Genomic DNA, 62,956 nt, shown 5'->3' on the forward strand with positions numbered 1-62,956 from the left:
ATATATATATATATATATATATGTCAGTATGATTTGATAAGATTGTGAACAGATTTTCGCTATCAACGAATTTGCCTCGACACAGCTAAAGCAGTTTGCCAAAATGAGCTGAAACGTATAAATGAAAAAGTAAAATATAAATTAGAGTAACTGTTTAAAGAGACGAAAAGTAAAAAATATATTACGAGCTATCATAAATTATACTGAGATGCACGCATATAAATACTTTATATGTTGATACGAGAGAGAGACTAAAAGAGAAATATACGATGACTATATTCGGACGCATCGAAAGTCAAGAGATACTTTTACCTTCGGCCGCGTATTCCTTAGCTGGAAGATACGCGGTTTTTAATGCGTCCTATATATATGATTACAGCTAGCAAATGCAATGATAATATGTAACTGCCGAATCGGCGCGAATCATGTATACCACTGTCTCACATTTTAGTAAGTATTTAATCGATACTTACCTTGTAACAATACGACCTCCCCTTCGGCGTGTTACTGATTGATGCGAATATCGAGAAATAAGTTATTTTCCGGTCAATCGACGTGATAACAACAATTCTTGAAAGGGAAGATAAGTTCCGACACGAACATTTTTGTATATATCACGATGTAGGTATGTAAAATGGCTCCACACTTAGTACTGTACGTAAGCATTACTGTTCATGATATCTATGTAAATATGTAACTGCCTAAAATGCGAATAAAACAAGAGAATATATCACTGCACACAATACTGCAGTTTTTTTTTCTCAAGATTTATTTAATACGATTTCAATTACAAACTTCCTAATATATATATACATATGTCGTACTTAACTACTAAAATTTGATTGCTAGAACTATATAGTATGTCAACAAAATTTTTTATTCAATAAACTATTTCGTTAACATCCATAGAGACGTCACGATTAATAATTGCAGAAAAATACCTTTCTTTTAAGTCCCTATTAAAACTTCGAATATATCTTATACATATTATTATGTATACAAAATTGAAAATATGTTATAGAATTATTGCTTTCATAATTGACCATTATCTTAGGCGATATTACATTTTGAATTTTGCAACGAACTTTTAGCAGAAAGTGGTATCTGTGCGGTGGAGAAGAACATTTCGTTTAAAGCATCATGCAATGAGCGATATCTATCGAATCTCTATTCGCATAAACATCGCGGCTACTCGCAATATCGCGCAGTCTATACCACTCTCTAGCACTGATATAGAGAGGGAAAGAAAATTATTAACATTAATTGTAAATCCCGTCGAGTCAAACATTTCCTATAATTCTCGCAAAGGTAAGGACGCGCGAGTACCGATGAATATCGACGAGTGCTGACGTGAACCCGCCAAACGTTCTCATGTCACAAAAGAAATATCGATTCAGCAACTCCAATACCAACAGCCATGACCGCAATATCCAAGATGGAATCGATTTCGCGAATGATGATAGAAGTATCGGTATACAGGATGTTTCCTAACAGTGAGACCCACTTCACTGGTGGACAGGAAATACAAAAACAATGAAAAAAAGTTCATATAAATATGTGATCCGTTTGCCTTTGTTTCCGAGTTATACTCATATTTGTATTCTAATGATATGGAACTGCTTATTGTATTCTTTATAAGTGCTCAAAATAACTATTTTCGGCCTGAATGCAAACATGCGGTCGTCGTCGTGTAGATTGTCATACATTTTAAAAAATATCGGGTATTCGTCAGATTTGTTGGCAGCCTTCTTATATACGTTGACGAAATATATTTCAATACTGTCGACGAGATAGGAATAAACAATTGCTTTCAAGTGTCTCCACAAGTAAAAATCTAATGAATTTAAGTATGGGGAATGTGCAGGCCAGCCAAAAGTCCTGCACGACCTATCCATTAGAAAATTATTTATTAGAAAAATTTATTAGAAAATTGTTTATTCAAGAAATTGCTGCTAACAAATCCGACGAACACTCGCTATTTTTGAAAATGTACGACTGCAATCTACACGGCTATAACTGCATGTCTTTGCATTCGGGCCGAAGGTGCAAAAACAGATATGGTTAAACCCGAAATATTTAGTTGTAAGCAATATAGCTACATTATTCTAGTTATCTTTGTGCAATAAGTATGTCTATAGTTGATTTAACTTATTTACTTTGATGAGTTACATTAATGTAGTTACGCATAATCTGGTTGTGACAACCAAAACTTGGTTGGATCTTTTACTATGGATAAGTTATCTAACTGCATAATTGTAGTAAGCAGTATTGGCAATAATAATTGACAATAATGCAACATGCATTATTGTTCGTACGCCTATACTGCAATGAGAATCGAATTTTCGTTTATTCTTAACTTCTTACTATTTAATCTGGTTACCATCACCGGATTTCTGTATAGGCCACCCATACTGTTTTCTCCGTGCATGAATATTTGATTTTGAGCACTTCTTACAAAAATAAGCAGTTTCATATATAGGTATTACTGAAATACAAATGTGACTATAACTTGCCAGTGTTGTGTTGCCAGTTCCTCTGGTGCTACTTTACGCGCATTTGCTGACGCGGTGCCGCCGATACTACTATAATACAGTACAAGGAAGTCGCGTACTCGACATATATACGAAACATCGCGAACTGTTTTTATAATTAATACCACACGAACTGCGGGCTCTGTTTGTGGCGTTCTATCGTTCGAAGCATCAATTAACCCTCGCAAACTATTCGCGATATCGTCGGCTTCCTGTGTGATAAACAGCCGCTGCGGTCGCACTAATTGTAAAATTCCCCCCTTCCCGAGGAGTTGCAGTCCCTGTGCGAAAGTGCTTGAATGAGTATATCTGTCTTAATAATTTTAAAATTATATATTTGAATGTTTGGTTTGCTGTTTGCAGCAAAAAAATATTCTTAAGAAAAAAAAAGAAAAGATCATGGAGGCATCTCCCTCTCCACAAAGTGCGAAACAAAGCCAAATAGGTAGCATGTCTAAATGATTTTATCATTGCTTTGTATCTCCGTCGACCAGTCCACCAGTGGGTTCCATATTAGGAAACACCCTGTATATGTACATACAATAATGGGAAAACATGTTTTTTTCCATCAAAGCAAATTACTGCTATGCTCTTCACAAAATTGAAAATATTTCTGAAACGGCGCTACAAATTGCTGTTAATTGATTATGTCACATGTTAGTTTCTTCCGAACAAACATCAACTAACAGTCATGTTATTGTTGGGCGTTTGCTCTGCAAATGTAGAATTACATATAAAATTTTTCTATATAATTTTTGTTTTCAAAAATTCTTTGTTTATCACAGTCTCGACAAAAATAAAATATGAAATGAATATAAAACTCTATAAATATTAGAGTTATAATATTACCTTTTTTACAAGAAAACACATCGAAGTGCCTTCCCTCTCCCTTCGATTTTAATGACCTTTTAATATGAATTATATATTTGAGATCAAAATATAAAACGTGTACTTTTTTTATACGTGCTTATAGGTACTTTTAAGAGATAAAATATTTCTTTGTGAAAAGAATCGGTTATTCTTTCAAAGCGAACATCGATTAAATTATGAAATATAGAACAAAATTGTTAATAATTAATAAATTAATTTTAATAAATTAATAAAAGTTGAATGCTTTCAAAAGTTTTCTATAATAATATAATAAAATTTAAAAAACATTTTTTTATCATTATAAATCTTTTTAAAATCATTCAACTTTATATAAAAAAATTTTTGTCATCTATTATAGTTTAGACAATATTGCAAGACTTGTTACAGTAGCTAATGTTTTTCCTTCTAGTGCACAAAACGATCCATAGGTTTCAGATGGGATGTGAACTTCAGAGACTCGCTTCTTTTATTCACGGGAAGAACAGGACACTTGTGCGCACATTTTAGGTCATCACGTGATTAATGCTACTCGAAAACGATACCAAAACGATATTCGCCCCGAAAAAAATAATTGATTTTCTTTCAAAGAAATGTTGTACCCTCTAAAAATGCATATAAAAAAATACCCATATTTTAATCTCGAATACAACGTACATTAAAAGCTCATCAAAGTCGGAGCATTTCCATGTGTATTCTTGTTAGATATGTTATTGATAATTGCTGATAAAACAACATACATAGATAAACGACTGCATTTCAAAACGCCAAATAATAATATTCGTTGTCGTCAAAACGTAATTTTGAAAAACGATATGTCAAACAAGTTTCAAGTTCAATACCTCCGTTTCCTTCAATCCAATCTAATAATCATACAATAAATTTTATCTCTCAACTTCGTTATCTGTCAACAAGTTATCATAAAAACATTATCTAATCGTTTAAAATTATTAAATGGATTCAAATATTTATACAAAAAAATGTATATATATATATATATATATATACCTATATATAAAACCCTAAAGAAACGAATAATCCATGTTATCTCCTTAAGCAAGTTTCGGCAAGTTGATCAGTATTGCTCGTTTTAGGGAATAGTCAATCCCCAAGTTTGCATCACATCCTCTTGACTCATGGGCCACAATCTTTTCAGTAACACCCATCCGGTTTTCTGTGTACTCAGCAAATACTGATTTTCGGGATCGTGCAGGTGTGAGTAAGCGCCCATTACCAGACTCTGGCATATCCTGGCGCACACGCTGATCTTGAGAATTTTTTTTTCCATGTCGGTCAACTTCTTGATCTTCTCATAGCCCTCCACAACGTGTTTACCCATCCCCACGTCGGCCGTTTGCAGGATCATGTAGCAAAGAACTATAGCTAACTCGAAAACGCGACAAGTCCTGTGAGAGTCACCGAAATCGATCACGGCGGCAATGTCCTTGCCGTCGGGACTCACAATAATGTTGTGCTCATTCAGATCACCATGTATGACAGTTTGCTCCAGTTGATCCATGATCGGCAGCACCTCCCTCTGAAAACTCACGATCACGTCGTGCGCCAGCTGCTTGTCCAACGAGCTCTTGATCGCGTACGTGAACTGCTGTACTCGCGGCACCGAAGTCAACATCCACATTGATCTGTGATTGTCGCAGGCGGGATGATTGAAGCCCATGAGGATTTCGTCGATTCTTGCGGTGAAGCTGCCGACGTTGCGCAACAATTCGTCGGTTATATTCACGTGGTACAGCAGCTCACCGGGACGGTAGACCAGCAGTCTCACGGCGTACTTCTCCATGGTATTCTTGCTCTTCAGCGTCTCCAGAGAAAAGTATGTGCCATTCACGTTCTTGACCGGTAACGGGCAGCAGACGTTTCGCTGATTGAGAAAAATCATAAGCTCAGTCTGCGCCTCGATCACGTCGGTCTTGCGGGAATCCAAGGAGTTGATCACCTTGAGGACGTAGCCGGCCTTCTCCGGGCTAATCACGTGCGGATTCGCAGTCGTCCCATCACACATCACGTGGTAATTGCGGTCGTCGTAAGCGTTAATTTCGCGCACGCTCGTCGCCCTCATGCCATAGAGCTGCTCCAACAGGGCGACTGCCATCTCCTCGGTCACGGGCGGACGTATATGTTGGCCTGGGATGAGCAGCGTGTCGTTGTACTCCATGTTGCTCGCGGTGCACGGCGCAAAAATAGCCGCGAGTTATTAAGGGGGGAAGCCGGGTCGATGAAAAAGAGAAATGTATGTCCCCTGCGCGGCGAAGAGAGAGAGAGAGCGAGAGGAAGGGCGTTTGGAACGGCGAGTAAAGGCCGTGGCTGGAATATATCTTCTTTGTTCTTCGGCTGATTAATTGTTAAACTGTACAGACACAAGCTACAGCTGTAGAATTTTGCGTATTAATGTAAAAGTGTTGGAACAATTTATCAATTGATTGGAGCACAACGTCGGTGGGGTAAAAAGATAAATTGCAATTGATAAAATTTATATTTAAAGGTTGATATTGTTGCGATGAGACGAAACGTGTGTAATATTCGTTTCTTTACAAATGGCAACTGCATTATTTCATTAACAATATATTTAATGCACTAACATGCATACACACACCTTTAATTTAATATTTAATTTTAAGCACATCGGAAAATAATTCAATTAAATAACTCAGTTGAAGGAAATAATGTAGCTGAACTTATTACTTTCTTTTACAAGATAAAAAAAAATATTTTTCCATGTGTAATTTGTTCAACAAGGGCAATAAATAGGAAATTTTAAACATCTTTAAAACAAAACGTGCATCTATAGAAACAATGTACGTGATAGCAAACGGATATTCGTGGTCGTGGACATATATATGTAAACGTATCGACTCACCCAAGTGAAGGACGTGTTTATTCGACCGAAGGAAGCGGCAAACTAAGTTCTCAAACGGACGGAGCAGTTTGCCGTGCTAGGCGAGCGATCGTGTGCGCAGGGAGCGTAGTCCACGCTCAATCATCGTTGACATACAGCACAACTGGAGGGTACAAACGCGCAATGATATTTACATCAGTGTAATTGGGCATACAGCACACGATGCAGCACGATACAGCGTATCGCGGTGACTAAATGACTCAATCTTATCGTGGCCGATAAAAACCAACGGAGATAGCGTTTGTGCACCCAACTATGTTGTTACCTCCGAGATTCATTGAACCGCAGGAGCTTACTTGATTTGCAAAACACTGATGGAGCTAAATCCGGTATCGCTCTTTCGCGAAGAAATATATATATATACGCTTGTTAGACAGTATTGGAATTTCTTCATCAAACTCATATTATTTTTTACAATGCAATTTATAATATATTTATATTTATATTTACAAATAAATTCTTTTCGTATATACAAAAGTGATATAAATCTTTTAAAATATGGTCACAGAAAACTTTGTGGGAGGAAGATTTAAAATTGTTTCAGTCCTCTTTACATTTTTTCATTACGACGAAATATACTGAACTTTGTAACTGAGGCAACTTTAATTCTGCATGCACGTCTTGTAAAAATTTTTATATAAAAAAAAGATTACTTATAATAAATACTTGTTCTATAACCTCCAGAATATTTATATATGTACATATATTCAATATGCATCACAGCTTTTTTTACATTCGGTACAAATTCATTCCTGCATTAATAGCTGAAAACAAGTATCGAATGTACACAAGGCCGACGGTATTCTCTCCATTAATTTTATAATATACAAAGCTTCTAATATATATTTCTGTTTCTTTAACTCGTGTATGAGTATTTTCGCATGTCTCTCAATGCCAGTTAGGGACTCGTTTATAAAGACATGTTCAATTATCTGTTTGTATACAACGTGATCTGGTCTAAACAATGCTGTTAGATCATTTAGGAAAAGTTTCTCCAGTACTAATGATGGTAGCACAATAGTCTGGAAAAACAAAGTTATGGAATTAAAAATACGTTTTAGGAGTTAACTGTTCGTACGCGAATGGACAGATGGGCCAGAGACAGAGAAAGAGAAAGAGAGAGAAGAAAAACAAGAAAAAAAGACACTAACCTGTTGTTCTTTAATGAGATTTACTGCTTCTTCATGCATCGACACGTTCTGAGAGCATAATCTTATGTAGAGGCTTTGTACAAAGCTAATGTGATCTTGTTCGAGCTCCAAGAACTGTTTGAGGATCTGTATTACAAAAGCATTTAAATAAATAATTTACTTATAATAAAAAAAAAGAATAATGCAATTTGTTATAGTACCTCCTTAGATGTTAATAATTTAATGAGTTCCTCATACTCTTGTAATATCCTTTTTTCAAAATCAGGTGTATTCGTTTCTATAAGCGCAGCTATCACTTTCATCATTTTCAAAATTGGATGGTTATCTATCGTGATATGATCTGGCATATTAAATTTCGGCCACTGCAATATTATTCTTTTCACTTGCTGATATTGCTCTAAATTATTGATTTGATTAAACCGTTTATGAAATAATTTAAATCGATCTTCCTCTGTTACGCACTCAGCAATGGTACGATCAAGTGAAAGAACAGTTTGTTCTTGCGATATTCCTTCGTATCTAATTTTATCCTTCTTATCGCTGTTTGCTTCCATGCTATCATCGGAAAAATCACCCCAATCATCCGTCCATTCTACGGCATCAATATCATCTGAGATAGCCATTTTTAGATCCTCATCTGCCTTAGAATTTGATGGAGTATTATTAACATCGATATATTCTGCAGAATCTTGCTCTTCATTTATGAATTTCGAAGTTTTCGCAGTCTTTTCATCGGAATATACATGGATACTACTCTGTCCCATTTCTAAAGTACTTATATCTTTTATTTCCGCTTGTTTTACACTAGTAACTTGTGCTCCACCGAGTAAATAACTCTGCCAATATTGTAACGCTTTAACAATATCACATTCTTCAGACTTTTGTGCTGCAACTATCATAATTTTCATTAGGTCTAATGGATTGTATAAATACAACTTTTCACAATCAGTGTACAATTTCTTATACAGCTCTAATGAATAGTAGTAAAGCGCAGTCTGAATATACAATTCAGTTTGCGGTAAATCCGTAAAGATTGCCTGAGCATCCAAGAGGCAATCTCTATTTAAACTCAATAGATACGCCATACCAAGTAACCAATCGTCTGGCATAGTGTGCTTTGCACATTCTAGAAGCACTGAAATTAATAAAATAATGTAGTGTGTAAAATTTTGTAATCTTTGTTACACAAAATGTAATTCATTTCAAAAATGTAATTTTTGTTGAATATTTTTAATAACGCGTGATACTTACAATGATTAATGTCACTTATTTCTAGACCATAACAGGAGGATTCACTCAATATGGTAATTCTTAAAAGCGCTCGGCAACATTTTAACTTCGTATTTTCTATATCTATCATAGAATACTTATTATATCTTGTCTCATTAACACTTATCCTACACAATCCGTGTAAAGATTCATAATAGCATGGAAAACTTTGAAGATTGGCATCTTCCTCGGTTTGTTCAATCTCAGATTCATGTTGTGTACTAGTTTCTAAATCATTTTTGAAGTTAAGATTCAGTCTAGATTTCCAAAAATTTGTATTACTGATATTTCTTATCAAGCCAAATGTAGATTCTTTCATGATGTTAGCTGAATTTCTAACAATTCCTGTTGAAGTTTCCAACATTTTTGGAACAAACTCTTTCACTTCTATCTGTGGCTGTAAATTATATAATAATGTTACTTTTTTATATCTTGCATTGTAAGAGAAATATTAACGTTAGTATCTCTCATTGAAATAAATTTCTTTTACCGTTGTCATGGCATCTGTAAAATCATCATCGCTTGTATCACTTTCTTCATCTTTTAAACTTTCAAATTCCGCAGAGGGCATCCACAATTCCAAATTCTTATGCAGCATTTGTATTTCCAACAAATGTACGTGTTCTAAAGCATTACCCAATATATCACTGGGACCATTATTTACTGCAAACCATAGACACTTTTGCCTAACTTTTAAATCCCGATAATTATCACAACGTCCCAAATTTAAACAAATTTCCCAGGCAGAAAGATAATTGTTTTTTGCTAATTGCATACATATCGTGGCACATGTATTATAATCTTCAATCTGCAAAATAAAAAATTAAAAAAAAACGATATATATTATCAATCTTTATGTTTTAATTGTCAAATAACTCTTGAAATTAAATTATAAAGAAAATACATGTAGAAAAAAACAGCTGCATCTCACCTCAAGTGCTTTTTTAGCTATCAGTTCCGAAATCTTTCCTTCGCGAAGTCGACTGTTATTTCCTTCAATTCGTAAATAAGTTGCTAACGTTAATAACTTTTGTCGATTTCTGTAAGCGTCTCTTTGATTATTTAAACAGTGTTCGATCAAAGTTAATCTATCTACTGTTAATCTAACTTGAAGGGGTAATATATCAATATGGAATTCATTCAATATTTGAAGCGACTTAATAAGATCATATTCTTCTTTAATTTTTACGTTATCATCTTCGATAAGATCGAGGCAAGTCCTGGAACAATTATTCGCTTATATAGTATATATGTTATGTTTCAGAACACAGTTACATATAATTTATCATTATGTTAACGAGATACTTACTTAGCTAATTCCATGTGTGGATCCGTAAGCGTTCTTGAACCATTAAAATATTCTTTAGACACTTCTAATATAAGGTCAACCGCTTTCTCGTATGATACTTTTAACAAAGATTTCTCATTTTTCTTAGTTTCTATTAAGGTAGCACAATTACGAATAGTACATTTAATTCTTGAAAGTAAGCGGGCCGAAACGCATATTTCGAAACAGGTTTCAACAGCAATACATGAAAAGATCAATCCATGTATATCTAACATGTCGTTTAATAATTGTGCCCATTCCCTTTCATCTGGCGGTAGCAAACTGAAATAATCGATACATTCTCACGTCTATTATAAAAATCACACAATTAATGTTTGTAAAAATTATAATACAACCTTTTATTTAAACTTCTTGCTGTTTGAACTAACAGTGATCTAGCAACATCAGGATCGTTTCTGTTCTCTCGTATAAATTTTAACGTTGTTTTTACACCGTATTTGCTTAAAAGTTTAACGCAATCAAGTTCTCCTTCACATTCTTCTAATAAGTTGCATATTGAATTTGTCATTTTTCCACCATCATCTTTCGATATTGAATCCAAGATAGCTTTCGCTTTTTCATACATGTCAAGATCGTCACAGGCATATATGCAATCTAAAGCTAAAGTGGCAACATCATCTATCAATTCAATTATTTCAATGTCTTGCGTCTGTTTTAAATACTCGAAAAATTTAACTGGAAACATCAAATCGTCTTTGCTTAAGCAGATTAGGTAATCACTTAATAAGCATTTCTGAAGACCTCCACCCTAAAATTTTAAACAATGTTTTAAAATGTTACATGTATACTTATAATTTCAGTAATGAAAAATGTAGCTATACATACCAAATATTGATGCCTTCGTTTAATAAAAGGCAATAAAAGATTTTTTATATTTTCAACAAAATTAACTTCGTTGGATGTACTCATCAAAAGTTTTATCTTCTCCATGTTGCTCAATTTCTCAAATTTATCTAATGTCATATCCTCCAGATGTACTATATATACAAGATCGTTTAAAGTTTCCAATTCTAATAACAAATCTTCCAGGCCTTTAATATTATGAGATTTTCCAATTTTAACTAATTGTAAAGCATTGTCTACTAAAAAGCTATTTTTTTCTATTTCATAAGCACGAGTCTTATACCATTTTTGCAATAAATCAGATGTAAGTTGTTTGTTTCTAAAAGAAAAATAATGATGATTAGATTATATAAAGAAGAAAACGTAGATAATGTAACAAAGTTCTTACTTATATATGAACAATGAAGGATCCAACTCATATAATATTTCTGATGATCGATCGTCTAAATCGAGATTTATTATTTCGTTAAGCTCATATTTTTCTGACCAATCTTTTTGTCGCAATTCACGTTGATCTAATAAAAATAATTGACCTTCTGAATCGCATTCTGGTAGCAGTTTTTGATAATCTAATGTATTCAGAGTTTCTGGAAAGAAACTAATAATTGCTAGCCAATGAGGCAACAAACTTTCTCCATAATAGGTAAACATAATTTCAACAGCTCGGTAATCACTATCTTTGGCAAATCTGTAATTTAAAAATTATTTGTCACAAAATAAAAGTATATATAATATTTCTTAAATCAATGACAAGATAAAAGTATTTCAGAAATCGGTGATAAGATATGTAAGTATATTACCTTATTGCATTTTCAACAGGTGATAATCTTCGAAACTCTTCGTAAAATTCTTTTTTGTATTTGAGTGGAGACTCTAATATAATTTCATACGTGAGTAATTTGTCTAAATGATTTAGAAGTTTCCTCCGATACTTAATTAAATCTTTCTGGGCCTCAGACAAATTTTTTATGTCTATTTTTTCAAGCATTTCATTGACTTTCTGCACCTAATTAATGATTTCCAAATTGAATTAAATCAAATTACCCTTATAAACCAATTTTGTTTACTGTATAATATGTAATTAATGTACCTTTTATGAAATATATTATCATAAATAGTTTTATTTACCTGTCTTAAATTTATAGTGATTTGATCTAGTGCTTGCCAATCGTTGTCTGTATCAGGAGTTACAAATTTGTCATTGTCGCAAGTATCGATAGCTATTAAAGTTTCTAGATTTGCGCCTCTCAATCCGAAATTTAACAGTTCCCTTGCAGCTTCCATAGTATCGGGGACGCGTACAACGCATTCATTCAAGACCCACGATCTTTTGCTTATTTTACTTAAATGTTCTGCAATGGCATTCAAGGATAATTCTGATTTTCTCCACTGCGTTTGATACACCAGATCTGTATCCAAATTATATGTGTTTGCTAAAGCTAAAGCTTCTTCGTATTCCTAAAATGAAGCCTCTTAGTTATTTAATACAGTGCTATCCAGAATTTGTACTTTTTGCTCGAAATTGAAATGTCGATTGAAGTGTCGATATCTATGCCTCATATTATCGCATTCCTACTTTTCACTTCATAACTGCTTTTTTGTAGCATGCAACGCTCGGTTTCATGGACGAGACTAGTCGAAAAATCGTTAAAAATTTTACATGTGTCATATTACTTAAAACAAATACATTTACAATAATACCTCACACGGAAAAATATTTTGGCAGACTAGTACTATTAATTATTTATATATTCCGTTTTGTTGTATATTTTACACGTATTTTAAACATATGTATAAAACTATATTTATACATATATTACCTATATACCTATATTTTTTGTAATTATATATATTAAGAATAATAGTATCTTTATATTAGATAGTAATAATATGAATTTAATTAATGAAAACATACGTTAAAAATTTCGAATCTCCGACTACCTAGTCTTTGAAACCGTTTTTTTAACTGAAAGCGCGTTGCGCTACGAGAAAACGGTTATAAAGTGAGTAGGAACAGCAATAGGTACACAGATACATTTCAATTTCAAGCCCAAAAGTACATATCCTAGACAGTTTTCTGATTTAATACATAAAAATTGACTAATAAACCAAATTTAATAGAACTATTTATACAAATACCTCAATGTCTATTTTCCTAGAATAGAGTTCTTCCGGAGTCGTACTTTTTAAGCCCAAAATTCTATAAGTTCGATGCAATATTTTCGATTTTTTTCTCTTTGGTTGAAATCTTTCAATATCGGTTATTGAATACAACGTACTTTGTACCAAATTCGTAGTATAATTTAATATAGTAACAGGTTCCAACTCGTCGTCATCCTTCTCGCTTTCAGACGAGGCTTCTTTATCATAAAATAAAAAACATTGTTTTTATTATCTAAATTATTTTCTAACACATTTAAAAAATGTCTAAATACATTTCTTTATTTTTAATAGAGATCATGTATAAAGTGCGATTAGTTAATAAATTATCATATTATATATAAAATAGTTACTGCATAAATGATAAAAATAGTAAAGTATAAATATGTTATGAACAAACCTGATAAATGACCATCGTTGGGTTCTCTACTTCGTTTTTTACTTGTAATAAAGGTTTCGCAATCTAAACATAAAAATCCTTTTTCTAAACCAAGCTCGCATACTTGTGGTTGTCCTGCTAGAAATTCTGGACTAACGCCAAGTAGATTTTTCAAATTCCACGTGGAGCAGACTGAAGTGGAGCCTGAATATCGAGCTATTATTATAGCCTTAAAAAAATGTTTATTTTGAAATACAATAGTAATTATTTTATTAAAAATTAATATTTAAAAAATGTTAAATTAAATAATTCAATTTATAACATTATATATATATAAATAGCTAATTGTAAGATATATTACCTGATCAGACCACCAACCAATATCAATTGGATGAAATTCAGTAAATCCTAGTGGAAATTTTTTAGATTTGGTAAGTCCCAAAGGGTTAGGTATATTATACTCCGGTTGCTCAGACAACTTCCATTTTTTTTGTAATACTAAATTTGGCAAACCCCACAGCGAGACTAAACCATCTGTATGCAGGCACACCAGAAACTCGCCATTTGGTGAAATTTTTATTGAAAATATAATCGATTCAGATTGAAAACTAAAGATTGGGATTAAATTCCATATAGAAAACCTCGAATTGCTGGTAGCAGAGTCTTCAAATGTAAATGATAATTTGCAATATGGATAATCATTCAAGAGTCGCCATGAAGTTAATCCAGACTCGGATGCAGCGGACTGAAACAATATATAAATTATAATTATATTTTCAAGATTATGTATCATACTTGTAGATATATAAAATTCATTAATTTATTTACTTACAGTCAATTTTTGAGTTATCATATTTCCAGCAACATAAAACAAGTTGTGTTTTTTATCATAGGCAACGACGTTGACACCATTTTTGTAAAAATTGCCGAAAGAAAAGTCGTAATTTGCGCTGAAGCCACTTGTAGAAATATGATAAGAACTGAGCAATCCACTGTACGAAATTAAAATGAATTCATAGGCCCATTTTTCATTCGTTATTCTTGGCTTAAGGAACAACATGGATGCGATAGCGTCGCCAGCTTCAAGAATATGAGGGCTTGACGAAATCGTTTTTGGACTTATGTTAAAGATATTATTTCCTAGTGCATTGTAAAAGGACGTATAACCGCTACTAGATGCCAATACTAAAATCATTCCGTCAGGACTCCAAGCAAGCTTACGCCATTGAGGAAAGGCATCCTTTGGAGCTAGAAAATACAATTAACACTTCATGCATGGAACATAAAAAATGTTAAGTTAACAGTACAATATTAATTTACCAGATGCCTTCCCTACTATAGAGGAATATTCATCTTTGGCCTTTCGTATCTCAATGATGTTCTCCTGTAAAATAGCAAGTACCCGACCGTGATCCCCGACCGCAAACTTCCACGGTAGCGTGAGACTAACTTGTTGCGAGATGCTCTCAGGTAGGGAGTACCTGTTGTTGAGGTACCTGAGGGCATTTTTTATTGTGCCAGTAGCCGGGAGGACAGCCGCGTCGTTCTTGCATTTCTGAAATATGGAATACTTTCGTGATACGGCTACGATAATGTTTTAATCTTGCAATTTCCTTCTGCCCGCAATCTGACATGTTGAACTTACTATCAATTCCGGTTCCTGCTTGCGAACGAAATATTCTAATAGTTCGTATAGTATCGGCTCGTTTGACGTTTCGTCCACGTTGCTCATTTTGTCACTACACGACTACGACACACACATAACCTAACCTAACCCTCTGAGAATTATAAACGAAATCACGTAAAAGCCATTGAGTATATAATACACTCAAAGGTAAAAGCAGAAACTCTTCCACAGTATAACCACAGTATAACCAATAGGTCCACTTCGTGTCGGCGCCTTTGATTTTCTTTTCCAGATCACGTGAGCATCTACTATGTTAAATCCAGGATCGAATTGAGAAAAGTGCCTCACAAGTAATAAAACAGATAAGTAATAATATGGATTCGATACAGTAAATCAATAAATTCAATGTATGAATCAAATAAAACGTTTCATTAGTAACAATTATTCGTAGGAGTGATCACTAAAGAAAATTTCTGATGTATTTTCTTATAAATTGTTTGCACATATGTATGTATGTACGTTCCTATCGTCTTACATTTCATTGGATCCAACCCAAAACAAAAGTTGCGCGGCGATACCTGCGCGAAGATTCAATTTTTCGCTGAGTGGACCTACTGGTTATACGGCCGTCGTTTAAGGCGAGTCCATAGGCACGTCAACGAAATAAGATAATATGCAGTTGTAAAGATTTCTTCAAAATGACAGAACAAAATTGAAAATCCTTTTACAGTATTGAAATAGACATAAAATGTACTTTGGGGACGAAGGAATTTGTAGTAAAAAAATTTTTTTAATTACCTTTTTGGGGTATCATAACCTATCATTTGATGTAAACATTTCATTAATGTAGAAGTTCTGTAGCTCATATGTACAAAATGCTTACATCCCCCAAATCGGATTATTTGCACGAATAATACAAAATCTTTTGAGTTACGATTGAAAGTCTAGGAAAAAAGAAATCCTTACAACTGCAAATTATGGTAATTTGTACGCTTAGCTAAGGTAAAGACAGCAAAATTGCATCTAGCAATAAGTGTCGGATTTTGCAACAGATGGCACTTCAATAAGTTAGATAAGGAAATTGCACGTGTTTGAGTGAGACAAAAGAGATTGTAAAAAGTTTATTTAAAGATACCACTGACAAGAGTCTATTTTATCGACCTCGTGCAAATTTTTCCGATCTTCCAGCAAGGCGATCCTAAACTGGAATTAAATTCCAAAAATGTCGCTGTTTTACCGACGATTTGTAAGTGTGACGACAATGTATGCGTGCGATATTAATATAATAGTGTGTAGTGATGTGTTCATGTTTACTACCATATCGATATCTCATGCATCGTAACAAATTTTCAAGAACATACATCTTTTTTATTAGGCATCCAAGCTTAATTTTATGAACTCAATATTGTTTGCACATGTAATTCGTAATTCCGGCTGATATCATTTTGTACCAACAAACTGCCAAATTTTTGTATGTACAAAGCAAATATTAGCACATGTTGACAGCTCTAGACGCCATGTTGGATTAAGAAAAGGTAACGGAGATCTAATTTTCTTAAATTTTTTTCGTTCTCAGCATAACCTCTATCATTCGGAATTACATTGATGCCTGTACTTTAATCGTGGAGAAGGATTTTTAAATCTGTTGTCTTTAATTATGTTTATTTTGTCATGGAAAATAATCACGTTCGATCGATAAAACAGACAACTTTGGTTCGTCTTAAGTTTTTTGTGTACCATGGCCCTGATGACTGTCGTGTCTGCTGAACGCGCCCATTGTGGCTACGTCACTGGAGCATCGGTGGCGAGTGTGGCGACAGTGGTGACAGTGGCGTTACAGGCGTTGATAGTGTCAATGCATAGACTGATTTCAAAATACACTATACTCGGATATAACCGTCGTTATCAACGAAAGACCGCGTAAAATTCGTTCTAACGTTGACCGTGAAGAACTTACGAAATGTCAGATGGTGAGGACGATTTCATGTGTGAGGAAGAGGAGGATTACGGATTGGTAAGTTTCCCTGCAGAGACCACAGGACCGTCGTTTCATGGAATGTTTCTTCCGGCTCGTAGTGAGGTTAGAATTTCTGGAGCTCTCGCGTATGACATTTAAAAATAGTCCAAAGAGTACCACGAGAAATCCTTCTCGAGCGAATCCGTTTTTCGACAAATTTTCCATTATATATTATACAAACTGATCATTCGTCTGATTAGGTTAGGTTAGGTTATGATAACAATCTGCGGCGTTGAATTAAGTATTTAGTCTAACAACTCTTTGTTGTTAGAGGTCTCGACTAAACCTGCCTAATCACTAATTTGTTTCAGGAGTATTCCGAAGACTCCAACTCTGAACCAGACGTCGATCTAGAAAATCAATATTACAATAGTAAAGCTCTCAAGGAGGATGACCCAAAAGCTGCTTTACAAAGTTTTCAGAAAGTACTGGATCTGGAAGGCGGTGAGAAAGGAGAGTGGGGTTTTAAGGCTTTGAAACAGATGATCAAAATTAATTTTAAACTGGTATCTGAGATATGATTCGTTAGTGCATATTTGTAGCTTTTAGTATATACGGAAATTAAATATAACTTCTTCTTTTTAGTCCAATTATAAAGAGATGATGTCGAGGTACAAACAATTGTTAACTTACATTAAAAGTGCAGTTACTAGAAATCACTCGGAAAAGTCAATAAATTCTATATTGGACTATATTAGTACATCAAAGAATGTAAGTATAATTGAATAAACATATTATGTATTTTGATAAAGTATCTTGATAAATTGTTTTAGTTTTATTAAATTTTCTTATATAAAATTTTTTCTACATTTGCAATTAATTAATATCTTTTTTAAGATGGAGTTATTGCAAGATTTCTATGAAACAACTTTAGATGCATTAAAAGATGCCAAGAATGATAGGTTATGGTTTAAAACAAATACAAAATTGGGAAAACTATATTACGATCGTTCTGATTTTAATAAATTGGCAAAAATATTAAAACAACTTCACCAAAGTTGTCAGGTGAGTATATAAGCAACAGGTAATTGATTACATCATTTATGCACATATTATGTATTTAACTTATCTGATATACTTTTAGACTGATGATGGAGAAGATGATTTGAAGAAAGGAACGCAGTTATTGGAAATTTATGCCTTAGAGATACAGATGTATACAGCACAAAAAAATAATAAGAAATTGAAAACACTTTATGAACAGAGTCTTCATATTAAAAGTGCTATTCCTCATCCACTAATTATGGGTGTTATTAGAGGTAATAACTTGAACGTTTTTCAGAAGCAGCAGTATTTATGCCATTTTATGTAATAATTTTATCAAAGCTGGTTATCTTAAAAAGGCAATGTTATATTTAAAAAGTAATGCAATGTTATTGTTATTTTTTTTTTAAAAACTTGTTACCGTTACTGATTTAAAAAAGTAACGTGTTACCATTATTTTTGAAAAAGTCGTTACTCTTTATTGATTTTAAGAAGTAACATATTACTGTTACTATTTCTTAAAAAGTAACGACTCGTTACTATTTTGTTACTTTTTGTAATATGAAAATAAGTTTAATTAGATTTTAAATTTATATCATTTGATATATTATTAAATATAATAAATATTAAAATTTGAAATTCTTTAAACTAGTCTGTATATAAAGTAAGTTTTTCTTTACATTACTTATTTTTATAGAAATATTAAATTTATTGTTTTTAAATATTAATATCATTATTTAGAATGTATTCCAATATTCATTGTTAGTACTGAAAATCTGTAGTGTATATGTAATGTGAACTATAAATTTTCAATACTGATGATTATCGTAATATAGCCTAAGAGATAGAGTACAAAATATTTAAAAGATAATTAAAAATATATTATTAAAATAAGAAAATAAAAGATACAAAAGTAATGATAAAAATAACAGCAAATTTGTTACCATTACTATCAAAATGTAACAATGTTATAGATAGAAAAGCCTAACGATCGTTACTGAAAAAAGTAAACGAAAATAAAAACTGCGTTACAAGTAACGCATTGCTTTCCAACTCTAAATTTTATAATGTATGTATACTACTTAGAAAAGCAAAATACAAAATGATGAAATGCTTTTTTTTTAGAATGTGGGGGTAAGATGCATTTAAGAGAAGGTGAATTTGAAAGAGCCCATACCGATTTTTTCGAAGCCTTTAAAAATTACGACGAGTCGGGATCACCAAGACGTACAACTTGTTTAAAGTACTTAGTTTTGGCCAACATGTACGTATCTACTTTTCATCACATTATGCTTATTATCTATATTATATTTATATTATATTTATATAATTATAGTATGTACATTGTACATCTATATTGTATTATTATAGGTTAATGAAGTCTGGTATTAATCCATTTGATTCGCAAGAGGCAAAACCATACAAGAACGACCCTGAAATTTTAGCAATGACGAATTTAGTTCATAGTTATCAGAATAATGACATTAATCAGTTTGAATTAATTCTAAAACAAAATAGGAATAATATTATGGATGATCCCTTCATTAGAGAACACATTGAGGATTTATTGCGGAACATACGTACACAGGTATCTTTCACATTTTCAGCTTGCGTTAATATTAACATAAAATTTTTATTTGATAATTTATTAAAATATTTGAGGTAACAAATGTGTATGTCATGTTTATACAATATTTTATTAATGTACACAATTGTTTTAGGTTCTAATCAAGTTGATAAGACCATATACGAGAATTTATATTCCTTTCATAAGTAAGGAATTGAACATTGACGTTTCTGAAGTAGAAAGTCTCTTAGTTTCTTGCATTTTGGACAATACTATTCATGGTCGTATAGATCAGGTGATTATTCTTTAAATTTAGAGCATTTACGAATCTGATTATACATAATTCTTTCTAATCGTATAATATAACTTCTATATTTTTTGCAGGTAAATCAAGTTCTTGAATTGGATAAGAAATCTGTATGTGCCGCGCGTTACAATGCTCTCGATAAATGGGCAGGTCAGTTGCAATCCTTGCATACAGCCATTGTGAACAAAATGTCTTAAGTGACATAATGCACGGTGTGATCCTGCAATAAACACAATCTAATTTTCACTTTGTGTATAGTATATCATAATGCCCTATACAAACATATGAAAAAATGAAATCTATTGTGATATAATAAATTTAGCATTTTAGCACGGGAGTTAATTTTATTTCCATTGAATAAATTATATTATAAATAAATCAAAGTGCCGAGAATTGATGTAAAAAAATATATATATATATATAAATTCAGGAAATTTTAAATTAATCTAACAAATTTTTGCTAAATTTAGGTTGTTAGCTTGTAATGTAGTGCTTTTGATATGACAAAATAATGTCTTTCAGTATGCAAAATTTGTAATCTTGGTATAATCTATAATTTATGATTGCTGTCCATCATGTGTGTATATATGTATGTGTATATATCGTATATACATATGCTACTTCGATATTTTAGTATTTTCGAACAGAATCCACTTCTATGACCTACATAAGAAATGTCGGAATCTGCACAGTTATTTTATAAATTATATGACACTGTTAAAGTCACAAGAACTCCTCTTTACATGGATGGATAAAATATTTGACTTGGCTGATTTTAAAATAGATTTTTAAAAGTCAACTTAGTTGTCTTCCTAATTGATGAAATTACATCTTCCAAATTAGTAATATGTTATATAATGAAATGGATGGAAATTGGTTTCCTGAAAGTTATTATTGGATGTTGCCTATCATACTGCAGTTTTATTAAGTTAATAATTTTTATCTTTTATTCACATTTTAATCTTTATTCACCTAGAAAACAATTCCAGATTTATCATAGAATGATATAAATACTATATATATATATATTTTATTTTTCTTTGGATGTGGTAAAAGCGAAGAATTATCAAAGTAATAAATCCTATTTTTGATAAATAAAGTAACAAAAATAAAAATTCAAATAACTAATAGATTTATATAAATTGGAAATAACTTTAATCAAGTTTAATTAAGACTAAAATTTCAATGTAGAATACAAATAATAATGCGTAATAAGGAGGAATCTCTATTAAATTGCCAAATGCCTGCTTACGAATAACTTTATTTAAAAAAATATATTATAAGGACAGAACATTACAGACATAAATTACGCAAGAAATTTTTGTGTTAATTATGACATAATTGAATCGTTTTCCAGCTATATCAATAATTAAAAATAAATTTCTGCTGGTTATTTCAATATATTAACTGAATCGCGCCATGTTCTGTTTCAGTCAAGCCAATCTCGATTCCCCACAATTATACGATAACAGAGCTTTCAGGTAAAAAATTCTGATGATTATCCGATGATTATCTGATAAATATTATGATGATTCGATAATTGTTCAAACTCTAGTGCCCTGCATAATTTGGAGATCACAGAATACAGATTATCTATATAGATGCGTTTACGGATGATCTTTGCATACTAAAAATTCTACTTTCTTTTAAGTCTCTTAAGAAATTGTATAAAAAATCATGTCTTTATTATTTTAGAATATTCTCGCTGTTTATTTCGATATGACTGGCTTACAAAGAAGACATGATTTGTAAGCCAGTCAATATATTGATTTGTATAATTTCTAAAAATTAATTAAAAGAAAGTAAGAGTAATAATGCAGATCACGCATAATCGCTGTAGGTAATCTGTAGATCGGCATTCCATAGTCTACAAATTATGCGGGACATACACAATAGAGTTTGGGCAATATCGACAATTACCAGAACTTTTGGCATGAAAGGTGCTGTCATCGCAAAATTATGGGAAGTCGAGCTTGGTTTCGACTCGAGCGGGACATGGCTCGATTCAGTCGAGACAATTTAACTGACGGCGAGAATGTAGACACTGCAGAATCTCTCTCCTACAGAGAGAAGGATATCACGTGGGTAGGATGGAAGACGGGATATATGCGAGATACCGTTTTCCTCCCTTCGCCACCCTCCCCCTGTGCTCTGTCTGCCGCTCGTTACCACTTCTCGCACGTTCGTACGCTTAAGTAAATCCCGAGAGGAACTAACAAACCTTGGCCCAGACGCACGATGTATATGTATCCTTCGTAGAGTAATTCCACGCTTGGTTATCGGTGACTCGATTGCGGAACGTTTCCGTGCGACCGTAATGACGAAGAATTGATTTTGAATTAAAAATATACGATTGTGATGATAATTAAGTACTATCCGGAGCTGTCCGAAAAGTAATCGAAACTTCAAAGAGCGCTTTCGCGGCTATACTATTTTATCCGAATATTACTCAAGTAACACTCGATTGCCATGATCAAATTAAGATATGTTAAGCCTGACTAATTGTATAACGAGGGACTCGGCCAATTTTATTGTTGAATTTTACAAGTTGACCTCACTGTGACATGTGTGTTACTTAATAATTTAACGATAGATATATGTCTGTTTCTTTTCTTTTTCCATTCTTTAATTTATTATCATATATATATATTATACATACAATCCTTATACATATATATTAAAAAATTTCGATTTTTTATTGTCCTGTTAAAAATTTTTATTAAAGAAGAAATACTTTATATTAAATTTGAGATACGAGTATACATTGTAAATTATTATTTTTGACAAGAAGAGTGTTTTGGTACGAATAATCAGACTGTTAAGAATATGAACACCCAAATACGATCTAGTTGAGATATTCGTAGAGGTACTTGGAATAATACCTCAAATAATAGAAATTGCCATCGGCGTTTTACATTATTTGACCTATGCGATTTGATATGAGTCCCTCTGATAGGACAGTTTTAATAATTTTCACTTGATCAACCAGGAACAATTCGTATTGCCAATTCCGCATATCAGGCTTCATCTCGATTTCGCGTCGCATCGTATCGTCGCTTTATTTGCGAATTGAAGCGTTTGCCGTACGAAAACGCGCGATAACTTTCGGTATAGCAATTATTATTTTAAATATTATTTTAGCAGTTATTATATTATTTAAAATGAGAAACTTAATAATTTGACTAAAAAAATAAAGGATAGAAAATGAAGGAATATTGTAAAAATGCTGAAAAGAAACTGATTTCGAACATCGAAAGTTCATAATCGCCACAAGTCCCAGTGTGAACTCTTCTTTCATACACAGTTGCAAACATTAATTACCTATATCTGAATACATTTCAAAATAACAATATAATGAACATATGATAAGCAATATTATGAAAATAATTTAATAAATTAACAACAATGAAGTAACGTCAATGCGAGCCGACACGCGGGAAGTTGGTTTTTTGTTATAAACTTGTTTACAAATTTAGCGGAGGAGATTCTTATGTGTAGATGCACGTTAACATCAAAGAGATTAAATTGCTAGTTAATTTAATTTGTTAAAAGTGAATTCCGGCCTCATGTAAAGAATTGTGTTTCATCAAGACCGACAAAAATACGGCGCGCAGTTTGCGTGTGACTGATGGATATTGTAAAAATTATTACACACCAACATCCGTGTTAGCTCGCATTGTCGTTATTTCACTATTGTTGATTTATTTTTGACGAGCTCTAATTCCTTTAAATTTATTGAAAAATAAATTAATATTAAAATAAAAGTTTAATAAGCGCCAATAACAGAAGTTTAATAATAATTAATAAACACACATACACATTAGACTTTCATATTTAACAATTTTTCTCTCGAAGATTTGCAACGATAAAAGAAAGAAAAGGAATTATTTTACACTCACTTTGTTATTTGATTTCTTTTTCATTTAGATTCTTCACAAAGGAGATCTTCGTAATTAAAATTTTATCACAATTTACTAGCCACATAGTATAAACCACCGATCGTTAGCGAATGGATTTATTCTCTCATTATATACTTTGAATTATTAACTTGAAAACAGAACGTTCTGCAGAAAAAAATTGTGGCGGAAAAAGTTGAAAGATGAATGGCAATTTGTGCGCCATCGCCCCCGCGTGTCCGCTTCGAAGGTTCCGCAAAACAGCAGGCGGATTAATTCCATTTTGCGAAACTTGATCGCAACGTGTGCAATGCACACATTTAAAGACGATGTCGCAAGCGAATACGAGAGGGGAAAGGGGCAGCATACGGAGGGATCTGCTATGAATATCGCAAAATCAGGCGATTTTGCGCCGAGCATCAGAACCCGCCGACGGGGATGCTTCTTGCACGCACCATGTGGTGCTTAAACAACGGTTTACTCTAGAACAGCTCTCTCTCTCTCTCTCTCCCCCCTCTTTCCACCCTATATAAGTATTTTTCCAACATCCCTCCCGCATACACATGCACCGTATACTTACTTCAACAAGCGCGCTTGCCGCGCAAATTGTTAATTACCGACCGTTAGCCTATTAGAGGCGCGTTCGATTTAATTAGCTTGAGACTAATTTTATTGCTCTCTCGTTAGCATGCCGCGGTCGTACGAGGTCGACCCTTTTTCACTGCGGGCCCCGACCACGTACGTGCATATTACGCACGTGACGCGTGGAAGCTGCGCCGTACACTCGCTGTAATTTATGTTACTGCAAAACATTAAATTTCATTACATCGTCCCGTGCCGTTAGAATCTTTTTTGCGTTAAATTTTCGACACAGAGCGCACCGCACGAAATTATTTCTTTTATTTATTTTGAGTTAACGTGCGAGGGAAGAGAAAGGAGAGAAAAGAAACAGTTTGGGACGAACAGTTTCACGTCCCTCGAATTTCTCGGTTAAATCCAGGTTTACGCATTTTTAGTTTTGTAACGCGGCATAAATACGTATAACGCAAATATATTTGATTTTTAATTAAATCTTATATATACTTTTTTCCCCGCAATTTAATCGAATAAATTTTTCGACGTTTCAACGAGATCGATGAGCGCGCATTCGAAATGTCATCTACGTTTTGCATTTGTAGCGACGCACTGCACGTGAACATATAGCCGTTTCATTGTAATTAAGTGCCAATCTTGAAATGGGCTAGCAATCAAGTATATTCATATAGATTTCGCGGGCAATTGTCAATGCTCGTAAACTACCTGCTAAATTTGTTTACGCCGGTCACAAATTATTTATTGCCAACGTTAGTTACTTTATCAAGCTCGACAGAATCGCTAACCCAAATTACAGGGGATATATTCTGACAAATAATGACACCGGCACGAGCCAAAAACAGACTAAAATGCGAATGTACAAATTATTAAATTTGTCCAAATTGACGCTTATCGGTTAAATAATAAATATCCGTTTCTGTTACTGGCAACCATCGATACAATAGCAATTATTCAAACGACGATATGCCGGGTATAATTTAATTACTGCGTATACGCCGAAATTAAAACAATTTTTTTAACAAACATGTGATAATTAAAAAGAACAACATATATACGGACGTTTATTGGAATATGTATATCAATAAAACGCACACGATACGTTAAAACAAATATAACAGATAGTGTACAAATTTTGTTAAAATCAAAATGGAAAGCAGAATCTTTTAGGAAAATTTGGAAGTAATTTTTCCATGATGAAAACACTGAAAATTTTAATTATAAATAATTGTAAATATAGTAAAACAAAGCTGTATTAAATATAATATTTAATTATAAAGCAAAATTGTATTTCTCAATTATTTCCTGAAAGAATAAACTTTCTAGCGAGATTGAAAGTTTTCAAAAATACTTTCACTTAAATTATATATTTCTCAATAAATAACTAAACTTAATTTTTCATAAATCCTAAAGTATGTATTGAATAAAATATTTGAAGCAAACTCGGAGCATAATAATAACAATTCCGGGGACATTCAGCATAAAAATAAATATTGTATTGTTTGCGATTTGCAGCGCAAATCTGATAATGCTAATGTTTAACGCTAAAAATACAGGGTAATGCAAAAAGTATAAATTGTCACTGTACGCTTTACTTTCTTACTGCCGGAAATATGAACGAAATTATCCATTCCTCGTGGACACACTGTAAATCCTACGCCTAAGCGTGGATACGACCGCCCCGTAGAGCGGCACGGCTGGTTTCGGCTCCATTTCAAGCATTATTATTCGGTCTACGTTTGCGCCTATGTAAATGTTGGTTAAGCCCACGCAGGCTGGCAGAGTCCCTCAGGCTTGTCCTATATCATGGCTGTGTGGGAGACTATATAATCCCGCTGCCTAGTAGTTTCCTCCTTGCCCATGCCACGTTTAAGACGATATCTCCCGAAGATCTCGCTGTCCATCTTCTTCGAAAGCTCGTCCGAATATAACGATTAATAGCGCAGAATTAAGCTTAATGTGAAGAGATTTTGGTAATTTCCACTAGTGTAACTCACTTAATAATAATAATAATAATCACTTAATTAATGTAATAATGACATTGCAATTTGAATCACGGTGCACAAGTCGCACCCGCAGAATTAGCATTTCTAAAATAGCTAGGATAAGTAAAATTTTTAATATCAATTAAATTCTAGGGAGTAACATGCCAAATTTAATTTAGCTGTTTATTGATTGCAAGAGAAAAAGAAGGTTGCAATTATCACTATTTATTAATTTACTAATACATAATTTAATTTATTAATTTAATTATATTAATAAAATTCTTTAGAGACTTACAGAAATAAATTATAACATGTATTAAATGAGCAAAGAGTCGAGTCAGATATTCGTACTATAAAACAGCTTTAAGTATGCTGACATGACGGAATTACTGAGACATTACAGTCGTAAGGATATTTCCGAATTGACTGAACAAAATTGAAAAGCTTTTTACAGGATTAAAATAGACATAAATTGTAGATGCATCACAGATGAATTTATAGTAAAAACGAAAAAATTACATTTTTTTGGGTCGTACGGCTGTCACCTGATGTAAATATTTCATTAGTATAAAAGTTCTGTAACTTATATGTACATACAAAATGAGTGTAGCGCGCAGATCGAATTACATGGACGAATAATACAAAGTCTTTCGAGTTACAATTAAAAACGTAAAAAAAAGATATCCCCTCAACTGTAATTTATAGTAATTTGTATGCTCAGCTAAGATACAGAATGGTAAACAAAGTATCAATTGCGTCTAGCAGTAAGTGCCAGATTTTACAAGAAATGGCACTGCAATATGTTAGATAAGGACAAATGTACATACCCGTTTGAGACAGAACGATATTGTAAGAAATTGATTTAAAGATACTACTATTATCGATATTTTTAATTTGAAATTGAAAAGTCTGTTTTATCGATCTCATAAAAGTTCAGCCGTCGTGCTAGCACCCCTTTAATATAAATAAAATCGAATCAACATACAAATGTTTTGATTCTACATCGGATTATCCTCCTATGTAATAAAAAAACTACATAAATATAATAAAACAGTCAGATCAGCGGTATATTATTAACCATAATATACGTCATTTTCATTTGTCAAATATTTTATTATTATTAACATTATATCAGTAACATATTTTAAATACACGCAAAAAATGTCTTAGTAATAGTAAATTTTAATAGCTGAATCAAACTTAGCTATAAGAGCTACCGCCTTAGTGTCATTGCTAAGTTCTGGCTATTACAGATAAAAAACATTCACTGTGACAAAAAAATTTATTAATTGAAATTAAAAGCATATATTAGTACAGGCAGCTAAAAAGATGGTATGCGTACCTAAATTCTTATCATGCACACATTTTGCACACATAAAGCTAAGTTTATAGCTACGCGCGAAAATTTGATTTGTAATTGTTTTTACAATCTGGCACTGCCATATGCATGCATATCTACAACACATTTAGCATTCATATTTTGCAGTATATAAGCTATATACTGCAAATATTATTACTCTATTGCGAAGATAAAATAACATAGTAGATTCGGCTAAATATTTGATTTTAGTAGCAAATATTTTTTGCTCCGCACCTACATTTTAATAACTAATAAATTGAACTTCGGCAGCAACGACATTAGCTGTCCCTATTTTAACGACACATCTTAGCTGTCATAGCTATATTTTAGCTTCATTGGCTAATTCTTTTTCTGCGTGTAAAAATGGAGTTCCTAAAATTATAATGTAATTATAGTTACAAATACTTCTCTCTCTCTCTTTTTCTCTCTCTCTCTCTCTCTCAATGTAACGATGCACATGTTTTTCTTTTTAAATTGATCACATTTTTTTAAAACTAACTAAATTTTTTTATACATATAATAAAAGAGATTCTTTTATTTTTCTTTTACACGTATGGAAGATTTTTCTTTATTGTTAGAATAGAAGAAAAATATTAGCCGCCCTGATGTTGACGCGGTTTCTACTAGAGACACTCTCATTGTCAGAAGAAATCACATTTAAAAGCGAACGAACGTAAATGGTGCTGTTACACGTACTAATTAATTAATTAAAATGTAGAGAAGCCATGCATTGAATAAGAACGTCAAAAGGGCAGCCGGGACGATGTAAAACAAAATCGCGACTGCCCGTAATAGCGGTGAAAAGGGTGAGATAAACCGTAACTGTGAAGTAACCTCAGGACATTTTGCATAATGGCAAGATTACGAAGGGAATACGTGCCCTTCGTGAGAGGGTCGAGTAAAGTCAAGCGAGAAAAAATCAAGGATGTACTTAAACATCTACGAAACCTCTCTCTCTCTCTTTCTGTCTCGTTATCCCGTAGTGCAGTTGCAACTGCATTATCCAGCAGGTATACATAAAGAATACTTCGCTTCAGTCGGCGTAGTCGCGTTAATTTAAGAGCGAATTTCATTTTCCGCGTCCTAACTTGGTGAAAAGTAGTGCTGGTTAAAAAAATGAAATCTCGTACTCCGAAGTTTTAAATCTTCTTTGGTGGCTCGGCAAGGTGGATAAAGGGTCTGGTGAACAAACAAAAGATGAGGCGTTTCTGTTGCCGCAATGGCATAATAAAAGTTTTTTGCGTTTTTATCATGCCATCACATGAAGAAATATTTTGTTTTGTAGACCAAATTGTCGACGAAAATCGTTTCTTTATACATGAAATGCCAGATGACAACAATAATCGATTATTTATACTTGAAATATAGAAAACAGTAAAAAATAAATAAAATGAAAAAACAAAATAATATATGATAATTTATTATAATATATGATAATTTATTATTGTTAATTAAAGCTCGAATTTATTGTTATTAAAAAACTTATTTACTGACTTTACTTACATTTTATACATTATTATTCTCCTTCAGTTAACGAGATGATCATCCATCGTGTATCAACTGTATATTATATATCGCATTGATATTATCGGAAAAATAACGTACATCTCTGAAGGTGATTCGACCGGACCGGACGATTGAGATTAATTCCGCTAATTAATCGCCGAAGAAACGTGGCGAAATGAAAAGCATCCATTATTCGCGACAAGATCGGTGACCGGACGAAGGGTGTCGCAGAGCACTCTTCGAGCCCCTTCCAGTCCAGGCCCCGTCGGAGCTTCATTCATCTCAGGAAATCCCCCTGAAGTGGCCTTCTTTAAATTGAAACTCAAATACACACCCTTAAAGAGCGAGCGAAAGAGTCCTTGAGCCGCGCCGTTGAGCCCATTCGAGACGGTTATTTTTCACGCCGTGGCCGAGAGAGACTCGTTGGTACCACCAGTGGGTGTCGCTACGATAAGGTAAGATAATTGTTACGGGAAATCAATTCTGCTCGCCGTTAACCCTTCATTATTCGCATGGACTGTCCAGGATATCCCAGAACACCCTAACAAAATTTGCTAAATATATATGAATGCTATTTATATACATATTATACATTATACGTTAATACGTAGTGAAAATTGTTTTACAATTTAAAAACAATTTATGCATTTATCTTTATCTAATGAAAATGTATACAGTATCAATCTTTTAATTTAATTTATTTAATTGTAAATCAAAGAGAACAATTAAAATTGAGATATAATATTGGGATATCAGAAACGCCGATAGAGTAATTATGTTTAAAAAACCTACGTAAGTAATGCAGGATTAATTGCAATAAATACGCGATTCTACGATTAGTCACGCTCGGAGGATTATCAATCGAAGCAACGGAATTATTCGTCTGGATATGACGTATCACAATATATTGCAATTGTAATAAATTGTATTAAAGATCAAATTCGAGTAAAGTTTAATTATTTATTACAGCTCAATAGCATGCGGAAGTGCAGCTTTCCGCTACATATAAACGATTTATATGAAATAAGGAATTACTCCTTTATGGAATCGCAATATCTGGAACTGGCTTTCCGCTTTACGAGACAGGGTTTATTACTATTGTTATTTATTACGACAGCAGCGGATCATGCGCGGCATTTTTACTGACTTCTTCATATTGTTATTACCGCACAAGTATTACCGCCGACGACACCCGCAACGCCCGCGCCACTCGCTCTCTCGTGATCCTCTTTCGTTCTATTACCTCTGATGCCTGTTTATACGAACGCGGGCCCGAGGCCCGTGCGCGTAATTAGGATATACCTCCCGGAAGACGTTCTACCTCTACGGCGCACCGTGAAAAATACACCAGCTTCGCCGGCGAGATGTTTCGCCGACCGCGCGGACAAAATTTTGTCACCTTAAGTGAGTTATACCTCACGTCCTCGTTTCTTCCTTACTTCCCCTTATTTATCGTATACCCACGTATCGTTACGCCTTTATTTATTTCAACCGTAATGCCGGGAAACGGATGCACGCGCTCGAATCTCACTGAACTTTTTGACCACGAGCGCGCGCGCGCGCGTGCGCGCGCGCGCGTGTGTGTGTGTGTGTGTATGTAGCCCGGTCGTGGACGTGCATAATCTGAAATTCAAATCGAGATCGACCGTCCGATCCGAGAGATGTTGCCTTCTGATTTTTACGACGCCCGCATTCGTTCGGCGTTCGTTCGTACGCCGGGCGCCGCGGTCGTTGCTTGCTCGCGAATCCGATTACGCGTTTAAGTCTCGCGCTTCGAGATACACCTAGCGTCTACCATACACCCGCCCCGCCCTTTAACGTTCATTACGCCTTGATTGCGTGGTAGACGCGATGAAGCGTGTGATCAACCGCGCGATGAGATTACTCGTCGGATTATGCGAATGCGACAGCGCGGCAATATGTGCACATTAATATGTTTTGCAGAATAAACGTTCTACCCCGCGCGATAATGATGTAACGCGCGAATAATATTCCGTGGCACTCGCGTGATCAACAATACTGTCAATGCTCTACGCTGATGCGCGCGCGCGCGCGCGCGCGTAAAAACCAGATCCGCGACCTCTCATCAATCTATGGAACGTTATTCTTTTCCCATCTGACAAATTGCTGAAAAGTCTCTTATTATCTCTCGCGGCTGTCTTCGGAAATCATGTTCTCTAGTTATAATTATTTGTAAATGATGTAAGGGATTTCAAGAAGGCTGAACTCAAGGACGAAATATTAAGAGAATAGTTTGTAATTCTAGTTTAGGGATTATTTTTGGAAATTAAAATAAAAAAAACTATCAAAATTGAGATTTTGCACTATTTATTTATATGATGACATGAATTGCGCCAAGCCTAGTCATTTGAAACAAACAAATTCAAATTTTTTTTAAATCTCAGAAATATAATTATATCCCGTGATATATCAAAATTAAGATAAAATAATTTTTTAAGAAATTGAGAATTTGAAAACTTAAATTCGAATTCTGCATAAATTTTTCAATTCATCATTTTTGATTATCCGCAAAAAAAATATTGCATACATCGGTCTCATCATCTCGAATCTAATTAGTTTGATCGTCCGATTACATTTAAGAATTATTAATTGTAATATGTATATTTTTCATAAATTATAATATGCAGAAAATAGATAAAGGAAAACAAAATAATATAATGCAGTTTTAAGGTTGCAGTTGACAATTCATAAATGTAATCCACCGATTAAGCTAATCGGAAATGGTGAACCGTCCTCCCTTTCCCCCCCCCTCTCTCTCTCTCTCTCTAAGAATATATTTACCATGAGAAACCTTCTTCTAAGGTGTCTTCATGCTGACGTCAAATGCTCATTTTCATCAAAATAGGTTCCTGATGGTCAAAATTGATGCTAGTGCAAACTGCATGAAAAAGGATATAACGTCTTGTATGTCTTCCAATTTTGCACCGAGCGACCTAACGCTGCAAGTTGGATAAATCCAACTTTCGAGTAAGATGAAATTAGGTAAAGGGATACGATTCCATCATACCTATGTATGATACTACCGTAATCATATAACGTTGTTCCAAAATGCGCAGTTGGTTGATCACGAAAGATAGCGCGTGCGCGCGCGCTTTCTGACTTCGTAAAACTGAAATTGTGAAAGTTATCATTATTAAAACGCGGGAAAAATACGAAAACATTCGACTTGATTAAGGTTGACTAACGTTGATTTTGGAACGTAGTCCAGAAAATTTAAAACCTTATAATTATGATAATAAAAAATTACCTTTTCAAAAAAAGGTAAAAAAAGCGTCAACTACATGCGTTTCTAAAAAAGATAACTATTGTACAACTTTCAGAAAATAAAGCCCAAGTGTAGTATTTTTAATAAAAAAAAACAAAACCCAAGTAGCAGTATAGCATTAATTTTCTTTAAAAAAATAACGATATCACATTGCGCCAATTAAAATAATATTTTATGCACGTTATATTCTTAACTCAACACAAGTACTACGTATTCTCGAATTCCTACTCAAGAATAATTTTGTTTCAACTCACAAGTGATAGACCTTTTTGTTTCAATCCAAAAAGAAATAAAAAATATATAGGTAATATGAAAAACTTAGAGTTGTTATCTTAACACATAATATGATTACGGATATTTTATATCTAGCTCTAGTTTATTCGCTTCACATCCAAGCAGAACAGCAGGTCATGATATCGTCAAAATGATGTTAAAATAATTCATAACTGATCAAAAAGTGGCTTTTAATAATTATTTTGACGTCATTTTGATGTCATGATGATTTATTGTTCTGCTTGGGACAATTGTTAGCGTTTGACATCACCAGAGGCTAAGAAAAGAAGAGAAAATAACAAGAGTGTGTTTTTTTTAATCTTAAAATGAGGCCAGAAATATTTACTACTTACTCATCGCAATCGAACTCACAAAAATTATGACAACGTGTTGGGCCACGGAATGCGATTGGGCATTACCCATCCGTCGCGGGAATATAATTTCTGCGACGCGCTACGTTGGTTGTAGGCCGAGACACTTAATTCTCTTTACGTTACAGTGAATTATTTCAAACGTGTGTTCTCTCTCTGCGCGACGCCACAATAGAGCACGGGCGGAATCTCTTTTAGGAGAATTATTGTCGCGGCCGCGTGGAAGCGTGCGGTCGGCGGGCGCGATGACAAAGAGCGCGTCCCGTTTTTCCCGCCCGGCGCCCGGCGTGACGACGCGTCGCCTAAGCGTATAATCTCTCAAGTATTGTTCGCATCTTCCGTCGATTTATCCAACTGCTAAGGTGGAGAGGTGCGCGCACGCCACCGTTGTCGACCGTCCCGTGCCGTGTAGGGTAGGGAGGAGCAGGAAAGGTGGCAGGAGGCGGGGAGGAGGAGGGATAGGAAGACGAGGAACGAAAACACATCTGCCAGTTTTTAGCGGCGGTACCATATATCATAAATGCGAGTGAAACGTTAAGGGCGCGAGAGGGTCACCGTCTGGACCATCTATCTTGTACGACTTAACTCGGGATACCGTCCGATACGTACAGGGTGTCTCGTAATACGCGGTGGTATCCACGTATCCAGCAGATTTGGCGGAGAGCAGGAAGCGCAAAACGACGGACAAAGTTCCTATACGGAGGAGCGTACATATACGTTTCCCGAATCGCTTTGTTTCTGGAGTTACCAAGCACGTTTTACGAAAGTTGGCGCGGGCAAGCCGGCGGCGGCGCGGCGGCAGGAAACTTGACGATCTTCTGACTGTTCATAGACACTGGCCGTTTGGCACGTACCGTCGAATAGTCAATTGTTTCCCCGCGCTTTGCGTATTGATTAACATCAGCGTTCAGCGCGATAAAACAATAGCAATTAGTTACTTTATGTATATGTATGTACAGGTAACCGTATAATTACATCGGGATAGATTGATGTGAAATCGCGACTGGACGCTCGAAGAAATTTTTCCAACGTAAAGTAGTTATAAAACTTGCAGTTAAAAAAATATTTTGCATAATTAAATTATTTTGCACGTATAAACGTAGAACAGTATGTCGTTCGTTTGAATTTTCTTCCGTTAGCTCCATAGACAACCCGTTCCATCGGAGCAATTCTGCTCAAGTACACAGAGCACGATGAACACGTACATACAGAAGTTCAGGCAAGCGGACACGCGTTATACGTGTGTTCGTAGGTACATCGGGGATACACAGATACCGCATGTTCCAATATTAAAGCCGCACCGTAACGCAATAATGTCTCGACAACGCTGATCCAAGGTGGGAGCAGTTTTTCTTGGTTTACGTCGACGCGAAGGTGTTCCATCTACCCCGTATACGAAGCACCGCGCGAGCTTTGTCCCCCGACGACGACGAATCATCTGGAGATAAACGACTCTGCGCCGTCGATTTTGGCAGATCGTCTGGAAATTCGTTTTCACGCCGAGAAAATGTTAAACGATTCATCATAAAGCTACACACATACACACACGCACGCACCGGCACCATACCCCGTGACAAGATTAACAATGTCAAAATGATAAATCTTTAGAAAAGATTGTTAAAGAATTACGAATACTAGATAGGAAATTTTCTTGTTTAATAGTTAAATGCTAACGATCGCTCTTACTCGAGAATCGGAATCGGAAGAGTCGGCTAGAAAATTGCTTTCGTTATCAAATCAAATGTCCATTGTGTGCTGATGTATAAAACTGTGAAAACTGTCGTATAATAAATACACAGTAGGAAAATTTGTGTTAAATTTAACACATTTTACCCGTCCCCAAAAATCTATCCAAATTTTAATTTGTTAAATTCACATATGATAAACATGTTAAAAAGTAATATAAACATTTATAAAAAATTAACACAAAAAATGTAACATTTTGACACAATTTGGAAGCAAATTGTAGAAGCATATTTCTTCAGTTCAAAATTAACATTTATAATATGTTAAATTAACATACATACATATAATTTTTTATTATTTTATTCATTTGTCTTACAGTTTAAAAATTTATGTTAAATTTAGCACATTTTATGTTCCCATAAAATCCGCCCAAATTTTTTTGTTAATTTCACATAAGATAAATGTTAACAAATAATTTATTATGTAAAAAATTAACACAAAAACTGAGACACTTTGATATAATTTGGAAGAAAATTGTGGAAGCATATTTCTTCAATAAAATTAATATTCATAATATGTTAAATTAACTTATATTTCATTCATTTATCTTAGAATTTACATTTCAACTACATACATTATTTATATATTATTCATTCATTCAGAAATTGTTATTTTTATCACTCAAAATGTTGAATATATAAATATATCATTATATATGTTTGATATATAAATATATCAATATGTATATGTTTAACATATAAATATATTCATTCAATATAAAATATTTAAATAACACAATAATATTAAGTTAAATTAACACTTGGGTGTGTTAAAAATTCAACACAAAATTTTAACAAAGATCGTTTGTGATACAAATACAAAATATTTTTTGTTAAATAAGTGTATTATCTGTGCAACACCAAGCACATGTGAGGAGATCTCGCGCTTTTACAAGAAAAAAAATACTGATGTCCAACACCGGGATTCTTCACCTCCGTCCACGTGGACAGAAATTTTAATTTCAGGATAACACACGTCGCGAGAGCGGAAAACGAACGGATAGCGAATTAATCCAGCCGTGAACGCGTGACGCGGATAAAAGGACCTCGGCGTATTGGTAAATTGAGAGGTTCTCGCCGGGATCGTGCGGAATCCTCGACATTTACATTTTATGATATTTGTCGAGTCCCTCGACCCTGCTTTGGCCTCTTACGCGAAGAAGGTGTGGGCGGCGGAGGGGGAAGATAAGAAAGAGGCGGAGGAGAGCACTGGAAAGCCTTAAGCCAAACCATCCCTCCGTTCCCACACAAATATTCTTACCGGGACGTTTCCTCCCTCTCCATCTCTCTGACATACCGCTGTATATTATCCGTGTGATATATGTGCCGTGAAAAAAGGTTACGAGATGCTCATTACCGAGATAAAAACCCGGCGATGCGTATTCTCAAAATCCGCCCGTGTTTCATTTTATCCTTTGAAACCGCGCGCGCGCGAGAGCTGTCAGGACTTTTTCGTCTTAACGTTTATTTAAAATCGTAATCTATTGTGGCGAGTAAAACCACTTGGAAAATGTAAGGAATTTACGTTTCTCCCAAAATTTATCTGATATTTAAGGCGCTCCAACATTGAACGAATTAATTGCAAGAAGAATTATCGTCTATTTTGATGTAGATTAAGAATCTCTAATTTCTTTATCTCTTATTTGCAAACTATAAAAATTTCTTATTATTACGTTGTGCTTTAATGGATGAAAAATAACATTGTCAGTTTTGCTATATGTACACAAATAATTTTTACATTAAAAAAATTTTATTTTGTTCATTTATAAAATATAAAAATTTAGCCTTTTTCTTGAATCATATAAATCCTGCACGCTTTTTTTTAGGTTTTTGTTATGTAATTACGTAACGATATATTTTATTATAATAATATATTCGCACATCTAACGCAACATAAAAATTTACTTAAAGGATTCAGAAATTTGCGATACAATCTTTCGACATTTGAAATATATACATTAAACTACTATCATGTCAAGCTTCCGTTAACGGAAACGGGATCAAAAATAACCGATACGTAGGAGAGGGAGGTCGAAAAAGGTCGAGATAAAATCGTTCTTTTTTTTTTCTGTACACTTCGTCGAACGGGTTTCGCGTGCAGCTGCGACTTTTCATTTGTTTCTCATTCAAAAGTTAAATATTATTACAAATCCAATGAAATACCGTTTCCGATATGAAACTCAGCCCTCGCGTCGCGTCGGGTTGGTCCTTTTTCCACATTCCGAATCTCCCCGTATAGCGTAGGCAATCCCCGCTATGACACCCCGCGACACACTCGCAAATCAAATACGACCCAATTCTGTCAGTCGCGTAGGTCGAAAGTATTCGCCGTCCATGTCCGAGGGTTAATACCGGAAAACCCCGGGATACCAGGGGCCCCGTCTGGATGATAACCGACGGCGTCCGAGTGAAATTCTAATCGAGCGCGGCCGCATACCGAATCGGAACGACAATTAACCTCACCTCGCCCTGCACATTCTCGTGGCGGTTTCCTTTTTCGGGCGTTTCTATCGCGCAGAATATTTCGTATCGACGAGAGAGAGAGAGAGAGAGAGAAAGGGAGAGACAGTACGCCTGCTACCTAGCCATTAATCCCAAAATAATTATGCGCGCGCGCGTGCACAGTTGCGGGCGTGGGCGAGTGGTCGTGCGCGCACGATACCGCAGTACCGGTTATTGTTCCTCTGGATATCTGGATCGCATAAATACCGCTATCCGTTGCATTCATTCGTGCCGTTATCGTTGCAACAGCGTGGGGCATTTATTACGTCGCCGACCGAAAGGGTCGACCGTTCGCGTGGTTAATTCCATAATTGAATGGCGCCGATATACGTCCATCCTGTGTACGCCGCTCGCTCTGCAAGATTATGACGTCCATGGGAACGCTCCTCCGTTGGCGAGAGCGTTGCGTAATTCGGGAATTTCTCCGGTTTTCGGACGATTCGGATCTTCCTAACCCGGGCCGTGAAAAAAAAGGCCGAAAACATTTTTAATAAAGCATTTTAAATATAACTCTTCCACGCTCATCGCGCGTTGTTTCATATATAACGTAAATTTCATTAGTTCGAAAACGCACGCTCGGTAAAACTCATTTTTCCTTCTACAGTCAGATAACGCAACAGATAAAACTGGGTCCCGCGTGGTGTGTGCGTGTCGATAACATAAATTTCCTGAAAAATCTCGCAATAACTAATGCAACACTCGACGAGAGCCATACTGTAGCATCGATTGAACGGCTTTTATATAATGGAGATCGATTGTAAGCTTAATATTTGGCTGATATTTCGGCGGGAATTTTCATACCGTAGAAAATACGTATGCGCGAAAATTTAGCGTTATCTCCTTTTATTATATTAACAACCCAAATTGTATTTATAATTACAGATATTAATTTTAATATTGACTGAACAAACAAATTTCACGCTCTGAATTATGTATGCAAATTATCCGTACGGTACATAACATCGTAAATTGCTTTACCCACGAAAAACATTTGGAATTATTTTTTTCTGTTTTTAACGTAAAAGAGCGCGACGTTTACTTTCATATATACAAAATCGTCTGGGTTCTGCTCTGCGCGGTACTTTGAAATGCAAAGCCCCCGGCCGGCCGGTGCGACGCATCACCCGGGATCTTCCATGTTCGGGCGTCGCGCGCAAGAAATCAAGCCGCACACCGGAAGCGTCGTTAATCCCGTTGTTAAGTCGGCAGGGACACACGAGACACGAAACGTCGGCGCGGGAGGGGATATAAAGTGCGGACGCGGCGGTGCTTCTCTCGTCGTAACGAGGCGCCGGGCACGTTTTAATCATCTCCGTTTTAATAACCATCGGAGGACCGCGCCGCGCCGCCGAGGTGCAGAGGGCACCCGGCACCGTCACCTCTCCCCGTTGGCCCGGTACACAGACGCGGAACGTCCTTGCCGCGATCGTGGGAATCTCGTTCCGCCCCGGTGAACAAACTGCACCGGCCGAAACGAATTTCTCATTTGCACCGGCCGGATTGACACAGCGTGCCGGACAATAACCGATTCAGCGGACTCATTTAAGGTAAACTCAGCCTGCGGATCGACCCGATACGTGATTTCGGTACGGTTTCGCCCTCGGGTTCGAGGCCGGGGGAGGGGCGAATGTACACAGACGGATTATTATGAAATTATACGTGGATCAAGCGTCGGCCGGTGGTGCGCGACGAATTCGAAGAGCGGCCTCGATAGATAATTTCAACGTCGGCGGTTCTCTCTTTGGCGGCAGACGCCGGCCGTGTGATGTTTCGCCCCGTCCGATAATTGAAGCGGGTATGATCTCTCGAAATTCGCCTGGCTCTGTTGATCTACGAGCATATCCGGCGAGCTTTAACGAAAATTTAAATATTATGCGATGGAACTTCACCAAATCGATCTGTGTTAACGGATATTGCACGGCGGGGAGAATTAATATTACTTAGAAAATATCGAAATATTGCAGATAGCGTGTCTGGCTGCTTGGTAATTTCATTAAAAAAAAAGTAATATTACATGTAACTCGCTTGATTTTATTAAAAAATTGATTTTGTATGCAATCATATTTCAATGCAATCAAAAAGTTTTTCATTTTCCTTCATTTTTTATTAAAAATTTTATTGAAGGCAATTTTTTTCGCAAAAGATGTAACATACGTATAGCCTCTTGGCCATAAGTATAAAGCACTCCCACAAAATGACGTAATGTTCCATATCTAACGAAAAATATATTAGAAAACAGTTTTATTTAAAAATTGTATTAACTTTTATAACAATTGAAATATTTTGTTAGTTCTTCTTTGACATTTATTACCGTCTTTTTAAAAAAATTGCAATAAATCGAGTTTTATACCAAGGCTTGGTTTGCAATTATTTGCTTGTAAAATTTTCATCAAGACTCTGACACACGTATTCTTTAACACAGCTGCTTGTCTATTTCAGGATGTTTGCAGATTGTGCCATTTTAATCGCTTTTGAATACGAACGTGCAAGTAGGAATTATAATGAGATTATACGCGGATTAACGTCGCGGCGACACCCGACACTGTTATGTGACGATTGCGAAAAGGGTTTCATAATTTCATATCGATTATTCCGGATCCGCTCGTCGCGCGCGCCGTTACATCCATTCGCGATAATTAACTCAATTATTAACGGGCATCGCCGTGGAAAATGATTTTTGCCGCCAGTCGCACTTTAATCTGTGGTTTTTAAAAACGCTCGCCGCTTTCGCGACCGTGCAGGCAGGAGCCTCGAAAATGTGGTGGAACATTGAAAGAGAATGTTACGCCAGCGTTATTCATTCTTGTTTAATCCCGCCCGTTCGGGTCTTTGTTTATTAAGACAACAATCTAAATTATGCATTAAGTCATTCTTGCACGGTAATAAATAATATTACAGGAATTACTGGCAAAGTTTTTAGCAAATTAGTTCTACCTTTAATTGTAAATTAAATCGATTTTAATACTACATAAATTATAAATTACAATATTGAAAAAGAAATTAATATTTAATATTAAAAATTTCTTTATATACTTCTCTATTTTTCCTTTAAAATTACAAAATATTATATATAACATGGTATCATAAATTTTCATAAAACTGAATAAAATCTGCCGTGTTATAGTACATATAATAATTTAATTAATAAAATTAGCGACAATAATGTAATGGATAGTATACCTAATATTGATAATAATAATTATGAATGAAGATGATAACGACAATGACGATGATCGCCGTTCTCCGCGTACCACTTTATCCCTCATTGAGACGCAACATCCTACAGTCCCCACATTTACAACTCTCGAGATTGCGGGTCTTATCGCCGATATTCACGTCGTCGGGCGCAATATCGCGATGTATAAGGTAGTTCAGCCGCGTAACAGTTTGGCATTCGCGCCAGGTGTTAATTACGCTGCGAATGTAGATAAGTCCGTTTACGCTAGTTCGTCCCATCACGGTGAAACGGACGTTAATCAATTACTTTAATTACATTCACAGAATGGATCGCGCGCAAAAAGTGAACGCCGTCGTCGTCGTCGTCGTCGTCATCGTCGTCGTCCCCGTTGCGCCGTCGTCGTTGATATTACTCTGCGAATTAACTGCAGAGCGATAATTACAGCTGCCAACCGACGCGACTTTAACAGCGATGGTTTTGCTTGCGATTATGGAATTACGAATATCATAAGACTGTGATCTAATTTTATACTTAATTTTACATTTCCAAAAAAAAGGAAAGAATTTAAGGATTTGGATTTAAAATTTGTAGATTTGGAGAATGAATAAAATGAATTTGATTGACTTTTAAGAAAGCAGTCACGTGGGCTGAATATGTAAGTGGAATAGCGCAACTCTTCATATGACAATTAATAAAATTACGATTATTTGATGATATCCTCCAATTGCGCTTCAAGATTTAACCATGTCATTTTTTGATGTCGATGTGAAAATGTTGACGAGCGCGTTGATTTAGACCGGTATATCTAGGAAAATGTTAATTAACTGGCGCCACAAGCATTTCGCTCATTACATTACCTCGCGGCAAGTGCTGTGCGGCCACGCTTTTACGTATGCTTCGGCATCAATATTTTACTCTGACAGTTTCCGCCATTTATTATCCTGTTTGCCGTCTCTCAGTCAAGAGAACTCTGGAAACATTGAAGAATATCAGTTTTAATATAATTAATGTTTTATGGCGATGTTAATTGGTAACATATGTGTAATGTAGAGGAACGAATGAGTAATGACTCGTTCATTTAGTCAGTGATATAATTGACAAACTCGTAAATCCAAAATTCAAGTAGCTGGGGAATAATTAATGAATGACAGATAACACTTTTTAAATATTCTTTATTAAGTAAAGATATTTTCGAAATTTTTTAAACCGATTTAGAATTGTTTCAAAGTTTATATATCACCTATAATATACAATTGCTTGTAACAATAATACTCTTTTAAATAAATTGCAAATTGTTTGGAGATTACTGTAGATCTTATCGCGTTTAAACCTAATTGCGGTAATTAGCAATACCGAAATTAATAATCGCAATCAACGCGAGATGATTCTATAAAGTAGAATTTTAAATCCTTCACGCCGATGCCATTTCATTTGGATTATATCGTATTTATTCGGTACTAAATGGATTTATATTATCAATCCAGATTTATTTCCGGTTATACGGCAAAATTTATTAATACCGCGACCTAATAAAGGTAAAATAAAACCTACAAACGATAGCAATACGCGTGTAGAGTCGTCCGGGGTGTCGGCGATAATTGATCATTTCCGCGTTAGCAAAGTGCGCGACGTAATAGCGCGAAATTTGCGGCCCGACTTCGGACGCACCGTCGTTGATTGCCATTGAATATTACAACGGCCGCTATGTAAGCTGACAGATTGCAACTAGCTCATTGAACATTGTAATAAGTGGTAATCTCCTAATTTTCCCTCGTTATAGACGGTTCGATTATGCCCGCGTCCCGTTAATTTGACTGCAGGCAACCCGGGAAACTGCATTCACATTAACCGCTTTGGAGTGCAGTGATGCTGCGTGACATCATATCCTGCCTCTAAGCACAATCAAATTATCACTGCACACGTGACAAAACAGCCGATGCTCCCCTCGCCGCGACAAAACAACGACCATCCCTGTTGGGGGCCCACCCTCTGCACCGCACCCTCTTGTGTCGACTAAATTAACTACTTAATTAAACTAGCAGGCAAGCGCGTGCTGCCCACTTCCGGGGCCGTATATTTTTGCGTGTAGCAGGCCGACGCGGTCGTACAAGCACATCCGGTATCTTTAAAGAGATAAATGAACCACCGCGGTAATTGTGCTTCGCCCATTCTAAGAAAACAAAAAGTTTTACAGAGATATTCTACCGTGTTTTTTTTTATACTTACAACTAGAGAAATTGAATCGGTGAATGCAAAAAGGACACGAGTCATGTTTATTAAATTTTAACAGTATTAACAAAAATTTAATTTTATTTCCACTGAAAGAACAAAATTGCTTTTTGGAATTTAAATATATGACACTGAATATATAACATTTTTTTATACATTCTTGAAATGCTTGTTTATTAAATGAAAAACTTGAATTTCAAATTTGAATTCGTATACCCTTTTTGCATTCAACGTGGGCAAAAAATCAACATAAATTGTATCCAGTGTCATTATAGATACCTACTTCATTTTATTTTCAAAAATATAAAAACAAAATCCGTAAATTACTACGACAACAATTTTGGATATAAGAAATCATCGGGAATAAAAAAGATCGTCTTTGGTCGTTGATTATTATTACTTATTGTATTACAATAACAAGCGAGTTATAATTTATTTGTAATAAAAAAGATATCACTTAACATTGTATTAAATAAAATTTCAAAACACAACATAAAACTTAATAAAACTTGTATTATTATTTTAAAATTAAAAACTGTAAAGAGTTTAATATGAATATGAAAGAGCAACGTTAAATAATATAAGACAATTTATACGAAACAATTTCGGAAACTCTGGACTAGTGCTCTTTAGCCCTCATTGTTAATTTTCAACGTCTACTTTTAGGCCCTTAGAAGCCTATTTGCACTTGTCTTAGGCTTTTAAGGGCTTAAAAGTAGACGTTGATAAAATGAACAATGAGGACTAAAGGGCACTAGTCCAGTGTCTCCAAAATTGTTTTGTGTGAATTATCTTATATTGTTTAACGTCGCTCTTATTTACATTTAAAGTGTATCCATCAAGATCAATGAGAAGAGAAACTGTTTTTTAAAAGAAGTTGGATTTTTTCTCTTTCTACACTAACCGATTCAGTTGTAAGATTTTACATTAAAAATTACACTTCAGGCTTCCTTTGAAATGCATGAAAGTACATTAAATGATATAAGTCCGCTGATTTATATTGCCTGTCTTGTTAATTCTAAAAGAAAAGGAAAAGTCCGAAGATATGGTAGAATTATTAGTTAATTAGTGAGAATACAAAATCGTAGAATTAAAATATTACCATTGGGGCTTATGGCGAATTTAATGAAATACTTGTTAAAACTTTTGCATTCAAATTTAACCAGGAAGAGAAGAGTCTTGCGTTTCTCCATCGTCTCGACTTGTAATTAAGGGATGAACATTTCCCACGAATGATCCCGGTAATTCACGTTGATATTACGAAACGGCGAAAGTCCCGGATATATGAATATTTTGAGATATCTATGGGACTTTGTAATTACATCCAGCGGAATATATTAAACGGATACTAATTTTACGCGTCATTTTCCGGTATATATCTAAATTTCGCGCCGGCGAGATCTCTCCCTCTTTGTTTTACCAGGCTAACGAACGACAAACTGCAACAATAACTAAATGCAAACATTGGCATGCAGCAGGTGCGATTCCACATACGTATGTTGCTAAGATATTCAAGAGACGCGATTCGTTATGCAATTCATGATCGTGCATTACGCTCTCACTCCCGAAATTTCAAAGGAAGAGTCAAACGGCGCTCCACTCACTCGTTGATGCACAGTTGAACCGAAATCTGATCCATATTATATATATATATCTCGTTTAATTCTTTTTTTTTCGAAATAATAATACCCTCTACCCATCAAGAATGTCAAAATTGACATGGAATGATCGCATATTGCGCGGCGTTTGCGATATACAAAATACAAATACTTTATATTTAACGCATAAGCTTTCATCAATGAATATCGATCCCCTGCCATTTTCGTTAAAACGTTTCCGATGTTTCGATAAGGAATATCATCGCTGTTTCACCAGTTTACTTCATGCGGCACGTTATCCAAAGATCGCAAACGTGTAATATTCATTCGCAATCTGGCATCCCACGCAGGACAGGGGGGTGAAGGGGAGGGAGAGATTATCGCGAGCCACGCGCGCGTAAAATCGCGAGCGGAATGAAAGAAGCGGAAAGTGCCGTGTAACGTATCGCGTGTGTAGCGGGTGAGGAGGAGAGGGGAGGAATAAGAATGCGCCGTGGGTTTTCAAAGAAGGCTTCTCCACCGTGGTCCCCATGGGAATAACGACTACGCTACCGGCGATCCCGTGGAGGCTGCGGGATATTTCAGGGCGGACCGGCGTCGTTGAATCGTGCATTTTACGACGGTTCCTCACGGGCCCTACCGGCACGCCGATATCCTTTGCCGACGAGGTTCCTCGCTCGTGTCCTCTTAACATGCAGCCTGCGCCATCGAGGGACGGCGAACAATACGGAGACGATGGAGCACGTATATCTCGGGAAATTTTTAGTGTGCTAGAAAAAAAATTTTTTGGCGCTGAGCGACGAACTTTCTGCCGCGGTTTTGTGTTAAAAAATTTTTACCGCGGACGAAGTTTTAAGTAGCTTTAATAATTCAGTAAAAGATAAGCGTGTTCTTCGTTACCTTATAAGATATTTAGTGTTATAATTATAGTGAAATTATATGATTATATGTAATTGAAGAATTACCCACAAGAATAAAAAAAAGTCCTTTTTTTATTTGAACTATATAGCACCAAATCATTCTCTATCAATAGTGTAAACATCGTCAAATCAAGTTTATTCCTATAAGAATCAAATAGTAAATATAAGTTTAACATATGCTATTCTACAAAAATGAAACTAATTCAGCACCTTTTCGACAAAAAGAAAACAAGTTCTCTTCTCATTTCCTTCCTCATCTTTATCACTATTAAAGTTATAAAAAAAGGTAAATATTATAAAATGAATAAATAGGAAGTATAAAATCTTTGCGTGAACTAATTAAGTCCAAAGATTTTTTTTTTTTTTTTTAATGGATTGTTAATGTATTATTCAAAACTTAAAACTCTGTTCTTATATCTATTATATGTCTGGAGAAAAATTATTATATTTATACTATAATAAATGATTTAAAGATAAGAAGTTTTTTGTTTCCCAAAAATTTAATTTTTTAAACTTATTTTGTTCTTGTGTAAGAGAGAAACTTTTTAATTACATTAATTATATTCATATTTCATAGTACGTTGAATATACATTTTGTATATTTTATTTTGTTTTTGCTAGATTTCTGCATTCAGAAATATATTTTTGTATGAAAAATGAATCCTCTTCCCTCTTAACTTTGCGGATCTTTACTAAATACAAAATACTCGTAGATATATTATTAGTAATAATGTGTGTGTTTAATTAGATATGAAATAACGAAGAGTTGGGAATGCAAATGTTATCTCGTGAAACTTATACTCATTTCACATTCGGTGTCCAAATGTGATCATTGGATTTTGCATTAGTAAAATCTCGCGCGAAACATCCGACTCGTTATTACAGACCGAACGTGTCAAAGATGATTTATTAAGCTCCATTAGAGGTGACTTAGTTTAACGAGAGTAGAACACGTCTGCCACGCTTTTCCAGCACTGACGAGGATGAATTACAAATCTCAATTGAGGACAGATCCTCGCCAAAGATTAACAGAAATTACAGAGAAATCAGAAAGCCGTCGGAGATATTCTGCAAGGCGGTAGCTACGATTTGTCAGCTCCGGCGAAGCTCACTTTTGCGTCATTAAGATAAATCACTGGTAAATTCAAAGGATCTGTAAGGAAACAATTGGGTCATGGAAAAACATATAAACGATAAGCTCCGAATGTTCACGAAGACGGTTTAAAAAAAAACATTATTATGTACAATTCGAGAAAAGACATGTAAAAATTTTTACATAAAAAAACGTTAAAACGTCCCTATAAAGCAGTCTGTAATAATGACTGCTTTAACAATATTTTTATAATTTTTTACAATTAATTTTAACAATAACTTGATATAAGACATTTAGCTGTAATTATGTATTGTAAAATTATGATTACATTACAGCCTTGGGCATTTTTCATACATCTAAAACACTCCCATAAATAAACGTAAATGTTTCATATCTGTATTATCTACATATATAGTTATATCCATATTTATATGACAAAAAATAAATTTAAAAAATAATCTTTATTTTTATAATAATTTTAACATTTTGTTAGCTCTTTTTTGGTTTTTATTACCGCCTTTTCCAAGAAAATGCAATAAATTCGATGCTTTATATTTATGATATATACCAAAGATGTATAATATTTTTCATAGTGCATTAAATATACATATATTTTGTTTCGTTTTTTATAAATTTAATTTACTTATAAACGTATTTTGAAATGAAAAAAAATGAAGAACTTCAACTTTTTACGGACATTTACTAAATATAAAATAGATATACTCGTAGTATAACAAAAAATGTGAGATTAATCGGTTGTTATTCAAACACGAGCTTGACATTATAATTAAAATAGATATAATTTAAATACAATATAGTAACAGTTTAATTAGAGATATGTTAGTTTAATTATAATATATTAGCTTAATTAAATAAAAAGTGTAATGAAGAATTGAGAAAGGAAATGTTATCTCGTGAAATCCTTATGCTAATTTCGATCTCGCGAAATTTTTATATACTAATACGACAGAATAAATCTAATATGTGCTAGCTATTGTATCGCCGTGCTTGAATCGTGAATCATTTAGACATCTCTGCGTGCAGCAGACTTACTTACATATACCGCTCTTTGCATCTGCGGATTGTACATCTTAAAATAGAAGACAGTGATGAAGATACGTACACAGGGAGGTTGTAGCTTCTTGTACCGAGATTCTCGATTAATGCTCGCACGAACACGCATCGCTGAAAATTGCCTACACACACATACACGCATGCGCGCGCTCATACACACACACAGATAGATAGATAGATAGAGAGAGAGTGAGAGAGGGGGGGGGGGAATACATACATACGCGTGGCCAGCACGAGCAATGTCCGGTGTGAGTAACAACACCGGCGATATCGACGAAGACCACCACCACACTGAAAACGATCATTACCACGAGAGCAGGAGGGAGGCGGGGGATGTTGTACCCGTGATTCGCTCCGCGTAGACTATCCGGCAAGTGTATACTCGCCATATGACGACGACGCAGCCGTGTAACGGATATAAGTCGTGTGCGGAGGATGCGCGGGGTTGTTGTACGTGCCGGGTGGACGTGTTATTAGATACGGGGAAGTAATGAGCCCTTGGGTACAATTAATTATGCAATATTGTGAACGCGGCCCGGCATTACAACGCTCGTTCGTTCACGCGCGTCGGGGACACGCGCACGCGCGCGCGCATATACTTCACTTGTGATTTATACGAATACCCTGCCTTTTATCCGTTTTCGTTCGCACGTCCCTCCGCCGTCGCGTCACGTCGCCCGCGCGCGAAAGCGCGATGTAATTCACTTACGTGCCTCGCGCACATAGATACAGGCGCATATAAACACGCTTCCCTCTTTATTGTACATACGTCCCCGTTAGAATGATTTATGCTCTTTCTAATAAATCCTCGAGTACATACCTTTTAATAGCGAAATTCTCGTTACGAGCCAGTTTCGGGACGATAAGATCCGCGCGATTCGATTCGCGCCGTTTCGCGTATCCGCTCGTTTACCTGTTAAACAGGCTTTATAATTCAATCGCGCGGAACTAATGCCCAAAGCTCTTTCTCTCTCGACGGTATTTGCTACGCGCGTCCGCCGCCAATAGCTGTCGACTCTACATTCGTGAGTAGCATAAGTGACAACCCCAACACACGCGCGAACGAACACCCCCAACTGACCGCTTGCGCCGTGTGTGTGTGTGTGTGTGTGTGTGTCGTGTGTGTATAAGCGCGCGCCAGGATCTCCAAATATCGTCGTGTACGTACGTAAGGCACAGGGCTTGGCGGCGTCTCTGTAACAGAAGTCGTGCAGGTCGTACATGTCCAGCATACGGGTTACCTCCCTTACGTTCATGGCCTCTACCCTCTAAGTTCAGCCCTATCAACCCCCGCGCCGCGCGTCGCGCACCGGCCTTCTTCGGCTGCTCGCTCCCCAACGTCGGCGCAGCGAATCTACTTAATATTGCAGCGAATCGCGCGTTACCGCTAGAGTCCGTTGCATCTAGGGATGCTTCGAGAGTATCGAGTAGGCGTATCGAATTTGTTTGCAGCGAAAATTTATCTGTTCGTTACTTATCGCGATATCGATATTTCGAAGGCAGTATCGAATGGAGAAACATGGACGCGGTCTAAATGTTAAACAAAGAGACTGTAAAATGTACGTACATTATTTTCTAATAATTATATAAATTTTTATTCATTTATTTTATTATTCTTATTAATTATTTGAGTTTATTATTAATTTGCAATTTATTAACACCTTTTTATTTTTCTTCTTAATTATGTCACATAGTTAGCTACATTTGTTACATTTTTACGATTCGATTGTTTAACTTTCCTGTGTATACCTTCTGTGATGATTTGAAATGCATTACGACGTCTGTTTGCGTACCTATCTGTCACTTTTTAACAGTATAAGTAATTCAATATTTAAAAGAGCGTGTGCCGCCAGCTGTTGTTTACAACACAAGCGTTGTTGCATCCATTATTTTTTAACGTATTTATGTAACCATGACTAATCATATCGGTCAGTAAATAATGTACAAATTGTATTTTTGGTATATTAAATAATTAAAAATATAGTACAACGAAATATAATTTAATAAATATAATGAATATAATATGCAGCCTTGGCTATAAGTATAAAATATTTCCGTAAATTGTCCGTATAAGTATAAAATATTTCCGTAAATCATGTAAACATTTTCTATATCTAACGAAAGATAAATTAAAAAATAGTTTTATTGAAAAGTAATATTTATTTTCATAACAATTTTAATATTTTATTAATCTTTTTTTGGCTTTTTTTATTACTATTTTTATTATTTTTTTATTATCTTTTCTAAGAAAATGCAACAAAGGAAGATATTTTATACTTATTGCCAAGATTGTATAATTATAGTATAAGAAATGTATGATTATAAGAAAAAATATTATAAATATTACAAATGTAACATATATATATATATGTATATATAAGTATAATATAAAATATACTATATGTATAAATTATATAATATATAATTACAGTACGAAAAGTATATGACTATAAGACAAATACGTACTGAGAGATATTGAAACTGGTACAATATACTGAATTTTCTCCATAGATTCAGTGATATAAATACAAATTATACCGACATATCGCATATTCTTACTTTTCCCCGGGAAAAGTCACAAAATTATATATTGATATTTGAAGATTTATATATTTATTAAATTAAACATAAAATTAATTGTTTACTGCTTTGTAACATATTTATATAATATTTCTTGCGTTTTTACAAATATAACGACAGAGAGCAGGACTGCAGAATTCTCTTCATATGATTCAGTGATATAAGCACAAATTAGATCGACATATCGCATATTCGTACTTTTCCTCGGGAAAAGTCATGAATTATACATTGATATTTAAAGTTTTATACTTTCATTTAAGTAAATACATAAAATTAATTGTTTATTATTGTGTAATGTATTTACATAATATTACATAGTATTTGTTGCGTTTCTGATGAAAACGATAGAACAGGAAATATCTGTCTCTTTCTATCTGCATATAAGTCTAGCATCTCTCTCCTGCTTATAGAGACCCTCACAATTTATCATGCATTATGTACACGCTCGATAACTTCATAAGCTTCATTAATTCATTGATCTTCATTTGCGCGATTTCGCCGGGAGCCCCGGCGTCTCCGGTGCCGCGTTGATCGAAAGTACAGCGATTAAATCCTCCAGGGTATACACCCGGAGCCCGAAATGCCGCGAATGAACTGTTCCGCCGAGCGATATTTGCTCGGCCAGAAATGATTACCAACGGAATCACGCTACTCTGGGGTAAACGTTGACGGTACAATATTGCGATATGTCGACTGGCGCGCCGCTGAAATATCGCCGAGCGTGCAATACCGTCAACTTTTCTCTGACTGCGCTGCGCTGCGGCGCGGCGCGGCGAGGTCGATCGATTATCGGCGACCGAATTTCTTCGCGATTCAGCGAATTGTAATTCGATATCGTGCAGTATCCGTCCCGCTGGCAAGACTGAGCCTGAAGTTAACGTTCCCCGCTTCACTAAAGTTTCAATTTTTAAATGAAAACTCTTGTTCCAACGTCTGAAAAGTGACGACTGAGTGTTCTCGTTTACTCGTCAACGTCAGAATAATCAAATACATTACGCGTATTCATTTTTTACACGGACTTATAACGCATGAATGTTTCACGAGGAGCGAAACTTTTCCGTAGCGTAAAATCGTCCGCGCGGCTCGGAAGTAGAAACGGAAGAGGGTAGACGTTTCGCGTTTAAATACAGACGAATGTAAATCCGGCATAGTAGTCCTCCGTGTTTCCTGACTAACGAATAACGTATTTCCTGACTAACGCCTGACTGACATTTTACGTTACGCTATACACCGTGTCCATTATATAGAAGACTCTTCGCTGCTTGTTGCGATGTTTCTTCTCTCGATTGTGTGCCGCATAGCTGCGATTCCCGTAGCACCTGCCCTATACAGACCACGTACGACGTCGACGCGGAATATTCAAAAAGCGATCTACCGAGCCGAATAAAAAGCAGGTCGCGTCTGCGGCTCGGACGACTTTTTACGACGGTACGCCGGCACACATACGTAATCGGGCGGATACGTAAGTACCTATCCTTCGCACGAGCACATACGGCGGAATGAATATCCCGGGCTCGGAATCTTGGATCTCGGTGGTGTAGATATTGAATATTAAACGTGCGCTACACACGCGCGGGCACGCGCGCGCGTGTGTAGGAGCGTGTATTCCCGGGGAAGGTATCTGTGTCACACAGGCTTGCGTTCTCGGAGGCGCGGCGTCGGCAAGCAGGTAGGGAGCGTTTCGCTTCTGTGACACAAATTTTACAAGCTTTTTTTTATTTATCTATTTGTTTTAATATAACTATACGAGATATTTTACGAGAGATTTTAATGACGATGGATAAAAGATGAATAAATAACGCTGAACAACAAATTTTGATCAACTTTTTGTTTCTCAACGAGTAATGGGTGTTTCGTGTAAAGCTTTTTACACAGAAAAAGGATATGCTTTTCAAAAAGTTCCATCACCCGTCAATTTTTAAAAATTTCGCTTTGAATTTCTTATGTAATAACGCAAATTCGTAATACACACATGTAATAAATAGTTATAAGAAATTTAAACATTCCTTTATATATATATATATATATATATATGAAAAAATATATGATAGAATGAAGCTCCTTTTATTGTTCAAGTACAATTTAAAGTAATAAAAAAATTTATTGGCAGTATTAGTGTAAAAAATTAGTACTGCAATTTTGTAAAAAATTATTGCGGTAGAAGAAATGAATATAACTGAGACTTTATTCTCCGTAAAATAAAAAAAAAAAGTTGCAGATAAATTGTTTAAATTTGAAAAGATTTAAAAAAAAATAAAGTCCTCTCAAAATCTATGGGTAATGGAAACTGTTTTAACTTTTATTATTTATTATTCTTTTTTAATAGCTAAAAAAAATACATAAGTATCACCATTCAAGTGAGAAGCAGAAATCTTGTAAATCAGTATAATTGCACAATTAAATAAATAATGAGTAATAATTCAATTTTCACAAGTTTCCAAGCGGCGTGCAGAAAGAATTTTCGAGAGATAACATTTAAAATATGTAACCAAAGATGTTCACGATTCAGAAACGTGCAGAAGAATAATTGGAATTAAGTACTCCTTTTTATAAAACTGTCTGCAATTAAAGTTGCAATCAACCGCGATGGGGCAACATCGATCTCGATAAATTGTTGGTATCGACATCGCCCCATATAATAGCATTACTGAACGAGAGATAATTCTTACAATGACATGAAATACCATGCATAATTACAATTGCATTAATTCCATACTCATTTATCGGCAGCGCAATGACACATTGTTTCCCGCATAACATTGCTTGCATTCTATGAAACTACGGATACGAATAAAATTTTATTTTAGTTGCGTCAATCAGTAAATTATCACGTTGAAAAACGTTGTTAATCAAAGTTAAATTGATGCGGTTTGTTCTACAATTACAGAATAAATATGGTGATAATTTATAACTGTTTCTATAAAAATCGTTATCATCTGAGAACAGTTATTCCAAATTTAAAATTCTTTTTTAATTTGGAAAATTAATTTAAAAAATGTATTCTTTCAAACCAAATCTATTAACTTAAAAAATTACGAAGTTTTTATTCTATCTACACGGAAAGAACGATTTTGCTGGAAGATAAAAAAAAAGTCTGATAATTTTTGTTAGGTCATCATCAAAATAATTTTGTTCGAAAGTCAAACTGATTGCTAGAATATCAAAACATTTTACAGCAATGGTTATTATTCTTGAGTTTCCGACAAAATATTTTGATAATGCTATAACAAAAATTATTTTCAGATTTTTTTTTATCTTCCAGCAAAATCGTTCTTTCCGTGTATCTACTTTAGTAGTAAACAGATTTACGCTTCTTTTTATATATATATATTTTTTATTCATCTTTATATAAAAGTTATTTGTTCATTTCGTCTTTTTTTTTATCATCTTGTTATTTCTTAAGAAACAACGATTTAAACAATCTTATTATAGTATAATAATACTAATTTTTTTTCAATAACTGTGCAGGCTTTGAGCAAAAAATTAGCGCCTCTATAAATATTAACTTTAATCAACTTGATTGCAGATATTTCGTATATTTGTATCCTTTAACGAGCCTGCAAATTGTCTCGTCGCATCCCATTTTATAGAACACCGTGAAGTATCAGTAAAGAACAGTTACGCAACAATTTTCATCGTTCGACCATCATGACTGAAATCAGCAAAACTGCCTAGAACCGTTATTAGAGTTGGCAAGTGTTTAATGTGTCTGACTGTGTCGACGTGCTCGTCGTTATAGCCACCCATAGCAGTATGATTGCTCGCGATTCTCCACTATCAAAAAATAACACGAAATAATAACGTGAAATCTTCACGAATTTTTAACAAAAATTGTTCAACAAATACCACTGATATAGAAATAAACTGCAGAAAATTAAAGTAGAAAATAACAGGCAATAAATAACTTGAAATTTGTATGATTCGAGTTTGATGATATAATCGTAATAAATGTATATACAACCGAGTATGAATTTGCAAAGGTATAGATAAATTAAAAAGAAAATTTATTAAAATAATTATCAATGTATGAAAATTTATTTAATGACTTTTTTATTGTGAACTATTTCTAATAAATTTCAGTAAGTTAAGCTACGTTTACTAATTCAAAGAATAATTTTTAAATCTAATTAGTTTCTAATCTAACTAATGATTTATTGTTCAACAATTAGTGTTTATTATTTAGTTATTATTATAAAAGTTTATTTAATATATTTATTCTAATTTTTAACCGTTGATCAAACTTGCGACAATTTAGGAAAAATTTTTCTAAATTGTGTCACATTTCTATCTAAGATTGCATTTAATTGAATCCAAATTCGTCTAATATAAATCGTAGATCTACAGTTGCGCGAGTATCTGTAACTTCACTCTCTACTGTGATGCACAATTCCCAATGATGAAGACTTTGAACGGTTTCGGACTATGCAGCCGGACATCTGAATTTATTTCGTGTACAGCGGACCGGATTTTACAGTTAATCCGCCCTTTTTTTTTTGCCGGATTTTAGGCAAATGGCAGGCCGCAATCGTGCCTGGGCGTAACGGGCGTTCGGCTATCACGCATGCGGCATTATTGCGATTTAATGGTACCGTCGGCAAGCGCGGTCGTTTATTATGCCACGCTACGTGTTGCTGCTTGCTACGCCGTCGCCTATCTCGTCGGTCGTGCCTGTAAAAGCAACGGGTTATGGAGTAATAACTCGACGGTATATGTATATGACGCCACACCACGCCGTGGCGCGGCGACGTATACCCTCGGTAAGCCAAACAACGCGAGCCCGTCGCGACGCCTACGTTCGCACAAGCGCGTCGCGGGGGTGGGCCTCTCCGGTCTCTCGGCCTCTTCTCGCATAAACGCCGGTCTATCTGATGTCCCTCGCGCGCCATTTAACATTTAATGGACGGCACGCCGTCCGAAAAGTGCCGTTTATCATCCCGGCCGGCTCCGACGCGGCCGCCGGAAGACAACGGCACGGTAACTACTGATCGACGATATAACGGGGGCGAGAGGCTACGTGACGAAAAAAATGTATACGGCGCGATCGTGGTGATTTTTTTTAGAAGGCCCGCATTGTTGAAAGATTCGAAATTGACCTCGACAGGAATGACGGTCCGAATTTTCGTGACTCGAGAAACATTGCATTATGAAAGCATCGCTCAAAACGGTAAAATATCTACAAATCAAACGTGTGAACCTTACAAGAAGTGAACCCGAATTTAGAAGTTTAATTTTACGCCAAGAATTCTAGTTTATATTTACTAATCGACTTTTCCTATTCCTTTACAACATCATAAATAATATTATCAATGAATCTCACGATTGCTGTTCCAGTTATCTAAGATTACAAAATCTCAGTTCGTTCGAAAACAGAAATAGATATTGGCAACCATGGCAAATTGCGTTTCGCCAGGACGGCTTAATTAACTTTACAATGTTCGGCGAATCGGCAGAGCTGTGAATGTGCGTGACGGGCGCAATACAGCTACGGATACACGACACGGTTGCGCCGCCGCGCCGCGCCGTCATTTCGCCATCGACGAGGGCGAAATGACGGCGGCTATAATACGGAGGATCGTCGCTATATTTTCGGACGGTCTTCTTCTCCTTTCGCTCTCTCCGCACGAGCACCCTCGTTAAGCGTCTACGTGTTCGCGATTCTCAATCGACCGATCCCGGCATACCGACATTATTTTTCGACGGTTGATCGGTCACGGTTTCATCCGACTCCACCTTTAATCTTCCCCGGTTTTATATATCCCTCATGAGTTTTAAAGGGCGCAAGAAGTGTACGTCACGACGTCACGTAAGATTCATTATCTACGTCACGATCGTCCGCCCCCCGCCCTCCCGCCCCTCCTGCCCTCTCCCCCCTTGATTTATGTGCAAAAAAGGGACCTGGCACATCCTCGGTACAGATTTTTTGACGTTCTCTTTCTCTCTCGAGGAAGAATCACTGCGTAATGAAAAAAGAAAACGATGGATATCGGAAAATCCACGACTCACCTCGTACCGCGCACACACACACACACACACATACATACATACATACAGAGTGCACGTTTGTGCACATCCTAGCCAACGCTCTATCGGCAGCCTCCGTAGATGTACGTGCCCGCGACTGCCAAGAGTCACAAGAAGGGAACGGCGAAAAGCGAGCCGGCCGGGGCTAGGCAGCTATGTACGTCACGTCTGGGTTCTGGATTACATTTATATCCCCGTACCACCCCCGTGCCCGGTGAGCCCAGGGGGCCGATGCGCCAATACGTGCCTATAATCTTCCGCTTCGTACTCTTTCACTCACTCGCTCGATCGGCGAAAGCCGGCCTCTCCATCCTCTGCCTCTACGGACCACGAGGGGAGGAGGGCTCGTCCGCCTTCTCACCTAAATCGTCCGTGTGACCGTGGCGCACACACACTCGCGCGCGCGCGCGCGAATCTCTACGTACGCGCGCGCGTGTGTGTAGTACGCGCGTGCATAAAAGAGTATATGTGCGAGTAGTCTCGGGCAATTGCTGGCGAATAGTAACTTACGTTTCGCGATGGTGACTACGTTGCCGGTAGTAGATCTCCCCGCTATTACACCTGCGGGACACTTTATTTCTGAACGATGTCTCGGCCATGACTCGGAAATCCTTATCCGACGATTTCGCGGTATCCCGGCGCGATGCCCAGGTAACGCAGAGAATCGAAAAAGGAAACGCGTCGATGACGTCGTTATTGGCGGAGGCTCGACGGTGGGGTTTCGAGATCGTTAAGTTGTTACGACGGGAGTTACGAGTTTGATGGGGAAATCTGGCGTTTATATTCATAGTCGTTGTTGTTTCGAAGGACCAAATGCCGGAAGCTCGTTTGAAAATACACTACTATTCCCGTTGAAGCTCTGAAATATATTTTAAAATTCTACATTCCGATGAAAAAGTTTTATTGATCTTTTTTCAAGAGCGTTTATGAAACTTTAAAACGCCAGGATTATAACAATCATTATTGTTAATACTTATTATTGTTTATTATTATATAATGTGAAATTTTATTTATTATTATTTATGCAAAATTTACTAATGTACTGGCTTATTTGCTACAACACGACACAACTCATAAAATGAAGTTTTAACGAAAATACACTTCTCAACAAAATTAAAGCATCACTTACTCTACCCTTCAAAAATAGGCAAAATTCAAGAGAATGTAACTTCGTCAAAAATGATCGTATCGAGATTCAAAAAAACATTTTACAGCTTGAAATCTCTATTTTTCAAATCGGTACTTTAGAAAACAATCCTACTGATTTTTTGTGGAATTATACAGATAGAAAAGGAGACCCGACGAATCTCAAAATTTTTTACGAACTTTGAGTTCCGTGGCGCGAATTAAAAATCGCATGCAAATGCAGTTTACAGCTTTCGAAAGAGTGAATCTTTACCTTTAATTTGCTTTTTTGTTGAGCGTTGTACGATTTTTTTTCACCGAGTTATTCAACATTAAAGCAAAAATGGTCCTTTTTGCTTCAATGTTGAATAACTCGGTGAAAAAAAATCATACAACGCTCAACAAAAAAGCAAATTGAAGGTAAAGATTTACTCTTTCGAAAGCAATAAACTGCATTTGTGTGCGATTTTTAATTTACGCCATGGAACTCGTCAAAGTTCGTAAAAAATTTTGAGATTCGTCGGGTCTCCTTTTCTATCTGTGTAATTCCATAAAAAATTAGTAAGATCGTTTTCTAAAGTACCGATTTGAAAAATAGAGATTTCAAGCTGTAAAATGCTTTTTTGAACATCTCGATACGATAATTTTTGACGAAATTACACTCTCTTGAATTTTGCCTATTTTTGGAGGGTAGAGTAAGTGATGCTTTAATTTTGTTAAGAAGTGTAAGTTTGAATATTTTAAATTATTAAAATATTTTGGAATGTTAATTTTGAAATGTAATTTTGATCTAATAAGTAATTATAAAGAAAAATAACAGTATGTTCTATTAAATTGTGTCTTTTTATGTTTTCAGTCTTTTTTGCAAGTTAGTCAAGTTATGTTATTGTTGTTGTTGTAGCAAATAAGCGGTATGTTAACTTTATGGCTTTGCCATTTCGAATTCGTCCAACGGTATTCAATCGCTTTAAATCTGACAGAAACGATAAGCGTTGTTTGTTAAAAAAAATGTCAGGTGTTTTTAAGGTACAACTTTTTATGAAGCGCTTCGTACAATACATAAGAGAGATCGACGGGCATAATGTGCGCTTCGGATGGCATCCGAACGTGAAAATATTCAGTATCGATAAGCCTCAAAAGAAAAAAAAGTGTTTTCCAGTTCCCTTTACTGAAGTTCGACTCGCATTCGTCGCTTTTACATTCTTCCCCTCTTTATCCCGCGCACAGGGGTGATTTACGAGGAAGGCTTAACGCAAGCTGGTTTGTTTTTATCAATAGTTAATTCGCAATTTACATCCGTTTAAATATTCATACCGCCGTCGCCGCGAAAACCCGGGGAGCTTTCGGTCCCCCGCATACTTATTCGCGAATCCTCGGCTCCCCCTTTCTTTCTTTCTTTCTCTCCCTCACAATCAGTTTATATCTCTATTCTTCCCATCCACTCTTTCTCTCTCTCTCACTTTCTCTCACCTTCAACGCTTCCACGGGGCCGGGGAGCGACAAAACCCGGCAGAATACGTTCGAATGCTTTTGCAAGCCGAAACCTCCCACGCATTAAATTCTAAATCCGCTTTCTAGTTTCGTGACCTATCCTCCTTCTCGCGCACGATGACTTTCTCGCGCGAACGAGCTTTCCGTGTCGTCAAAACTTTGTTCCGGGAACATTGCGATTGCGGTTGCGTCGGCGTCGCGATCACGGCCGGCGCGGCATGTATCTACGTTCAAAAGAAAACGAAAGATATACAGCCGTGAGTGAAATTATGACAGCTATGGGCGATATTATAATGTGGACCTAATTAATTAAGCTGGATGTGAGCGCGGTAATTGAGATTAAATTTACTTACTATGTATGCTGAACCTGGGATAGAACCTGGTTAATTATACGAGTGTATTTCATAGCGGAGGCTACGATATATAATAGAAATAGTGCATTTTTAATTTATAATGAGTGATATATGCAAAATTAATTAGTAAAAAGGCTGCGGTCTAACATATCTAATAAAAAGATACTAAGTTACAAATATAATTATTAAAATATAAAAAATTTTTTATCACAAAAAACATGTATATATACCTACACGAGAGAATCTGAGATTTATTTAGATGAATTTAAGTACCGTAAAATAAAATTCTTATCATTATTAAAATAAAGTTTTGTTATTATTTTAAGCCTTTAAGTCTAGCTTAGAGCTGATTTATAGTTGACGGTGTTCTAACGAAACGTGTAATACATTTCTGCGGGTACACGTACGCGTTTTATAGCGAGAACGCGGATCCAACTTCGTAGGTAAGCACGTATATCGTACTGAATGAATAATAATTCCTGGAAATGAAATATCACGGTTGCGCATCCCCTGGCGGCTGAAAACAATTCTCATTCCACACATTTGATAATTCACTTGTATTTAATAAAATGTTGACGCAAAAGTCCTCGCGACTAGTCCCGTGTCTAGCTTGGCCAAACTTTTCTCTCAACTTGATATTGCCGGCGCGTCCGGAACAATGCGCGGTGTGTAACCAAAGTTACCGAAACGCGCTGTTAAAACTCATTCTCTCTCTCTCTCTCTCTCTCTTTCTCTCTCTTTCTCTCTCTCTATTTGAAAATCGACAGACTCGATGTCAAATTTGCAAAAGTACCATCCACGTCTCGGTTGAAACTTTGTTTTTATTCCGTTCTCGGGGTTGGAATATATGCGGCATATACCGGCGGGGCCGACCCTCTCTTCACATTCACGGGGCCATCCTTTTTCCGAAACTTGTCAGTACGCACGCATATTTGCGTGTTTTATTCATGAAATACGTGGCTGTCTATCGTATCGACGTGATAAGATCCGGAAATTGCATGTACGATGTTCCGCCGCGTAATCTTGTCGCCTTCGAAACGATGCACTCCCTGCAACGAAACGACGCAAATGCGACGTGTAGAATTTATCTGGGCCTTGATATGACTGCTCCTCCACGACGGAAAGTTAGCTATTTTCCACCAGATATTGAGAGAGACCGCGGCTATAAGAAGCATCTCAGGCATTCCTCGCGCTCCTCAAAACCTTTCCCAAATACAAAATGGAAATATTAATAACTTATGAAGGTGTGGAAAGTTTAATAATTTAAAATATTAAATTCTTATATTCGTATATAATAATAAATGTGAAACTAGTATCAAGAAGTTCACATCTATTTTTATTATACAATATAATTTTTTTATTATATGTAATATCTACTATTTAGATACTCCTAAAATTTGAATATATTATATAAAATTACTGCTAATAAAATATATAAAACTTTACATAACTCGTCGTCTTACGTTAATTGACATTACGAGAAATGTACGAATTATAAAAAATAACTGAAAAATTGCTACATTTTATTCGTATCTAAATCTCTATTTGCGACAGAGTCTATCTGATTTGAATCGGTTTTTCTGAGTATCTTTGTGATAAATCGAAAATAGTGAGCAATCATAACAAGCCAGAATCACGAACATTTTGATTATTACACACGGTTATAACACACGTCACAATGCAGCTCGACAGTACGCTGTAAACACCGGCTGACAGCGTCATACGATTGCTGCAGGTGCAAGCTAAATGCGCGCTGATGCGATCGGTTAAAGTTAAAGCTTATGAAGTTTGTGCTTCGTCATCGATGATGACCTGGATGTTTTCCATGAGATGTTCGAGATTAATAGTTGATAGATCCACGAAAGAGAATTACTGACTCTCGATTTTGAAAAATTGCAGCCTCATTTTGTTTCTTGGACTAATTGTATATACTTATTTTTCTGTTTTTCACAAGATGTTATCTATTTGCATCTGAATAGTGTTAAAATTGACAATTTTCTTACAACGATTTCCTATTATATAAAAAATAACTTATTTGTAAAATATAAAAATATAATTAAATAGTACGCGGAATAGTTTAAAATATTGTATATAAAAATTTTGCTAAATATACAGATCTGAAAATAATTTTGTTAGACCATCAAAATAATTATATATACAACGCTGTAGCATGATGATATTGCAAACAATTTTGATATTCTTCAACAACCAGAGAATTGAACATAATTGTTTTGATAATCCAACAAATTATTTCCAGACCTCAAGATATTGAGGTCCTTATTTCCAGATATCAAATTAAATTTATAGATACCTCAAACACTTAAATTATTCTTTCTATGTACCTATAATTAATAAAAATTTGTAGTGTTAGTGTGATAATTTTCTTCTTATCTCTCACGTAGCAATGTATGCATATAGACGGAAAGATTTTGCTAAAGTATCTAAAAATTTAACTAAAGGCAGATAAAAAAATAATTTTGTTGGGTTATCAAAATATTATGTAGGAAACTCAAGTGTGTTGAGCAATGTTGAAAAAATTTTTAAACATTTTAGCAACCAGCTTAAGAGTCCTACACAATTATTGCGATAATCTAATAAAATTATTTTCATATCTACACGGAAAGAACAATTTTGCTGGATCCGGATGAGAAAATAATTTTTGTTTGATAATCAAAATAATTTTATTGGAAAGTTAAAATAATTGCTAGAATATCAAAACGTTTTATAGTAATGCCTATTATTTTTAACTTTCCAACAAATTATTTTGATTATTAAACAAAAATTATTTTTAGATGTTTTCAGCAAAATTTTTAGACCTTTCAACAAAATCGTTCTTTCCGCGTATTTATCTAAATTTTTATATACTTTCAAAAAACTGTTCTTCGTTTTTTACGTAAACATTTTTATCACAGTAGAGGAATCCTTTCTTCGTTATAATGTTGGTACATCACAATTGGTATCAATCAACAACTGCGTACTTGGACAACGTATATATTTATATATATATATGTGTGTATATACTTATTATATATATACGCGTGCACGTCGTCTGCGCGCAGACAATGTCACGCTCTCGTGTCCTCGCCGCTAATGACTCATTATCACGAGCAATCGCCCCCTTATACACGGCGTCGCCGCTCTCGTCTCCTATCACGTTAAAGCGCCCTTGTCGGGCCTATCTTTCGCCCTGTGCCTGCGCATCCGCGTCCACTGCATACATATTCAATCCGTCATGCGATCAATTGTTAATCAATTAATTAACAGCGCGAGCGGCGCTTTAGTGACAGCGCGCGATACCGCCACGCCTCACGAGACTCATTTAAGCACTCTGTTCATTATCCGCGCAACGTAAACGCGCATAATTCCCCGGTAACGACGCCACAACGGTAAATACTTGCGATTCATGCGAATTTAGATATTAATTCGAAATTTAAAAAAAATCGACCTAATTAGCCGAAATGTGTTCTAAAAATGGTTTACATTCCGCATGAAGACTGCTTAATGCTTGTGGAGTAATTGTGCTCAAATATCGCTTTTCAGATTTTTTATGTTTAGAAATGTGACAATCTTATCATTTTTCTAAACACTAGAACAAAACAGCGCGCGCTTCGCGCGCGCCATTTATTCAGTATCACTGAAACATGACATACATACATACATACAATATATATACAATGTAATTCTGATTTTAATGAAACTTACACTTTGAAGTCACATAAATAGATGAATTTAGAAATTATTAGTTGGGGCTAAAAAACGGTTTAAAGGGATGAATCTACCCTTTATATATAAATTAATTTTTTCTTTTTTTC

The 62,956-nt window shown here is 35.4% G+C and overlaps 3 protein-coding genes and 1 pseudogene across 3 annotated transcripts; 1 reads left to right on the top strand and 3 right to left on the bottom strand.

Moving 5' to 3' along the window:
- Window positions 1-3,687: 3,687 nt before the first annotated feature.
- On the bottom strand, window positions 3,688-6,591 carry LOC105450287 (hydroxylysine kinase). Its single transcript, XM_011690073.1, has one exon. It carries the CDS (start codon window positions 5,572-5,574, stop codon window positions 4,489-4,491), a length of 1,086 nt encoding a protein of 361 aa, XP_011688375.1. The 5' UTR covers window positions 5,575-6,591; the 3' UTR covers window positions 3,688-4,488.
- A 93-nt stretch (window positions 6,592-6,684) lies between these two features.
- Window positions 6,685-15,340, bottom strand: LOC105450286 (neuroblastoma-amplified sequence-like). Its single transcript, XM_011690072.1, has 18 exons — window positions 15,111-15,340; window positions 14,786-15,020; window positions 14,298-14,713; window positions 13,827-14,210; window positions 13,487-13,694; window positions 13,066-13,286; window positions 12,055-12,384; window positions 11,727-11,932; window positions 11,315-11,614; window positions 10,909-11,245; window positions 10,419-10,831; window positions 10,045-10,344; window positions 9,667-9,955; window positions 9,226-9,543; window positions 8,718-9,132; window positions 7,667-8,601; window positions 7,467-7,592; window positions 6,685-7,337 (listed from the first exon to the last, which is right to left on the bottom strand). The coding sequence occupies exons 1-18, from the start codon at window positions 15,195-15,197 to the stop codon at window positions 7,062-7,064; spliced, it is 5,796 nt and encodes a 1,931-aa protein (XP_011688374.1). The 5' UTR covers window positions 15,198-15,340; the 3' UTR covers window positions 6,685-7,061.
- A 1,568-nt stretch (window positions 15,341-16,908) lies between these two features.
- Window positions 16,909-20,304, top strand: LOC105450288 (COP9 signalosome complex subunit 2). Its single transcript, XM_011690074.1, has 9 exons — window positions 16,909-17,106; window positions 17,421-17,615; window positions 17,695-17,820; window positions 17,947-18,114; window positions 18,194-18,368; window positions 19,219-19,357; window positions 19,465-19,681; window positions 19,815-19,955; window positions 20,045-20,304. The coding sequence occupies exons 1-9, from the start codon at window positions 17,053-17,055 to the stop codon at window positions 20,162-20,164; spliced, it is 1,335 nt and encodes a 444-aa protein (XP_011688376.1). The 5' UTR covers window positions 16,909-17,052; the 3' UTR covers window positions 20,165-20,304.
- A 5,741-nt stretch (window positions 20,305-26,045) lies between these two features.
- LOC105450320 lies at window positions 26,046-26,358 on the bottom strand (annotated as a pseudogene).
- Between the last annotated feature and the right edge of the window lie 36,598 nt (window positions 26,359-62,956).

The sequence above is a fragment of the Wasmannia auropunctata genome, unplaced genomic scaffold (assembly GCF_000956235.1).
Source record: "Wasmannia auropunctata unplaced genomic scaffold, wasmannia.A_1.0 LD336064.1, whole genome shotgun sequence".
Classification (NCBI taxonomy): domain Eukaryota; kingdom Metazoa; phylum Arthropoda; class Insecta; order Hymenoptera; family Formicidae; genus Wasmannia; species Wasmannia auropunctata.

Bases quoted from the DNA above. Each gene is read 5' to 3' on its own strand.
- LOC105450287 (XM_011690073.1), bottom strand. From the start codon at position 5,574: ATGGAGTACAACGACACGCTGCTCATCCCAGGCCAACATATACGTCCG.
- LOC105450286 (XM_011690072.1), bottom strand. From the start codon at position 15,197: ATGAGCAACGTGGACGAAACGTCAAACGAGCCGATACTATACGAACTA. The intron at 14,714-14,785 runs GTAAATTAATAT...TGTATTTTCTAG, and splicing joins TATAGTAGGGAAGGCATCTG to CTCCAAAGGATGCCTTTCCT. The intron at 9,544-9,666 runs GTGAGATGCAGC...TTTATTTTGCAG, and splicing joins TAGCTAAAAAAGCACTTGAG to ATTGAAGATTATAATACATG.
- LOC105450288 (XM_011690074.1), top strand. From the start codon at position 17,053: ATGTCAGATGGTGAGGACGATTTCATGTGTGAGGAAGAGGAGGATTAC. The intron at 17,821-17,946 runs GTAAGTATAATT...ATCTTTTTTAAG, and splicing joins ATATTAGTACATCAAAGAAT to ATGGAGTTATTGCAAGATTT. The intron at 19,682-19,814 runs GTATCTTTCACA...CAATTGTTTTAG, and splicing joins TGCGGAACATACGTACACAG to GTTCTAATCAAGTTGATAAG.